The 72089-nt window shown below is 40.9% G+C and overlaps 2 protein-coding genes across 2 annotated transcripts; one reads left to right on the top strand and one right to left on the bottom strand.

The window, feature by feature from the left end:
• Positions 1 to 8152: 8152 nt before the first annotated feature.
• C7 (complement C7) lies at positions 8153 to 29564 on the top strand (the record flags this gene model as incomplete). The annotated part of the gene is made up of 18 exons (XM_084278514.1): positions 8153 to 8158; positions 8433 to 8488; positions 9229 to 9301; positions 10221 to 10362; positions 11175 to 11316; positions 12071 to 12209; positions 12831 to 12965; positions 14164 to 14407; positions 15072 to 15185; positions 15596 to 15762; positions 16761 to 16989; positions 17541 to 17712; positions 18592 to 18679; positions 20057 to 20189; positions 21210 to 21401; positions 23443 to 23539; positions 27304 to 27488; positions 29377 to 29564. The coding sequence occupies 18 exons, from the start codon at positions 8153 to 8155 to the stop codon at positions 29562 to 29564; spliced, it is 2502 nt and encodes an 833-aa protein (XP_084134640.1).
• Positions 29565 to 41977: 12413 nt separating this feature from the next.
• On the bottom strand, positions 41978 to 68156 carry C6 (complement C6). The gene is made up of 18 exons (XM_084277984.1): positions 68045 to 68156; positions 66705 to 66865; positions 65807 to 65963; positions 63368 to 63512; positions 62578 to 62719; positions 61630 to 61768; positions 60128 to 60328; positions 54649 to 54889; positions 53851 to 53973; positions 52801 to 52967; positions 51767 to 51992; positions 50458 to 50629; positions 49464 to 49575; positions 48929 to 49061; positions 47791 to 47982; positions 47152 to 47242; positions 45580 to 45821; positions 41978 to 43674 (listed from the first exon to the last, which is right to left on the bottom strand). Exons 2-18 carry the CDS (start codon positions 66860 to 66862, stop codon positions 43493 to 43495), a joined length of 2823 nt encoding a protein of 940 aa, XP_084134110.1. The 5' UTR covers positions 66863 to 66865; positions 68045 to 68156; the 3' UTR covers positions 41978 to 43492.
• Between the last annotated feature and the right edge of the window lie 3933 nt (positions 68157 to 72089).

Below are 72089 nucleotides of genomic sequence, written 5' to 3'. Positions count from 1 at the left end.
GATCTTCATTGGGATTAGCTGGGGAAAAAAGCTGTACAGGATATCTGTTACCAAGCAGCTGCAGGAAATGTAGCTTTACTTATATGGTATCCATGTTCTTTGGCTTGAAAAAAAAAGACAGAGACAGAGAGTCTGTCTGTCTGTCTGCCTGTGTCTTTGGCTGTATGTGTCTGTGTGTTGGTTCTCATTTGAACCAGGAACGTTGGTTACCACAAGATGGCAGTATAGTTCAACGAAAAGTTTTCTCTTTAGTAACTCGGTAAAAACTCTCTACATGGTAACAGTGGTGACTAAACTGAACACAGTACTATCTGTGCAGTTCTTAAATCTCTGTACCAGTAACACCAAGTATGAGCAAACAGCAGTGCTTATGAAAAAAGCTGTTGCATCCTGCTAAGAAACTAATGACTATAATACAATAGGCTTTCTATTTGTTTTAAATGAAAATGGGTAGAAGACAATTAAAGAGCTGCCACTAACTTATGAAATTGCTTGTTAAAGTGTAGTGGAAATGATTGAAAAGTTACAAAACCTCTTTGCATAACAAAGCTTATACAATGTGTATAAAATACATTTGATACTGCTGCTCCCTATAGCGAGTCCTGAATAGGAAGGGATGAGCCCTTTTATCACAACTGTGTGCTCTTTGCAGGCATTCTGAGCCTTTTTTTACTGTAAAAACCAGCACAATATATGACCTCGGATATAGCCCATTGAAATCAATGCCAGAATTTAATAATAAAATCAGTTATTTGAACTCACAGTAAAGAAAAGTGTCCAAGTGTTTTTCTCAATACAGAGCTAGAAATCTGTTGGTCCATTCAGCTAGGAGAATGGGGCCAGCACACCTGTGTACAGCAGAGGTACCTACAAACCTGGGACATGCCTATTTCACAGTGCAACAGCCTCTTACACAACTTTAAAACTTCCCTTTATTTTTAATGCTCATGCTTAGATGCATCACAGGGTTGTAGTGCATCACTGCTGCAGAATGGTGGGTTTCAGAGGGAGTTTCACTGGCTGACCTCAAGCTTGCAGAGGTGGTTGCCTGCCAGTTTGGAAGGTGCATGGGGGAAGGCCACAGGTTCCTCTACAAGGTGACAGCCAATTTCTTCTCAGTTGTGTAACAACAAAATATTCTTGTCTCTTTAGCACTATTTTGATAAAAAAACAATTTATACTGATTGTGTTTTGTTTGACAGTGTTGTCTGAAATCTTTGCTGCAATATTCATGCACAAGTATATGCACACACAAGCCTAGAAGAGAATTTTCCCTGGAGATGCACAAAAAGCATTTGAGGCACCACAGTCTGAAACTGTAGTCTGCATCACATCCCAGGCCCAGCTTCTAACCACGTTCCCCTTGCATTGCAACAGAAAATACTGAGTTAGTCATTATGAAAAAATTTATACTGGTCCACTGCAAGGCACTGGACTTAATTTTCCTTGGGGTGGTACCAGGGTTTTTGAGAAGAGAGTGTCTGAAATGGCCTGTGTGTGGTGGGTTTTGTAGTGCTGAGGCAGATAGCCTGGATGATCTGAGGTTCTTCCCAGCCAATTCCTGTGATGCTGTGACTTTATAGAGGCCTCCAGTATGAGCACAGAACTGTACTGCTCATCTCCCTCACTGTTGTGTTCTCACACAAAGGCGTTTGACCAATTTTATGCTTGGAATAAAAGGTTGGGTCTTCACAAATTCTGCATTCAAATGTTACCTGTTTTTCTGGTCATGGTGTTTGGCTAAATAAATGCTGTGGCCTCTCTCCTAGAAACTTGCCTTGTGCTGACAGGCCTGTACTTTAAATATCTGTCCTTCCCTGGAGTAATGGAGGACTATTCCAGAGTAATGGAGAATTATTCTAAAGCACATTAAACCCAAAAGGTTTATGATTGAACAAAAGAAATGCAAGTATCAACCAATCACATGCATATATATGTGTATATCTCTTTGCAGGCACATACACATGGATGGTACTCAATTAGCAGTAGTGGCACTAACAATGCTTTCTTTTCTGTTTTTTTTTTTGTTGGGGTTTTTTTAACTAAAAACATATCAAAATCTGGTCTGATTCATAGCAAGACACAGCCTAGATCTAAGCACAGACTACGGATGAAATTTACTAACCTGGTTCATTTATACTTACAAATGTTCCGGTATGAGCGATACATGGGCATCCTCTTTGGAAAAGGAGTATGATTTCAACTGCTTGGGAAAAAAAAACACCTTTCCTGCAGAAATGTTGAAGTAAAAGTTTTTGCCTGAAGCTCAGGAGAAGAAGCCATCTTAGATTCAAACAATTGCCTACCTTGCTCTGTCAATTTTCTCATTCTTACGTGGAATTGCTTGCCTGGGTACATCTCTGCTATCACGTTCCCTCTGTGTTACTCAGCTATGTTTCCAGTGCATGTATGAATGATTTCAGCAGCCATTGCTTAGAACATGACTTAATGCTGTCCTCCCACAATACTTCTAGGTGGCTGTAGAAATGCACATACATGCCTTACAGTGCCTCCTTTCTTCAAAGGTTAGCCAGTATTTAATTCTACAAGATCCAACCAGGTTTAGCACCTGTTAGTACTGAAAGCACTGGTGCAGCCTGTACATGGTATGGTGCATTTTCAAAGTTTTCATGTATGGTGCCATTAGAAGTACTTGAAGGTGTGCATAAGTAGAAAGCCATGATTTTCTTTTAGAAATACGTATTTACTTCTCACAAATATTTACTCTTCATGCATTTCAAGCTTTTCTTTAGATCTAATATGCAGGGGGGAAAATGTGTTTGCAGTGAAGTAGAAGGTCAGGGAAGAAAACATTGGAGAAAACTCTGGCACTTGTTTAATCTGAAAGTAGTAAAATAAGCCTACTGTATTACTTGTTAGCTGTTTACTTTGTCTCACATCTCACTTCAGGCATTCTAAAGCATTTACATTTCTCATGCTGAGGGACTACTGCAAATGAATGCTTTCCCTGGTCACCTTGTCCCTTCTCCAGAAATAAAAATGTAAGCTCACTATAAGGCAGGAAAACCCATCACCTGTACAGCACTCATTACCCAGGCTGGAATTGCGAGGTTTGTGTTTAATATTTGGATGTGAGACATGAACTGTAAGAAGAAAAGGCTTTGCAGTGAGGTGAAGTGGGGAGATGCAAGTTCTGTATTTACTGAAAATCAAGCCTGTTTCCCCATGTAAAGTTTGCCTTCCTTCATCAAAACCACTGTTGTACTTCCCTATTTCACCAGCTGAGAAGTTTTCTGAAGTACAAATGCTCTGCTAACAAAGGTCAGCTCAACTCTGCAGCTACAAATACTATCTTCTGTTTATTCTGGAGTATGTTTTCCCTGCATCAGGCATTCTCAGCTTTGTGTTTACTGGAACTGAGGCATACTGTCTCCCTCGGGGAACTCCCCTAACATCCATGCACCATTTCCCTCTTCTACTCCTTCAATAAAAATAGAGGACAAAATGTTGCCCAGCCTTATTAGTGTGTGCAAAGAGGACACAGGAAAGAAATGGAGCTTTGCTGCTTTGCTGCTCTGCCCTCCAAGGCAGGAGGTATGCAGAGAGGTTTTCCAAAATGTCTGTGACTAGAGCTGCACCTTTCTGCCCCTGAAGGCTGCCTTTGAGTGAAACAGGGCAGGCTTGGCTTTGCCAGCTCTCAATGGTGGAGAACATGCCAGTACGTAGGATTTTAGATGTGCTTTATCATATTAGTTAGTAGCTGTTAGTTAGTTGCTGTAAACTAGAAATAGTACTTCAGTTGGGCTTGTACATATGTCACAGAGAGATGTAGCCTTGAGTGGTTGCTTGAGAAGGGAAAAATGCCTGAGGGAGCGTAGCACTGTAAAAAGGTCACAATGCTCTGCATCTTCATTGTCTCTGGAAGTTTGCAAAAGCTTACTTTATTTGTTGAACTTTGGTTCGAGCTGGAAGATAGTACAACAGCTCATTCTAGAAAGCTTCACAGTAGCAGTTAGGGTTAATTACTGACTTCTTGAGTAAGCTGAAAAAATTTTAATGAATTTCACATGGCCCTAAAAAGTTGTAGTTCAAAAAGACATCCTAATAAGATCTGTTTCTTTGAAGTTCTGCCTTCATTTTCTTCTCTAACTCTCCTTTATAGAATAGGAGTCTTTGTTCTGCTTATTGAAAATTTTTTTAGGTTTAAATTTCAAGATACTTGTAAATTTTCAGAGGGACACTGATGGATTTTGATGAAGGATTTTTGTTCAAAGTTTGCTATTCGAAGCATTTTATCTTTCCAACTAGCTACAGTAATAGCTACAATAATATGTAACACACGTACACCACTGATTCAGAAAGAGCCATGAATATGAAAGCATGGGCAAGGCTGCTAATGGCTGATGTTTGACATTCTATTCACTGGATAAGGAACAGTCAGAGATGCTATTTTGAAAAGCACCAAGACACTAGGGTAGAAGACACCATCTGGATCATCAACTTGAGATACTGCTGTCTCAGACATCATATAAAGCAGCTTATGATTTTATTAAACTGTATGAATTAAAGTAATAGTTAAATGATGTAGAAGAATACAAAAAAAAACAACCCCAACAGTCGTAAATCATTGGATACTTGTGAAAATTTGACCTTGTCTGGCTCTGAGGATAAATCTGCAGGAGCAGGATCTGCAATCCTCCATGTGACTTAGCCTCTGATACAGCCCTTTGTGCGCTCTGTGTGGTTTTGTGTCACTGTTAACAGGAATGCAGTAGTACTTCCCTTTTAGTCTGTTTCATGTTACTCTCTCTGTGATAGCTTATTTAAAGTATTAAAATCATTAGGCCAGCTCTCTAGTTCATGAAATTGATCTATTTTATGTCCATGTGAGCGATAAGGTACCGCTGCTTCTGCACACAGCTGGCAGGTGAGCTCTCAGAAGAGCTTGTGCAAAAGCCCCTAGCCCTGTGAGCAGTGTGGGGATGATTTCAGGTTGAGAAAGACTTGGGATGGACCTAAGCCTGCTCCAAACCCTCTGTGAATTTGTTCACCATGTCTTGTGTTCTAAGATCAGAACATAGCTCTAAAGAACAGTAATTATTTCTTTGCCCAGTGATGACCGATGTGTGCACACCAGATGAAATGCCTGTGCTCTAGAAAACTCTGACTTACTACATATACACTGCTAAATCTGTCTGAAATTTGACTTATAATAACATCAGCTCTTACCTTCCACCCTGGTTCATTCATTGTTTGTTTGGCGTAGTTTCTGAAGCATGTGGATTCCAGTATCTAAGGCAATATCTGTCTACGAAGTCCCATGAGGAAATTATTCGCATTACAGTTAGGACAGCATTAATACTACTTGACATATTTCATAGAGACACATCCCAAGGCATTGTCATTAATGCTTGAAACATGACAAATAGATTAAAAGCAAAACAGGCAATTAAAATGCTTTATAAAAAAACCCAACAGTGAGATGGATAAGCAAAGAGAAACCAATCCAAAAACTCTGCAAGTCAGTTTCACAACTTAAAAACATAATGACAAGATGTTCTTTCCCACTCAGTTATCACTGGATCCTTGGCATTTGCAGCAGTCAGAGACCACAGATGGTCTTTAGGGTCGCAATACATAATGAACTTGGACAATGAAGACACAAGACTATTTAAAGCTTGGTAAACTATTGTGTAACCTTAGTATCAATCCTATAAAAGGTCTACAGGGAAATATTGCTGATATAATTATATTCTGGCTGACCTTAGTGTGAAGTACAATACAGGCAATACCATTTCGTGCTGTCTCCAGACCAGGCAGGACATCATTATCTCAGCAAGTGAAGATTTGAGTTAATAATTCTTGGGCTAGAATTACCATTTGTTGTGGGGCAAGAAATGCCTTACCTTATGGCTAACCCTTTGTGTCTCTCAAACTATCCCTCTTTCACTCCCCTAAGGCAGCATTTTTAAGCTTAAAGACAGTTTATTTCTGAACAGACTGTAGAAAAGTTTAGCAAGAACTTGAAGTTGCTGTGATAAACTACATTTCTAGCTGTGAAATGGTTAGTAGATTGTTGCCATTTTCACTAACCTTAAGGGAAATTCTTCTCCATTCTCTCTGTAAGTTGCACTCTGTCCCTCAATAGCGTGCAGTCAGGCAAAGCAATTAGTGAGCTCCCTCGATCAGGCCTTTTATTATAATATGTGTTACTGTAGAAGTGCACATCAGCCAGCCTCAGACTGGGCTCAGTCCAGCATTGTCCCTCATCACAAAATTGGACTGTAAACAGATTATCATGCAACTCCTCATAGTCTGAAGTATAATTAACACACAAAAGTAGGAAACTATATAAATGGTCCAGAGCATAAATGCTAAGTAGAAAAAAGTTACTCTAAGTACCCTGTGAAATGAGAAAGGAATCAACCATTTACAGTGCCACTGTTGCAGAGGAGTTGGAACATTCATCTTCTGCAAGCCAGTGAACTGCCACAGGACCTGTGGACTCATGGACTTAGTAGTCACACAAGTCCAGCTCTAACCCGCCTCCATTGTGCACCATGTTGGTTCAGTCTCTTTGCTTTTGTCATTGCTGAATCCAGAGTCAGTAAAAACATAGGATCTCGTTTCCAAATGACAGAAGGTACAGTCTTTAGACTGAGGCACCGGAAAATGTGTGCTAAAAGAGTGATCATGCAGCATCTGCCAAAGCAACATTTTTGTCTTGCTGAAATGCTTCTTACACGAAGACATTCCATCAATATAAACAGATTTGAATATGATACCTATTGCTATCAAAGATTTTGTTGTCCATTAATTAAGAGAAGACACTCCCATCGCTATATATGCTTCATTTGCTAGCTGTATTTTTCCTCTTTTCTATTGATTTGCATGTTTTGTTTGTGAGCAAATTACAGTATATCTTTATCTTGAGGATTATTATAGCTAATGAGATACTTACATTATCTCATAGAAATAGCTATCTGAGCCATTAAAACAGCAACCTGAAAGATCAGGATATATGCCTGGAGAGATAAAATATTCTTTGGTGTTCCTGGATTCTGGTCCAGCTTTTAAAGGGCTTAACTCAATTCTAATAATGACTTTCATAGCCAAATAACCACTGACAATGTTGCACAAATTGGTCATAAAACTTAATAAGACCCTGAGAGTTTTGATCAAAAGTGTTAAAATACATACAGAAGTGATGAAAGAGTATGAATTACATTATCAAAGAGGTTCATAGTTACTAAACTTGGCAAGTCCCAAAGACAGGCTCTGTCTTGGTTAAGTTGGCTCTGGGGTTGCAAACTTCTGAGGAGTGGATACAGGCCTCCTTCTTAAGGATGGAATAAATTACCCACTGTCTCAGCATCTTCTTAAGGAAAACAGACCATGCCAACAAAGTTCAGGGTTTAAAAGTCACCAGGCAGTGATGCTGTGACCTGAAGCATTTGGTTTTCTAAGGACTGTGTTAAACTGTTCAAAATAGATATAGTAGATGAGATGTAGTGTATGAAGAGTTGTCAGATAGGGAAGCTGCTTTTCCAGGAGGGCCTCACCTGGAATCCTCTAGGATAAAGTAATGATAACCAGCAGTGGTATTTTCTTGCATTTACAGGAATGGTTCAGCTCTGGAAAGCTGATTTTCAGTGTGAGAACTGATATAAAAAAATCACTATGACTGCAGAATTGGTGACTGAAGATTCATCATCAAAATTAAACCTTGGCATCATCAGATTAATTCTAGATCAGCTCATCCTACTGAAGCAGGGGACTCAGCTCTGGCGCAGTGAGCTTGACACCAGGACTGGCCTGTGATCTCTGAAAAGTTGTGTTCAGGGGAAAGAAACTGTGAGAGAGAAGATAAGGAAAAGATGATTGTTCTTCCAGTAAGCTCTCTTCACAACTTTGTGCCAGCCCCAGACAGTACATCCAAGCCTTGATTTATATGTCTTAAAAACACTGAACAGCTCCCAAAGCAGGCTGTGTCCCTGGAGAGGACTGGATGGGTTAAGATTAAAATTCCTCAGCAATATTCAGCCTTTTTAGGGAAAGAAAAACAGAATTGCGAGGCAGAGTGAAAAGAGACGTACAGTAGCAGACAGACTGACTGACTCCTTTGGTTGCTGAATTGAGTGGAAGTGCATTTTCCCTGGTAATTGCTGGATATCTGAGTATTTCATCTAACATGAAGGTAAGATGCTTACTTAATTTGTACTGATGAAGTGAATATGGCAAGTGCAATGAAACATTAATTTATAAGAAGAAATACTTAGCTGAAAATGGAATTGGGCAGCATTGCAAGGAAGAAGAAAATAAAAAACAACAGCTTGCACAACAAAGCTGAGATGTTCTCCTCTATTTCTTCAGCTGTCTAGTGTAAAGGCTCCAAGAAGTTAGAACATCTGCACAAGCTAGCACGGAGAGTGTGGCAGCAGAGCAAGTTTGGTTTTGCTCCTCTTTTTCAGGTGCTGGGGATTTTTTTGTTGCTGGAAGTTTCAGGCTTCTTTCCCACTCCTTCCAGGTGAATATTTCTTTAATAAATTACAATGCTGAAGACTAAGCATGTATAATTTAACAGGTGACTTCTAGTGTGTGACACAGGATGAGACTTAAAGGGGTCTTCAGATATACTTCCAGGGAGACGAGACACTGCTGCCCTTGCGATCAGTGGTGACAAGAGTGAGGCGTAAGTGTGTCCCTGACCTATGCCCAGAGGAGCCAACCACGCTCCGGGAAGAGAGCGGGCAGTGGTGGCATGAGCCACAGCGACGCACGCCTGCAGAGCACAGCACAGCTGATGCTGAGCCAGCCCCCATGCTGGGAGCAGGTTGCACCCTTGGTGCTTCCCGTTGGCAAACTGGCTGGGAGGTGCTGCAGGAAGGTCTGCTGCACCCTGTGAGCCCCTGCCAGCACCCTGACAGACCCCCGAGGTGATCTGGCCTCTCTCTGCTTTGTGATGCCAAGCCCACCTTTGAAGCTAGTGTACGGTTGCACAAAGTCTTTGCTGATCTTTGGGCTGGTGGACGTGCCTGGCTCCTTCTGTCGTTCAGCGATCAGAAAGCACAGGCAGGAGCAGGTTTCTTTCTTACCCATGACAAGCAAATCCCAGTGCTTTCAGAAGGAGCCTGATCTTGCCCCTGTTTTTTACTAAAGGTCTACTTTGCTGTTTAGGAAAGTTTTGCACTAATGCTTATGGATGGAGATCTGTGATGATTTTTCTTTCTCTTTTTTTAAATGAAAAAAAAAATACTACAGAAGCAGCCCTTCTCCAGTCCATTGCCGCTGGAACTCTTTTGGCCCATGGTCTGAGTGTGATGGCTGTACCCAAAAACAGGTATAGACAGACACAGTTTTTCTATACTCATGACTTCACAAACATACACTTTTTTCCCAGTAATTAAGGAGCCACTGTATCTTTAAAACCCTAAATCAGGTGTCAGATAAAAACCCAGCAGAATGGGAAGGATCAATGGCAAAGAACTCAGAATGGAAATTCTCTAACCTGTCTCTCTCTGTTCCCTTTCAAAACTATGGGGTTCATGTTGTAAAATATTTTGTTCAGTTTTTATTTCAGTGATTATTCAAAAAACTTGACTCACCCACTCATTCCTCCCCCGATGTTGGTTTGTACCATTCCGTTGATCTTGCATTAGTGGAGTCACATCTTAAGGAGAGAAATCCTGGTTATGAAGTATTATCCTCAATGAAAACAAGTTGGTGACTTTTGCAGTGCAACTCTGATGTACAAGATGCTCCCTTCTCATTTACTTTGATGTGGGATCAATTTGAGAGGGTTTAATCAAAATTAAAGATGCACCATGAGACTGTATTTATTCTTTTTAAAAGCAAAAGGTAGCCCACTTGATGTTAGATTTTACCATCTTACTTAATGACATTGTTTACTTTCAAGAACTTTAGCAAATTTGTGTTAGGCATGATTGGTCCTATTAGAAACGTAAACCAAAACTGAAATGTGTCAGCATTTTTCTTTTGGCTTCAGTAACTTGTTAGATTTTTGAACAAACAAGCCAAGCCTATGCAACATTCCACATTCCTTACATATAAAATAGCTGATATTTACTAGCTTGGGAGTTTGTTACCACATTTTGGTGATACCAAGTGTGGTTGTTCCCAGAAAAATATCGTGTATCTTATTTCCTTACCATAGCAGAGTGGTAGCATTTTTGTGACACTAGTAACCTATTCCTCGCAAGCATCTGGATTTGCTAAGATCTCCCTTGACTTGCATTCAGATTCGTAGACGGACAGTGGCAGTTTACGGCCAGTATGGGGGAAACCCCTGCTCTGGGGATGCCTTTGAAACGAGACCATGCACGCCCACAAGAGGATGCCCAACAGAGGATGGCTGTGGTGATCGGTTCAGGTGTTTCTCAGGTACCATCCAAGATGTTTTGCACCTTTTTCTGGTCATAAAGTTCAGAAGATAGCCTTGTTATCCTGTTATCCTCTGAAATTTACTAAATGGACAAAGGCTTTGCAGAACCCCGGACCTACAGATAATTTGGTTAAGCAGGATATTTCTTTTTTTTTTTCAGAGTACTACACACATTTTTAATTTCATCTGTAGTGTTGCAAAGCTTTTCAGATAATATGCTGTAGCCCTGGTACTCTCTCTAAGTCAATCTGTGTTACTGATTTGCTACAGGTTTTTCATTAAGAGAAGGTAATTAAGAAATGCAGATGTAGATGTGATTATTCAAAGATGTTCTAGGCTATATCCAAACATCATGGAAATCATTTAGGTCATGGAAACTAATCCTCCCCTAAAACAGTGCTAGTATCCAAGCAGCCTCCATTACTTTCACAAGAATGCACATTACCTGAGTAGGTAGACATTTGTCATAGAGGAATATGATAAACATGTTTTGGTGCTGCCAGTGAGATAATCACAATTAATCACATCTGGTAGGGTCAAAGGATGAAAGCTCAGGAAATAAATCTAAAAGTCCACTGTTTTACTAATATATCATAAACGTCGAATGACTATGGTTCTCTGAAGCGTGCTATACATTATTTCTTCATGTCTACATTTACTATTGTTTCACAACCCCTCCTGTGTACCAACTCTTCATTACAGGATTGAACAAGCTAATTGATGTAGTAGATAACTGGGACTTTTGCCTTGATTTGGGGTGATATATTTTCAAATGCTTCTCCTTTCCCCATGCATTTTTCTTCCGATTTAGGTCAGTGCATTAGCAGATCTCTTGTGTGCAATGGAGATCAGGATTGTGAGGAAGATGGTGCAGATGAAGATCGATGTGAAGAGAAGACAACTGCATGTGATACTGATAAAACACCTCCGAATTCAGAACTTACAGGAACAGGGTAATGTTCTGTGTCAGGCTCAGTAGTACTGCTGCCAGATGCATTTACATTTTTGTTGTGTTTACAACCTCTGGCTGTACAGATAGACTTCCTCGGCCTATGGTATAATATCCATGCAGAATTCTTCAGTACAACCACCTCCATCATGCCAGTGGCTCAGTGTAGCCAGGATGTATAGGCCGTTTGATCTGAAGCACAGAATAAAGCTTTTTAACTCTCATTCCTACTATTTAAAAACATCTGAAATGAAATGTCAACCAAAAATGTATAATCACTGTCATATTAAAAATGAGCCAGCAACACTCATTCTTTCTGAATTTTTTTTGGATTTCTGTTTGTACATCGCATCTGCAGCCTAGAAAAATAATTATTATAAGTTTCTTTGCATAGTCATATCAGTTGGTATGTGATATAATTCACATATAATACAAAACCAGTTTGGAATGGATGCCTTGTTCTATCGCTGTTGCATTGTTCACTGGAACAATGAAACTTCATAGAAATCGGTTTGGAAAATACAAATGTTTTCATGTTAAAAGATAATGATATGTGTTCATTTTTGTTTACAAATGAAGAGCAACATTTTTCTTTGCATATTGTAAAACGCTCTGCAGGTGTAGAAGTCTGACAGTTGATGTTCCCTTTTCTTGCTTAAATCTATTCGTGATCTTAATCTGCAGATACAGCATTCAGTTATACAGGCACCTCCTGTAAAATAATCTCATAGTGATCTTCCATGTTTTCTTTCTCATAGCTTCAATGCCATTACTGGTGAGACTAGGGGAAGAGTCATTCACACAAAAAGCTTTGGAGCACAATGCAGAAAAGTCTTTAGTGGTGATGGTAGAGAATACTACAGACTGAGCGAAAGCATTCTTGCTTATACTTTCCAGGTATGTTTCCATTAAGCACAGCTTTGTATTTAGTGTCATGATTAGAAATGGGAGAAGGATGCAAAGCTTGTTGGGTCTCCTGGCAGGTAAGTTTCCCTAAGCACAGCTGAACAACACGTGTTCCCTCTCTGTGGTCACTTATTATTTTGAAATACAAACTGGTGTATATCTTGCTAAAATGGAAGGGAATACGTTACAGTTGCTTGGATGTGATGTCTAATTTCTCTCATGGTTAGAGTAAAGCCAGTCCTTAGCACAAGTAGTGGCCTGGATCACCCAAAGAAATCTTATCTGCACAAGGCTTTGGAGTACTTTATGGAGATCTTCCAGAGATATGCTTTGTTTGAAGTCACTCAGAGATTTGGGTTGTCTCACATTTATCAAAAGCATTCCAAGCAATTCTTAATGTACTTGACCTCATAAAGCAAATACTTAATATACAAATAAATATTAAAAATACATAATGCATTTCTAATAGTGTTCAGTATTTTTTTATGAAATCTGAAATGGATTCAGCCTGATTTTTTGCATCAGGAAGACTTGGTCTACTCTATGTGTTATTATTTTTAACATCCTTCCTGAAGGTCATTATATAGATGAACTCTATTTTTCATCTTCTAGGTTAAAATTCAGAATGATTTCAGTTATGAGTTTTTCAACAGCAGCTGGTCCTACATGAAACACGTAGAGAGGTATGAGAACTCAAACAGTGGACACAGTTATTCACAGAGTAAAATTCTGCAACATAATCAAAAGGTATGTATAGGCTGCCACTGTGGCTTAGTATTTTGCATGAGCATTTTCATCATTATTTCCATGTGCTTTTATAGTGAGATACAAATATTTATTTTATCTAGATAATTTTGGCACAAAGTCCATGACAGAAAAAACCTCATAAAACCTTTACAAAGAGATCGTTGGTTTCATTAGCAATTAAGAAGGGTTGGCTGCTGGTTTTACTTTCTCCATTTTACCTCTTTATTACTAATTTATTTATGTACAAGCTGTTTTCCTCTCTATTTGAGGACAAAAACATTAGCTTCTTATAATTGACTAGTATTTTCCATTTTCTTCTAATCATTTGCTGTATTTTATTTTATTACCTCCTTTGTCAGTATCTTGGAGCAAAAAAAAAAAATTAAAAATGACATAATTCTGTGATTAAAGCTAGTTTATTTCAGGATACATTTTCCAATAGTAGAAGCCCATTAAGAGACAGATCTGTTGTCTTAAACAGCCAGGAGGTTGCAGTGCTTGCACCTTTGACTTATTTAAAAAGCAGTGGTAGATAAAGAATTTGAAAGTAACTCTCAATTACGAAGTATAACCTCTATTTTATAGCAAATAAAATCAAGTAACAAATTTACACTTCTTATGATACCCAAGCTTATTTTTAGCACACTAACAGTTATGTATGTTGAGACTTAGCATAACAAAGTTTAGAAGCGACTTTGAGAGGCTGAGTTGACCATTTTTTGTATAGGCATATAGCTTTTTAAAATTCAGCAGCATCCTAAAAATGTCTGGAGCCCATTACAAAGAAAGGCTCCTCTAGACAGGGCAGGGTGCAAAGACAACTTGTCTAGTGCCTCTCATTTCCTTTCAGACAGGGTTTGTTAATCTGCTACTGCCAGATAATGGAAACAACCATTAGCTTTGAAGAGTGATATTTTTTTGTCTCTTATTTTTCCTTATGTTAGCTTTCAGTTACACAGGAGAAAATCATTCAGCAATTATAAATACGCAGCAATTAAAAATGAAGGTCTAAAAGATGCTTCCTAACTTGAGGCTTAGACATATATAACATCTATAACAGCTCTGTAAAGCTGTTTGGTAGCCAGTATCACCAATATTGGGTAGCAGGTAGCACCAGTGTTGGGTGCACATCATCTGGCTAGTGGGAACCACCTTGAGTGTGACATGGATCATGACTGATGTCTTTTTCTTCCCCCAGAGCAAGCAGTTGATGGTTGTTGAGAACAGTGTGGAAGTTGCTCAGTTCATTAACAACCGCCCAGAATTCCTCAATCTTGCGGAGCCCTTCTGGAAGGAACTGGCCAACCTTCCCGTTGTCTATGAGTATAGTGCCTACCGAAGACTTATCGAACATTTTGGGACTCATTTCTTAAGTTCTGGATCTCTAGGAGGACATTACAAAGTTATTTTTTATATGGATACCGAAAAAATCCAACAGGAAGGTAGGGTACAAGAGTTTTTCTTACAAGAAACAAAATTAATAAACAAGAATGAACATTACTTTGCATGTTCTACCAGATACTATCTACAATCAAGTAAGAGACTTCTACTATTTGCTACATTCTCTTCATGGGACAAATAAAGAAGATTATAAAAAGGGCTCAGACCACAATGTTTAGTCTAGATCTGCATCTATGATCTGCAGTGCTCAGGATAGCAAAGATTTGAAGGTTATTTCAGGATCTCATCAGGCTAAACTTGAATTCTGCTGCCAATCTAAATCTTGAATTATGATAAAGCTTAAAAATTACTTGGAGATTAATGTTCAGAAAAACTGTGCAAAGCAGCATAAATTACAGAGGAATTACAGTGACACGTGATGGTACTCAGTGGGGAGATGCTGTAGGATTAGGAACTGCTGAGAAAAGAGGGGAAGGAAAGAATAAACTTTTCCCAGATGCACCTCCAATATCTCAGCCTCCATCCATAGGCTTTAGGAACAGTTGGACCTTCCCACAGTATGTGCTAGTTAGTTACCTTCTACTTTTAGCATAATACTTCATGGTTCTTTCCTTTCTAAAACACATCTCAAGTCAATGGGAAACTTGGAAGTTAACCCAACATGCTTTCTGTGTACAGTGCTGTTTGTGGATTGATTTTTTGCAGGTCTGAGCATAACAGACATGTATGAGTGCACTACATCAGGCTGGAATGCATTAATTGTGAAAAAGAAGAAAGTAAAGTGCTCCAAACTGGATGAAATATTACAGACTTCTTCAGGTAAATGTTCAACAGTGGCTCATACCATTGTCACGTCTTCAGCTTTCTTCTCCTCCTAAGTAACAGTCAAAATGAGGAGCAGATGTTGATAGCTTTGCTGAACTCTGTCTTACCTTGCTGAACCCAGACACCAAGTACCTTTTTTAAAAGCTTCTCCATTACCCATCAATCATTGCCAACTCTTTCCCAGTAACTACTACTCTTCTGGATGTCCTAAATTGGGGCTGCCAAGACACCTGCAGAGCCAGATACTTCATATATGTTATCCACGCTGGAACTCTTGATCCAGGCACAGGTTGTTGCTCTGTGCTGATGAGTCCTTTCACTACTTCCTAGTATAGGTTTTGCATGTATTGTTTCTGTTTCCAGCAACATTGATATTTTCTGTATTCCCCATCCTGAATTTACAGGAAGCAGTGGTAATAAGATTAAAGGAGAACCCTACGTAGAAGGAGGAAGCCCAGGTGCTGTTGCTGGCCTTAGTTACCTTGAGCTGAATAATCCTGCTGGGAACAGTCAGAGATACTCCTTTTGGGCCAGATCAGTAACAGACTATCCCAGAGTAATTAAAAAAAAGGTAAGGCTGTTTTCCTGAAGCAGAGATGAGCAGATGGGATCACCTCAAGGGGAGAAATGATTAAGCTATAGCTGGTGATTAATCAGGCTGCACTCTGCAATCATTTTGGTTTCAGATCACTTAAAAAAAAAAGAAAAATACATAGGAAGAAAATTCCATGACACTAATGCGATTGGCTTCATCACAAATCTAGGTCCTTTGACAGGTCAATGCCTACAATCTTAGAACCTGCAAGTGACTTTAGTGAAGTCCTACCTAAGAAAAGAGAGTCACACTAACAACAGAGAAAGCCTGGATTTCAGAGATCCCCTTTCTGAAATGCATACTGGCGTGTCTGTGTGGCTTCCACTTGGCTTGCAGGCTCTATGTATCCCTTCTATCCCTCTTCCTTCTTTTTGCATCTCTAAGTTTGGCATAACTGGGAATTCTGGAAAGCCAGAGATTTCTAAACTGGGCAGGACTGTACTCACTACTACCTTGACCAAGTCCTTTTTGAGAGATGCTCACACGCTGAAGAAAGGCACACACCGAAAAGATTTCTGTTGGGAAGTGTTTGATTAAATGAGAAAGTATAGATTATCATAAAATAGGCGAGGGAAATGTGAAGTGTTTTCACTTACTATTACCTTCAATCACTACTCATTGCAATAACACAATGGGTTTTTTAAATGTCCAGCTTTTTAGTCTAGGAATAGCCAGGTGAGAATTTAGGTTACTGCCTACCAGTGGTCTGTGTCTCATAGCTCAAATATGTTTGAACACGACTAAACTACCAGTAGCTTTAAGAAATGCTGTTAAGCAGAGCTGACTTTTCAGAAAAAAGGCTAATATTAATAATAACATACAAGTTTATCTATCTAGCTGGCAAATTAGAGCATCTATGAACTCCCGTGTGTAGGAGAATACACTGCAGATTATTTTACATGGCAAAATGTGCTCATAAACTCTTATATCCCAACTATAACTATTTAACACAAATGTTTCTCTACTGTGTGTAGCTAACACCATTATATGAGCTTGTAAAGGAAGTGCCCTGCTCCTCAGTCAAAAAGCATTACCTAAAACAAGCCATTGAAGAATATTTGGCTGAAAACGATCCCTGCAAATGTCAGCCATGCCAGAATGGTGGTGAGGCAGCTGTGGAAGGAACTCAGTGTGTGTGTTACTGCCGGCCTTATACCTTTGGAGCAGCTTGTGAGCTGGGAACTCTCGTGCAAGATCAGCCAGGTCAGCACTCTTTAAACTCGTGTTTAGAAGTGACAAAGTGTGCTCCCCTTTTCCAGGCTCTGTTTGTCCTGCTGCACGTCCTGAAAGTGGCTGATGTGCAGTGGCAGGGTCAGGTACTGCTGCAAGCACAAAGCATGGGGAGGGACACGCTGAGCCTGAGACTTTGCTTAGCAAATGTTTGTTTGTATTGTTCTTTCTAAATGCAGTGGATGATGCTAAGCACTCGAAATGTACCGTTCCGTCAATAAGCATACATACTAAATTAAGGATTCTTTTTTACTGTTGCTCTTTTTAATTATTCATACCTGATATCAGAATCTAAGAGAATGTAAAATTAGCTAATTTACAAACTCCATGAAATTATACTTATGTAAAAGATAAGTTTGGGTAGGATTAGATCATGGCAATTTGGAATTATTTGTAAGGCTTGGTAAGGTCACAGTTTAGGTCGTCACTAGATTTGAATATTTGCTATTTCTTTGTTTGCTTTTCTTAAAGAACAACAAACCTCCAAAGTGGTTTAATGTGAAATATTTCCAAATGTTACGTAGGTGGAGTTGATGGACACTGGAGCTGCTGGTCTTCCTGGAGTGCTTGTTCGGGGGGAAGGAAGTCAAGGAGTAGAGCCTGCAACAACCCCTCGCCCCGTGGTGGAGGGAAGGCCTGCATAGGAGAGCAGCATGAAAGCAGACCATGTGAAGATGAAGAGTTGGAGCATTTCCGGTAAGCAGAAAAGACACATCTGAAGCATAACTACAGGAACATCTAAAAAGTCATTTCAGAAGGGTGCATAAGCTATTGAATTCAGGGAGAAGATCACTTACTAAGATTTCATATTTAAGCTGAAACAGAATGAAGTTCAGAAAGCTGTGAATCAGATCATAAAATCATAGAATAACCTGAGTTGGAAGGGACCAATAAGGACAACAAGTCCAACTCCTGGCTCCACATGGGACAGCCAAGTCAGAGCATGGGACTGAGTCCAGATGCTTCTTGAACTCAGCCAAGCTGGGTGCTGTGACCCCTTCCCTGGGAAGCCTGTGCTAATGCCCAACCACTCTCTCAGTAAAGAACCTCTTCCTGACATCCAACCTAAACCTCCCCTGTTTCAGCTTCATGCTGTTCCCTTGGGTTCTATCCCTGGTCACCAGAGAGATCGGTGCCTGCCCCTTCACTCCCCCTCATCAAGAAGCCATAGACCATGATGATGTCTCCCCTCAGCCTCCTCTTCTCCGGGCTGAACAAACCAAGTAACTTCAGTGTCTCCTTGTATGACTTCCCGTCCAGAACCTTCCCCATCCTCATCGCCCTGCTCTGGGCACTCTCCAATAGTTTCATGTCCCTCTTACTGTGGCACCCACAACTGCACACACCTCAAGGTGTGTTGCACCTGGAGGATAATACTAGAAAATGGGGCAAAAGCCAATAAACTTGACACTACTCTAGCACTCTCTGAGCCTGGAAAGTCACTGATTTAAGTATAATTGCAATGTAAATGGGATGCATAATAGTCTTGAAAATGGGTTTGACTCTGACATTTAGAATTTTGAAAGGAAGGGAGGCTAAATTCAAACTAAATCATAACATTTGTTTACTTCTTAGCTTGATTGAACCACACTGTTTTGATTTATCCATAACCCCTACAGAATTCTGTTCACCTCCTCCTCTCTTGGAAAATGGATTTGTTCAAGTAAGTTATTTCTAGTCCTCTGTAATCTTTCCTATCTGTACCTGCAGTGTCTCTACTATAGTTAAAACAAATATTCACATGCAAATTTGGATTTATGTTGGTAAGCTTAGCATCAGAACTACTTTATAGCAGCTTTCTCAACATTTCTCCCTGGCTGTTGTTTACATTATATTAGCCAAGAATTCTTACTAAAAATAAAAGAAAAACAAAAAAGCCCTCCACCTGAAAGCAGAACAAAATCTTTGTTTTTCTGGACCATGGTACTTATAGAGAAAAGTAATCTTCTTGTCCTTTACCCTATAAGCATATTAAAAAAAAAATCTGCCACATGAATTACATATTAAAACACAGGAAACCAGAGAAAAAACCAGCACAGAAAGGTTATCTGGCAAGACCATAGCAAAGTTAGAAACAGACTTCTGGAGTCCTCACTCTATACCCAGTAACTCACCATTGCACTTGTACCCTGGCGAAACTAGGATCTGATAAGTTGTTTGGCTGACTGTAACTTTGACCTATTTAACAAAGGAGACTCATTCCTTCCTTGGAAAAATGAATTATGCCTTTTCCATGTTACAAGATTTTCAAGGTTCTTTTTGCTCAACAAAAAAATTATTTCAAAATCCATTAGTCTCCACACAAATGCAACCCAAGCCAAGATCCAACACCTTGTGTCTATCTTTTGCTGGTCTTTTTTTTTTCTTTTTGTTTTTTTTTGGGGGGTAATCAATAGTTCTTTCCTATACTGATATCTTTGATTCACAAACTAAAGGTAAAACCATGCCATTTGTGGAGTAGTCTCAATTTAAAATAAATTCTCTCCTTATAAGAGAATGGGTTATAAAATGAGAAAAGAGCTGTGGCTTCCAAGTCCAGCTCTTTTAAGTGACCGTATCACATTGACCTTTAGCAAGCTGTTAACAAGGCATCCTAAGAATTAGCAAAGCCATGTACTCTCCACTGATTCCCCTGGAAAACTGATCAAAATCTTATGTTCCACCTATAATACTTGGTAACAGCCATGTTTAGAGTCAGTTTATACACTGGCATAGAGCACTGTTCCATCACTGACATACCACTGCCAGACCCCTGTTGCATGGTACCTTAACCTTTAACCCTCCCCTTTGCTAAGTTAATACAGCCCACTTACTCTGTGTTCTACTTATTTGCAGCATCGTCTCCCATTTTGATCCCATTTACTGACTATTGATAACAGGAATTGCCCCCAATATTCCAGACACTCACATTGATTCATTGTAGAGTGACATTAATATTTCTCACTGTCGTCAGCTATTGCATCCCAGAATTAAAAAGTCCAACTCTGCTGATTGTTCTTAGATTGTGTATACAAAATTTCACTTGTTCTTTTTCTTTCAGAATGCTGAAAACTCATACCCTGTTGGGAAAAGCATTATTTATGCTTGCAGACATGGATATTCTCTTGTTGGCGATCCTGTTGCTAAGTGTGGCAGTAATTTACAGTGGCAAGTTGGAGACAGATATTGCAAGGGTATGTGTAACTGATTCTTGTTTTGAAATGAAACTCCATTCCTGAATTCCAATTCCAGTGAAACATCTCTGAATGTCTGCTTTGCAACATCAATAGTGGAAAAAACAACCCCTGCACTTCCCTGTTCCCTAGACATAATCAAGTCTAAATTGAGTTTTATTTTGAATCTAGCTATTGAAATACTGAAATAGAAATATGCCCATAAAGTCTGGTTTAAGGAAAGCTGGATGTCTGGGAGAATAAATTCCAGCCCAACAGTTACTTCCTGTGGAAACAAACTTTGGTGCTTAATTCAGTCCTGTGGCTAAATCAAGAGCAATGGGGATGAGACTATGTCTAAAGCAAACTGACAAAAAGGTCCAGTGGGCAGCACTGGGTAACCACAAAGTTCTCAAAGAACCTCCTTGTCATAAGAACATAACTCTAAGTATCACTTTACATCTTGGATGATCTCCCTACTTCGCTTTTTCCTCTAACCCAGCCAGTAACCAAAGGGTTTCTTTAATTTTTCCTTGCACATTTTATTTGTGAGTCAACTTTGATTGTGACCAGATAGACTCAAGAATTTTCAGACCTGCACTGTAACACCATCCTTCCTTCTCCCAACCAGGTCTGACCACCCAACAAATGCTAGTCCACGCTGTTTAAGTGTCATCTCTTTCTGTATTAGCGAATGGTCTCCCAGGGTCCTCCCATCCTCTCTCTGCTATTACTGATGTTACTCTCTAGTATGAATCATCAACAAAATCATGGGTCCTAAGAACAGAGAAGGTCTCTTCAAGCTAGGATTGGACCTAGAGGCAGTAGGAGAAGATATTGTCACTCTGTCCTTGGTATTGCACAAGTTTGGTTGGTGTGATGACTTAATAGCCTGTGCTTACATGAATTACACATTTCTTCAGGGAAGTCAGCTAATTTTAATATTCAATTTGTTAAGGAATTTCAGAGAAGATAAAATATGTGACTGCTTTCTGCAATCCACTGATTCATGGTGGTTATCTCAAATGCTTCAATCCTTAGAAACTGCTTGTCTCCTTCCGTCCCTGGAAGGGGGTGTGCAAGGAGAGCCATGGAAACCTGTGTATGAGATTGGTGAGAGAATAACTCTGTCTTGTCCACGTGACATGCACTTAGAAGGTGCACGGTCTATTTTGTGTGAGCCCAGTCTCAAGTGGTCTCCTGACATGAAGACTATCCGATGCAAGGAAGCAGGTAAGCCACTGCAGTCTTCCAAGTGCAATGCAGAAGTTTGTTTCCTGAACAGACTATGGCTGATGTAGATAAGATACAGATAACTATAGCTGATTTAGTGATATAGTGATAAAGAAGCCATACTCATATCACCAGCAGGAAGCACGAGAAATGTGTGTTTTCTCTGGGTTGTTGAAACAATATGCCTTAAGGCATTTCTTGTGAGATTTCCTTAGAGCCTTTTGCTCGCCTCTCCTTAATTGCTATCAAGTTATTTCAATAACATGTATTTTAAGAGATTGCCTGGGATGTATGGTGCCACTTCTGCCACCATACATGTATCTTCCATTTCCACCCATGTTGTGTAACACCACCTCCACATGAGCTGCACCTTAGTGGTATGGTTTTTCTGTCTGGAACCTGTTCAGTGCACAGCCTCTCCTGGCACAGAAGGAAAGGGCTGGAGACTCCTTTGTTCATCTGATGGTCACGCAACTGATATGGAATAAACTTCCAGGAACTGGAACCAATGGGAAATCAGTTCTTCAAGTTCAAGAAGTTGACAGTCAGGCTTGGATCTCAAAAGGCAATGGTCCTGTGAGATTCCCAGCATAAGTCCTCTGCCACTACCATATCCACATGCACAGAAAGTGTGAAGATTTCAGTAGTAACATGGCCATACAAAGATGGCTCAATGTTGCTGCAGTACCAGTGTAGAAATACTGTTGCCAGTTACTCCCTAGGCTGAGCCTCAGCGTGTGATTTTCATCTGGCTTTCTGTTATATCACATATATTCAAATTCCAGTAATAACTGAAAACAGTTTTGAATGCTTCTATCATTAAGAACAGTTTGTGCTTGTCTGTACAAGAGCATTACATAAGTACAAAAGTAAAAAATAAAACAAAAACAAACCAAAACCCCCACAAAACAAAAAAGGGACAATTAGATTAGAGTAGCAATTAGAACAACAGGTAAAAAAATAAGGAATATGAGATAAGAAGGGTAAAACATTATAAAATATGTATGCACAGATACAGCAGTGCACACATGCTTGGGTGAGAGCATTTACTCAGCAGTAACATGCAGCATACCCAGCAGCCCCGGGGATGGAGGCAACGCAGTGATTTTTGGTGGAAATTTCCCCTCTGCAGCAAGATAGGGCTGTGCCTAGTGTCTGTATTTCAATGCACTGCAACTAGCTTTATTTCTCTTTTCTAGCAATTTCTTCCTGTCTAGTGTGCTTGGCAAGTATTAATCCATAAGGGAGGGCTGATTTTTTTTTCCTAAAAGTGACAATATTCAGGGATACTAAAGTTTTGTGTTAAAGTAGAAAACTATAGGCACCTAATCTAAAACAAAAATCAGGAAAAAGCCTTCTCAGAAAGTGTCTCTGTATGGATTTAGCAATGTCTTGTCGTTGTTTGCTACAGAAATCTCCAGAGGAATGTTTAGCAAAGATCTATTTCATTTTCAAGCTTGGAATTTATTTTCAAGCACTCAAAGAACAGTACAATCATGAAAATTCTCCAAGAATGACTATTGCTTTTATTTTTAAAGTTAGTGCAGATTGAGAATTAAGGATGAAACTTTTAGTTTTCATTGCCATCAGTGCATAAAGATACTCAGGTTCACATTTCTACATAGGCTATTTGAGCCTTAGCTTTTCTAGTGAAAACAGTGAAGCCAGTAACTCAGAAACCCATCGATAAAACTGTTGTCAGCTATGATTCAGCACCACTAAGTTTAGCAGAAACAAAGAACTGATGCAGAAATGAGATGAATGTTTAAGCTTGAACGCAGTACTTGTCTCCTTCCATCTGACTCATGACCCATGGATAAATTACTGATCAGTAACTTTGCAAAGTGTATCATTGTTTTAATAGTGTTGATTCCTTCCATGCAATAGGAACTTCTAATGAACATGCAGGATGTGACTTTATGTCATGATTGTAAAATTCAGTGCCTTTTAAGCCTAAGTGATAGGATAATTTCAGACTAGACCTTTAACAGCCCTTGTTTTTCTGACCCTTAATAGCACTGTCTGTGTTCTTCTACTTCAGTGCCCAGTGTGAAACCCGAAGTGACAGAGCCCAAATGTCAGCCATGGGAGAAAGTGCAGCAGTCACAATGTGTGTGCAAAATGCCCTATGAGTGTGGGTAAGTTCAGACTGAATTTGGCAATGACTTTCTCCAAGACCAATTAAATTTCTTAAGTCTTCAGCCCATGACAGATGAGAAACCTTTAGTCATATGAGAACAAGGCATAGTGCTTTGTTTGCTTTACAGCTCAATCAATGTCCTGTTCATCACTTACCTGCCTTGTCAGAGCTGTCAGTGGGGCTTAGCAGTGATGGAATTTGGTTAGATGACAGGAGGTGAAGGGATAATTTCAGCTCCACTTGATCTGTGAAATAGATGGAAAAAGATAAAATGATATTTTGAAGATTTAGAAGACTGAGAAAAAGTTTGAACAGAGACCCTTGGGATATAAACCATCAAAGTAGTGAGCTTGTGAAATAAAGCAGATTTCTTTTCCCTGCTGAGAGACTGGAGAGTTATGAAAGGAACAATAATATAATCTCCCACTTGCACAGCAGTTTACACAGACCAGTCACATCACCTTTCCTGGCCTCTTGACTTTCAGAGCACAGTTTATTGTTTCCTGATTGATCTAAGCTTATGTTCTGCATTAAACAATGCAGGAGAAATGTAGCTGAGTTCCTTGCTGAATGTGGAGATAAAAGAACCAAAACAAAGGAGTAACAAGAAGGTACCTGATACCACCTAGTATCAACGGCCAGATGTGCCAAAGGGCTCAGCACTCCAACATCTGGTCCGGTTTTCAGACTGGATGAAACTTCATGTACTTGTCATTATAGTGGGTGTGAGCTCTGAATATGAAATCTGGCCAGGTTTGTATCATAGCAGGAGCCGAGCAGTTTGGAAATTCTAGGATAACAGACCATATTTTTCCTGTTCTTATGTAGTAGAGGAAGAAATGTTGAAGTCATCCCAAGTGTTCACAAGGTACCCAGACTGCTTAATGGAGAAGGTGTACTTTCCATCAGCCACATGCTTGAAGAGTGCCCTTTATGGTGATACTGCTTTAAGCCAAAATTAGCAGACTTGAACATCTCAAAATTAAGATGGGTGAGCTTAGTTCAGGTTTTGTAGATCCACTGGCTACTTCCATAGGCTCTGAGGCCATTGTCTTGCATGCAATTGTGTTGGGTTTGTAACAACTCTGCTAAGTCTCTAATGCTATCCTTAAACAACTTAATATTTTAAATGATCCGGTCCTACTCTTTATGTATTATGTCTCAATACTCATTAAACTGAGGCAACTCCTCCTCTGGTTCATGGATGTGTTGAGGATAGTTACATGGAAGACAAGGGAAGTCCACAAAGTTGGGGAAGGCCTTGGGCATATTCAAAATAACCTTGGGAGTTAAATGAATTACATTCAGTTATGCACTCAGGCTTCAGTTATAATTAATCTACTACTTGCCTGTTTCTATTTTTTATAATTGTGTTCAAATTGGCAGGAAGATAGATAACAGTCATTTGTGTTACCTGATGCCATCTTTTCACTCCGTCTTGAAATAACACATCTAATAATAGAAGGATAAATCATCAGCTGTCAAAGCAGACTAATCTGCCAGTCTGCTAAGGCTGTAGGAGTAAGGCATGTAAGCAGATCCTTCCTCAAGAGATCAGAAGTAACTTGGCCTGCTTTGCTGTGGCAGTGACTTTCAGCAGCAGCCTTTGCTGGGAAAAGACCTGGGGACAAGTGTTCATGTGGGAATTCAGGAACACTATGGTTTCAGACCCATCCTACATCCTTTCAATTACTAAGAGACTAGCAACAGAGATTTCCAGGGACAGCATGAATACCCCATACTAGAATGGTGAGCAGCAATCTGTCCTTCATGACGTGATGCCTTAGGCTACATCTATCCTCATCAGTTAGAAGCGGGGAACAATCCTGGACACCAGAGCTGCTGAACTGCTAAGGCAGCTCCTGGCAGAGCTTTGACAAGGCCCATCTCCCAAACAATTCCCAGGCAAAGCACAGAAGTTACTAGGGTCAGGGACAATTCCTAGCAGGCAGTCGGATGTGGTCCTCATCTTTTGGGGGACAGAGTTTAACAGAATGGACACTAGCTATTCTGTGTGAGTTGTCCCTGGGGTTCAGAGCACAGTCAGTGTATTAACACAGATGTAACCTCAGCCTCCAGCTAAAGACTATTTCCACCTTTTATTGCGGGTGAAAGGGAGAAAAGACATCTGCTGACTTATATTTGTCACAATATGTGCCTTAGTAAAATTCGTCCTTACACAAGCCTGCTTTTTCAGGTGAAAGGTACTGAATTCTTCACACTCACTTTACACAAGGATTTTTCCTTGCCTCTAATATTTTTTGTTGCACTGCTGTCATGCTGTTAGCTCTGTGATACTATTTCTCAGCAGTGAGTGCAAATTACTAATTTCTCTTATGAGCAGAGATTCTCGATCCTTTTTCTTACCCATCTGAACATGTTGGTTTCCACTGGCTTTCTCTCAGCTGATCCACCCATAACAAGCATGTGAAGTCCTCTCAAGACAGTATACAGTAGCTAGAGATTGTAGGGGGGGAGGTGGGGGAAGAAAAATGAAAAATTACCTTAACACCTGGCTAGCAAGTGAGCAAGGTGTGAATCAGGACTTTATTACCATCCCTTCCCTGTTCCAAATTCTTCTCTACACTGACAAGCCACTTTCACAGAGACTGTCCCCCCCAACTCAGACAGCCCCATGAAGCTCATTAGGGCCATTTGGCCATACCTCATTGACCTCTCTACACCACCAAACACCTCTTTAGCTGAGGTGTGCATTCAGAACTGCTATGTTAGACACTAAATGTTTCTGTGTGCCTATTTGTGAACTGAAATGGAGGAGCTGTGCTGAAAATAAGCCTTTGGAGACGTATTTCAAGGCTCTCCATCCTTCAGGAGTGGGTCTCTGCTTTCTTGTGCCTGGCACAGCATCTTACCCATAGCTGTAAAGTGTGGCCAGGAGAGCACAGGCATGCCCTGCTCTGGAGAGGCAGCTGTTTTGTTCACTACACATAGATGTTACTGAAGAAATGGAGAAGTTTGGGGTTTGGGATTAAAATCCAGAAATAACAGAAGAGCATTTTCCTCTCTTCCTACACTTACAGCATGAAACACAAGTGATAACAATTTCCTGGAACTGTCCCCAAAGCAAAGACTATTTAAGGTTGTCCAAGAATTGCTATTACCACTTTTACAAGCTCATTTTTTTTTTGTGGGTGTTAGAACACTATCCAATTTTCAAGAAGTAAACAAGCAAAATCCCTGGATAAATAAAGCAGGTTTTTCATAAAGTTTCTGTAGAGATATATGCATATTTTCAGAAATATCTTTGGTCTCTGATGTTGGATGATAACATCTTATTTGGTAAAACATGAAGCTTTTAAGCACAGCAGAGAAAAAGTCTTTTGGCATATTCTCATCTCTTGTAACTAAGGAACACTTATATTTTAGTATATGTAGATAAGATGTTTTCTCTGTATGCAATTCAGTCCGTGTATGTGTAATATATTACAGAATAATTGAAGTCTGAACACTCTTTAACTGAAGTTTCAGTCTCACTGCTACTGAGGTCATTGGCATATACCCAGTAACACTGCTGTCCTTCAGAAGGAACACATCCTTGGCTCTGCTGAGGTGCCACATCAAGGAAGAAGCCTGAATTATTTACCACTATGTCTTGAGTTCCCTTTCTGCACTCTGAGGAGATACCTCAATGAATGGAGTAAATGAAACTGGACCCTGAATGCTTTATACTCCCTTGGGTATTTTTAAGAGGTACCAAGATAAAGCATATTTAAATAGCAAGATCCCTCTTTTTGTTTTCAGTCCTTCTCTGGACACCTGTGCTACAGATCAAAGAAACAAGAGAAACACGCTTTTAACTGTTTGCAAGATGCATGCCTTGGAGTGCATGGGCAGAAAATATTCTCTTACTCATGCAGAAAACTGCAAAATGCCCCAGGCACGTGAAATACCATGTGGATCATGCCGTTCGTGGGAAAAATGTGATGGTAAGAGGTTCTTCACAATTTCAGCAAAATTGTCTATGTGATCAAAATGGAATATCTATCCCCAGTTTATGCATTAGCTGTAGGTCTGTCCTACTATGGTATTTTCAGTCTCTCCCACAAGCACAGTGCATTGCTAAGTTCATTCAAACCCTCAGTCCAGTGTTTGGTGTCCAACCATGGCAGCAAGCTCCAGCCATGGAAAAGAAAATCCCATGGGCTATCGTAACAAAATGGACAATCTACAGAGAAAGCTTATTCCTAGTCCCTGTTAAGTGGGTTACCCCATTGGTCCTCTGTAAGTTTTAGGCAACACCCTTGCCCTGCTCTTATTTCTGTATGTCCACCTGTTTTAAATTCATTAAGACAATAAATGTTGTAGTCCCTCTTGCCCACAGGAACAGCTTATCCTTTCTTGAAATTTGCAGAACAGTCTCCCCAGCAGCATCTTGTGGCAGGGAACTGAATGTCTTATTCTATAGTATCTATGAAAGCCATTTACTTTTGCTTGTACTTCACCACCTATCCCGAATTTCTCATATCATGATCGCAGGTGAATGTGTCTTCCCTCAGAGGAAATAGTCCCAGTCTGTTGGAACCTTTTTTCAGTGAAAGTTTTCTGATTTCCTGATCTAATTTCACTGAGTGTCCTATACTACCTTGCATTTAATGGAGGGTTGCCAGAAATGGGAAGATAAAGAAGTAAATTGGGTTTTTAGAAGTGCAACAGAGGCACAACCATTGTCATATTTTGAAAATATAAAAGATGACTTGATAAGATGACTTTGGCAGACAAAAATAATAACGAAGGATAATCAAAACTGGCTGGAGCTTCAGCATAGACAAACACAGCCAAAAAATAAAATAAACATACAGCACCAAAACAAAGACACAGTTATGAAAAATAAATCTCAGATAGGAGCAGCTTCTTATCTGATTATTTAGCTCGTTACAACTACATACATTTATTCCTAGGAGTAGATCCTTTTAGCTTAGTGAAACTGCCTGTATGTAAATAAAAATACTATCTGAAAGTGTCTGCATAATCAGCTTGTTACGGTCCAAGTAAATCTCCTATCTTATCTGGACTGTGGAGCAGTAGATACACAAACTGCTTCAAGCAGTAACATGAGAATAGTCTTTGAGAGAGATATCTCAGGCACCTTAAGCAAGCTTTTCCCACAAGCACAACCAGAGGGAGCCTCAGCAGTGCACCACTCCACTTCTAGTTTTTCCACTGAATATCAGGTAATACTCTGGTTAGAAAAGATTCATAGGATGGTTTGGGTTGGAAGGGATCATTAAAGGTCATCTAGTACAACATCCTGCAATGAGCAGGAACATCTTCAACTAGATCAAGCTGCTCAAAGCCCCAAACAACCTGACCTTGAATGTTTCCAGAAATGAGTCCTCTACTGCCTCTCTGGGTGATTTGTGCCAGTATTTCACCCCCCTCATCATAGAAAATGTCTTCCTTATCTCTAATCTGAATTTACTCTCTTTTAGCTTAAAAATATTTCCCCTTGATCTGTAGGTACAGGTTGTACTCAAAACTCTGTCCCCAGCCTTCTTATAAGCCTGGAAGGCTCCAATAAGGTCTCCCTGGAGCCTTCTCTTCTCCAGGCTGATAAAATCTAACTCTCTCAGCCTGTCCTCACAGGAGAGGTGCTCCAACCCTCTGATCATTTTTGTGACCCTCCTCTGAAGCTGTTCCAACAGGTCCATGTCCTTTCTCTTATCTGGAGCTATTCTGACAGGCCTGTATCTTTCCTGTACCGAGCACTCTCCAGGAAGCTGCTGTCAATCCAACAGTTTTGCTGGAAACATTTTAGTTTGGCTTTCATTGAGTCAGATGCCATCCTGAGTGTTTTTTCTCTGTGCTTTTGCGTAGCGCAATCCAACAGCTGTGTTTGTGATGAAGATGGGCCATGCGAGGAAGGAGGCATACAGATCTGTGCCGAAGTGAGCGCCTCTGGTGTCCGTCGGACCATGACCGAGTGCGAGGCCGGACAGCTGAAATGCCAGGGGGAGACTGTCACCCTTGTCAGCATAAGGCCCTGTGATGCACAGAGCAAATAAGATATGTTATGGTTCATTTTGCTTATTGCCGTGGGATATGTCAAAATGTGTCAGCTCTCGCCTAGGACATTCTTTGAACGTTGCTCTACCAATGGCAAGCTCTGCTGTGAAGTCCACCATGGCTGATGGGATGGTGGGCATTGTCTCTGGTTGGCTGTGAATCAGGGCCCTCGGCTCTTCACTAGAGCTGCACTCATTGCTACCACTTGTGACAGGGCTCTTGCCTAGGCCCCAGCACTGGCAAATTTACTTCACATTTCCATCAGAATTTTAAAATATTGCTGGAGTGGAATTGCAAAAGTAGCACTTATAGTGATGGACTGCAGTGCCTGACATTGTAAATACATTTTTCTTAAAGCCACACAAAGATATGCATGCCCAGAGTAGATTTAAATTTAAAAGAATAGTCTTTACAGAGTAATAGGTATGATTCTTCTCTTTTAACAAAGGAGCTTCTTCCTACTGTGCCTTACTCATTTGAGCAAGCAGAATACATACTGCACAGCACTGAACCTGTTGTTGAGCCTGAAACGCTTAAATATCAAAACAACGTGCATTAACAGCAAAGCTGGCTTAAAGTAATGAGAAGATGTCCATGCTTGCAGCCTCTTGTACACAGAACCACTTCATGACAGATTGCCATTTTACATTGTCACAACTATCATCATGAGCTGTATTTGGAAGTGAAGGTAACACATTTGCCTTTATGTTTGTGCCAAGACCACTTTGCTTCCAGAACTCTGCACAGAGGCCTTCTACCACAATAAAACTTTCTCAAAGGCAGCTTTAGGGCCAGTGTATCTTCACAGAAATTCGGGATATTCAGTATGTGGTACCTTTGGACAGACTGTTCCTGAATGAAGGAGGTCTCTTGCATTCTTTCCTTACACAGCTACATATGCTACATATGTCTAGTGTAGTTGGACAGCAACCTCTTCACTCAAATGTTGTGTACCTTGGGAGTCTGCACAGGGGCCCATGCTGGCAGTCTGATCCTTTCTGACTGTTGTCTGATGCAGACATGGACAAAGGGCTGATCGAACAAGTGCAGTACTATCTGCAGGAAGCTTGTATGGTTTTCAGACAGCAGATTGTACTTCTTAGGATCAATAAATATCTACCAGATAAAACATCTCTCTCAGTTGTCATGTTTGTACCTGTAGTTTCCGCACACAAACCCTACCCTCAGATGGAAAAGCTTTACTTTCTGTGGTGCTGACAATGAGGATTAAGGCAGAAGGGGAGTGGCACACTTTCCCTTGGAGACTCCCACTCCTGGGGGCAGCTGTTCTGGTGGGGGCATGAGGCAGAAGGTTGCCACTACACTGACTGAAAGGACCTGCTGATCTTTATGCTGTCTGGAGCTTAATGTTATTTTTTGGGGAGTTTTGTGCAAATCATAAACTTTTGTGAATAGTTTATAGATGAAAACAAGTGGAATAAAACCCTAGTTAATTTAATCAGTGATTTGCTTATATTGTTTGCTCTTTCTTCAGAGACCAGCCAGATGTTTGCCCCTTGGTTACTTCCAACTTTCTTATCCTTTCTTATCCTCTTTCTTGGGACAACTGGCACAGCATGTGATTGGACTGTGAGCCCACTGGGTAACAATAGCTTCCATAGCTGCTGGACGCAAGAGAAAATCACCTGGAAATTTCCTGATAGATGGCACAGAAATAATAGTGAGTTGGTGATTCATATCTTCAAGTGTAGGGAAATGTAAAAGGCACAGGGCCTCAAGAAATGTTGAAAATCCCTACTTAAGAAACAGTTCAAACAAGCATTAAGGTTTCCTGATAATCATCTCAATACATCAGCAGGAACAGATCTCCATGTCCATAAAATAAATTAGTCTGAGATAAGGCAGACAAAATATTAATGAAGGCTGCATTTCAAATGCTTCATCCAGTCCCTGACATCTCACTGTTTTATATGATCTAAATCTTTGCAGAGATGCTTTTCCTCTCCTTTTTCTTTCTAATTACCCACTCCATCTTTTCTACTCCTGAGCCCAGCTGTCTCCTTTTCTACAGACACCTCAAAGACCCTTTCCCCCCAGCCACCTCCCTGTAGGTGCCCGTCAAAGGTCTGCTCCCCTACATACTGTGACCAGCACAGTCTTTTCCCCTTTCCCTGGCTGATTTCCGCTATATACTATTTTCAGTCTTGTGTCTACACAGGTTAGAAAGCACTTCTGCTCCACCATTCCTACTGAAAATCTGAGGTCATCTTAGAGCACTTTAAAAGAGACATGATGCTTTTTTTTATAAAAACACCCAACTGACTGCCTAATGCTGCTTCAGAGGGCAGAAGAAAGAAAGTGGGTAGTTAGGAGTGTTCTCCAAAGCCGTAGACTGGAAAACAAGGTTCATGTAGGACCAGTGGCTGGGATGACAGTCTTTCCAACTGTTCATCCATTCCTGTGGTGAGCACAGCTCTGGCCCCTTCAGTAAAGAAACATCTACAGTCACTGTCTTCACCATACTGCTGTTGAACAAGGAACTGCAGGACTCCGTGAGAAAGAAGTCAAATGAATTAGCCTCAAATGTGAAGAACAAAGAGGGGATCATGGTTCCATGGAGTCAATCAGCTTATCAGAGGGTTGTAAGCCCCTTTGTTTTACCTGAACTAATGACCACACACTTCTTTTTGTGAGCATTTGCCCAATCACCACATGTCAGGATACTTGGGAGTAATTGAATATAAAATGACCTGAAATTTGGGCAGCTGAACTGTGTGAACTGCAAATGACATTCAAGTAAAAAAAAAAAAAAAACCAAACTAATTACCATGTAAGAGGCTGCCAAGAGACAGAAACCAACTGGGAAACGGAGAGATGCTGTGGCAGATTAAATTTAACTCAGATCAAGGTAAGGTAAACTTGTTATCTATACTGATGAGCCAGAGACATGGGATCATCCGAGGCCAGTTACTTGGAAGATATAATCACAAACTGCTCAGTATAAATTCTTGCCTGATGCAGCAGCAACTACAAGGACAGAGTGGAGGGACTTCTTTCATTAAAAAGCAATACTGAAAAAAAATATCCTAGTTAAAACTATTTGGTAAACAGAACAAGTACGCAGAGAGAAATTCAACCTTGGTTGCTTCCTTGGAAAAAAAAAGTGATCCCCCCTGAGTAGCAGAAGTATCAAGATCTAGTTTTCTAGGATTTTTTTTAATAGATGCTCTGATAAATAAGAACAAGTCAGCACATGTGGGGAAGACACGCAGCGGGGATCTTTCTCTACCCAGCTGCATATTTTCATGAAATATACTAAAGAATCAATACTTTTGGGATGTCTAATCTTCAGTCACATGTTCATAAAAGGTAGACAACAGATTCAAATAGTGTTGAAGTGACAACACAAGTAGATGGGCTCCTGCTCAAATGGTCTTGTGACAGACCCCCCTTTGGAAAAAACAGCAAGCTGGAAAAGGAAGAAGGAGATGCCCCAGAAGCAGAGGTGGGAATGATAAAGCAGGACTGGCACAGAGCAGTAGTGGCTCCATGTTAAGCATAAGACATGGAATCCAACCAGAACAGACAAGCTAGCAGAAACTTAGGAAAAAATAACACCCTTCTGATAAACCTTTGCTTAGTCTGGAAGCAGCAAATTAATGCCTAAAGAGTGAAGGATACTTTGTCTTCCTATACAGTGATGTGGGAGAAAGTTCCCAATTTTCTTCCCAGATGGGAGTTTGCCTGCATGGAAAAGATTTGATACCAATGTGCATCTGGAGACTAATTGAAGAACAGCAAGTAATGTCCACCAACCTGCTGTTGTTAAACTGATAATAGTAGCACTGATCATGTAATCTATCTTTTGAAAATCTCTTTTTCACTGGAGATTGTGTATCCTTGGTGTCCTTCTCATAGGCACTTGAGCTCATCCTCTGGCACCCATAGCTATCCTCCACCTTGCAGTGTGAGAGTTGCATGAAGTGGGAGGCTGTGATTCCCAAAGCACTCCCTGTCCTGCAGCCCAGGCTGACAGCTGATCTTCAATTGAGTGCCCTGCCTAAAGCAAAACATCACCAAGATAAAAAATGTTTGGAAGAAAAACATAACTTGAAAACATTGAAAACCCTTGTGTAAATAACATTTACAAGGTATATTATTCCCTGCTACTGAGAAGTCCTTCTGCTTTCCTATTCTGTTTATGTCTTCTTCAGACAGCTGGGTTCAAGCACACTTATTCTACCCCTTTTCTCATAGGATGTAACTTGCTACTGTCTCTCTCCCACCAGTTCATAACCTGATGAAACAAGCTTGAAATTTCTTTGGGGTCAGATCATACCTGGTGATTCCCCATTGGGTCCCAAGCTGGGAGCTGTTGTATTGCTTCTTTATTTGTTCTCTCCCCAGCCCAAACAGAAGCTTGATCAATAACTTCCTTCCTTGATCTTATCACCATCTAGAGCCATTGCATCACCATATTCATCATGCATTATTACAGGCCAGCTCCCTTTCCACCTCACTGTGGCTCTGCTGCATTGCTCCCTGTGACAAGCCACCACTGGCACACTGGAGACGTTACTATATGTGTCAGAAGGTGCAAAAATATCAACTGCTGTTGATTTCTTTCTCCCTCTACTGCAAAACACAAGAAAAGTTGTCTCTGACGAGTGAAAAGATGGTGCTGGCACCCTGCATCTTCTTGCCAAACTCAGGAGACATGTTAATTGCTTGGAGCTCAGCTTCCAGGTCCTGGTGCAGCTGCTTTCACTTCTTGTGGTCACGGGCCAGTGGGCAGAGTCCTGCCTCACAGCAGGCAAGAAACTATCAACTGACTTTAGCACTCCCATAAACTGATTTTTATTATATTTAAGTCTCTAAGAACTGTATTAAATGTGAATATACAAAATGAAATTTAGCAAGTGGGAAGCAGAGAAAAATAGCTGCAAATAGTGATTTAGGGCAGAGCAGTAGTTTAACCAGACTAGATCACTAGCTTCTGGTAAAGCTGAAGTCATGGGTTTAGGTTTTATTATCAACAACAATTATACCAAGATTTTTACAGTAATTTTAGTATTCACTTCCTGCACAATTACACAATGTATGACAACAACCAAACTTGCCTTTACCACAGGCCTTATTGATCCAAAGGCAACCAACAAACACAAGTTATAATCTTGTGTTTTAAGAACTGTTACTCAGGTGGTCAAATCCTTTGATGAGGAGATCTACATAAGTACTGTCACATAAATAAAGCAGGTTATAGCATTCTACTTGTGCATTCAGTCCAGTAACATGTAGCAGCAAAGACCTCTGCAAATACTTTCCAAATAGAAAACAAAGAAAGAAAAAAAAAAAAAAGAAACCACATACAGACAAATCAGCACCCCATAAAAACCCAACACCAAACCTGGTATTTCTTGAGGGAGAATGAATTTATTTGGAGCATGTCCCAGTCATGTACATGCTTATATCTACTTGAAAGCAGGATTGCCGTCTTTGTTCCTGTGTATACCACTGCTCATAGCACACAAATACTGGATATTGTCTTTCTCCATGAAGCTCCCAGCAAGATGCAAACAGACTGCTTCTAATCCTTGAAAAAACGGCTGAAGCAAGAGGAAGAAGTATTGTGCCTCTCAGTGGGAAGATTTGGGGTATTATCTACAGAATAGTTGGAGTTTTATTCTTTTTTCTCTCTCTCTACATTATTTCCTCTACCAGATTTTATGGAAGCTCATCAATAAATTGACTTTTCAAGAAGACTAAATCCCTGTAAATCCCAAAGATGGCCTTAGGCTGTGCATATCTACTCTCCCAGCTCTTTAAACTGTCTAGACACAAGATAGCCTTATCTGAGGACCAGGTAGCTAGGGTAATACAGTAGCTGAGCTAATAAGCCCTGGGGATATCAGGATGGATTAATTTGAGCACAGGGCAGCGCTTTGAGACTTCAGCCAGCTTTTAGGCTAAGAAGAGATGGCACAAATACAAAGCCAGGGACAGCAGTGCCAGCCACAACTGCATCTGGCAAGGACTGACTGCTCTTGATGTTTTGCTGCTTCACTTAAGATATTTCTCAGTATTTACAAGTCTTGTTGAATTCAGAAAAGGAGGACATATATCGCAGGGATTAAAAGGAAGCCAAAGTGCTGACACTGAGTTTGAACCTATGGGGGCAAGAATGACTGAAGTCTTTCATGAAGTCTCTCTGTTATCTAAGTAGCCTGAACAGAGACTGCAACATCCAGGGTTATATTGGTGAGGGGAGCACGTGGTCCTGTTGTCCAGTGCTAAAGTGTTTTCAGTCCCTCCAGTTTTTGTGCATGTGTGCAGAAGTTTACCTGCATGCATACCCAAGTGCACCCATCTGGCCAGGAAGGAATACAGTCGCTACCCAGCTTTTTCTTGGCAGGGCTCTGCAAATTGTGCCAGCCAAGAAAAATGTCACATTTACTGGAAAACCCGCTGCTGTTCTCACCCTGTTACACAGCAAATAAAAGCGTTGCACAACAAATGTTGACACAGTGACTCTCAGAGGTATTTCACAGACAAAACAACCATGTATTCACAGATGCTAACAAAGTAACCCAGGATTTCACATGTACTTAATAAGGAATTATTCCCCAGTGAACTAAACCAAGGATAGGAGATGATTATCATAAATCATCTGATACCACCAGGTATTTTACTATGCAGGTTTAACTTAAGTTTTTAAAGGAACATATACAGTATTACTCAAGGTTTTGGCCAATAATGAAAAAAAAAAATCTTAGTTTCTTACAATTTCTCAGCCCTGTTTAGAGATCCCGGACAACTGGAAACACTATGGACAAGTTTCATTTATACTTCAAAAACTGGAACTTTCTCTAGCCCTGAACTGTGACCCTTTGGACTGCTGTCTGTCCCTAGTGCATGCTAGAGAGTTTCAAAACAGATACAAACATGCGAATAAAGTAAGTCAAGCCTAGGAATTCCTGGGAAAGAGCAAATAACCAGTGCTTACAACAGTAAACAAAACTGGACAGGTCTCATTTTACAGTCCCAGAGGTAAAGGGGTATAGGTCAGTTTGCAGCCATCCAGCTAAGCCTCTGCCACAAAAGCAGTTGCCTTGCTGGAAACAGTCCTTGGCCCATGTGAGTGGTTGCAATGGGCTCAAATGCTCTTTAGGGGAGGACTAGCTAGCACAGACCAAAACCACATTAAATTATTCAACTGAGAGGATAATAATATGCCCTTTCCTGGAGCCCATGACCTGGTTGCTTTTTGTTTAAGCAGCACAGACACTAGCAGACTGCTCAACCCAGGACAGAAATGGCTGCAGTGTTATGGTGACCCCACTCTGCTGCTTCTGGGCACACAGGACTAAAACCACTCCACTCTCAAACTATCCTGAGCTTACATGACCAATGAAATTTTAAGCATAATTGCTTTGTAAAGTAACCATTCTGAAATGCTTCCAGAAAATCAGCCCATTGCTAAGGTCAAACTCTAAAGTGCTATTTATTTGCTAGATCACTTTCATTTCTTGGATGATTGCTGTTAATAACAGTAGCTCCCAAAATGGTTTCATAAGAGAAGTACTCATTGCTGCCTTTCAAACCTCTGCGAATGAAATCAGCAAGCCATTGCATGCAGCACAAAGCTTTGTAACCAGCAGTCATAGAACTTTTGTGAATCCAAAAACTGACCATTTAGCTTTGAAAATGTGATGACAAAATCAAGACATTTGAAAGTTACACCTAATTCCTAGGGTTAGGAAGTGTCATTCTTGCAGGGCTTTTTCCTTCCAATCCTCACTGAGGATTTTATCTTTCCAATAGCCCAATTCATGTTGACGCCATGTTAACAGGGATCAGGACACAGAAAGAGGATTTACTGGTCATCTAGACATTTTCAACCAAATGTTGGCAATATGACTTCATTATTTTCTATTCTGCAACTTTGACAAGGACACAGATGTCTCCAGAGCTGTCACTATCAAAAGAGGAAAACTTAACATGAAGTGGAAAAAATCCTTAGTCCCTCAGCTTAATGAAAGGCTCTCCTGACTCCTTAAATCTAAAGCATGATTGCTGAATACAACAGCCTGACCAGACCGATGTGTGTTGTGTTTCTTTGTCCCTGTGCCTATTGCAGTTTCTTTTTCTTTTGCAGATTCTTTTATTTTGCATGGATATTTTTCCTGGTGCATGGCCCTGGTGAACCAAGGCCGGCATTTCCCCCTACTGTAATTTAGCACTACTCAAGATATGCTCAGGTGTGAAATCATGTCACCCTGGCTATAAGTATTGGGTTATTTTAGGAAAGCAGTTTTGGGGCTTCTGGTTATTTTTAAATAATCTCATGGAATGGAAACACCAAACCTCCACACATATTCTTACCCACAGTCTTTAGCTGTAGTCATACTGGTACGCTGGGATTCAAATTGCCTCTTCCAAAACTACAACTATCCCTTGAGCTCCCCTGAAAGGCATCAGGAGGTGGTAGGCAGCAAACATCATAGCTCCTGGGGGGAGCACTGACGGGCTGCAATGCAGTCAAGGCCTTCTTCTGTCATGAGCCCTCCCAGAGTGGCTGGTAGCATGGTCAGTGACTCATTTCTGGAGAGAGACTGCAGCAAGAACACCTATATGCCACCTGCTTACAATAACCTGCATCACCCTGACATGTGTATTATAAAGAATAATTGTGGAAATTAGGAAAAACAAAGTCAAGTCTTTTCAACCAGTTTATGGTTTGTTCTGCTGTAAATTTCAATTGTCTTTAGCCAAGCTGATTTCCAGGAAGAGATCTTGTAATTTCTGATCTGCTGTTAATTGCATCTATCTCTCTGTGGACTGGTAATCTGAAGCTGTGGATCTGCTGCTTTGCAAGGCCATGCCAGAAAGCCTTCCTGAGGTACAAGCAAACAGCCAGTGAGCTGAGGAAGTAGCAGATAATCAGCTTTATTTTCTCCCTGAGTGGGTTTTAACACGCAGGTCACATTGACCAGGGCCTTAAATCTCCAAGATGGCATTTGACAAGACCTACTTGTTCATCAGGGGCTTGAAATTCCCAGTTGGTGCCCAGTTATCCACAATCACTCATGTGTGATACCTTTTGGAGCTGATTTGTCTGAAAAGTAAGATATCACCACAGGAAATCTAATGCACTCCTATCAGCTGTGCTATTTGCACTATGCTCACAAGATCTAATCATGGACTTGTTTGGGTTGGAAGGGACCTCAAAGCTCATCTAGTCCCACCCCCCCTGCCGTGGGCAGGGACACCCTCCACCTGACCAGGGTGCCCAAACCCCCATCTAGCCTGGCCTTGAACATGAAGCATCCAATAGAAGAGGAAGAATGTTTTTATTATTTTAGCAAGATCTTAGTAGCAGAGAGCAGTGGAAGGAGAAAGTCCCTGGTAACTGAGTTTTATGTCTGATAAAGAAAATAAAGAAAAAAAAGCTTGCACTTGCTGCCACATTTTTGACTTCCAGCTAAATGTTTCTTTACCTCCCTGTCAGGGTGCCACATGGGCTGGGGGCTCCTTGGTGGACCCCAGAGTGGCAGGCAGCGCTTGCAGCCCAGGTCTGTCCCACCCCACATCCAGGGAGATGGGAAAACCCAGCTTCAGGCACCTCCCTGGGGATTGGGACAGGCCAAGGCCAAGCTGGGACATTGGCCCATAGGCAGGGGTCCCAAACTGTGAGGTACATTGCCAGGCAGGGTGGGGTTCGATTGCTTTGAGGAGGGTGAAAAAGGGTCCTGGCTATGGGCAAAGTGAGGGAGGCCTGTGGGAAGCACGTGATGGGAAGGAAGTACAGGGCACCTCCTTTGGTGCTAGGCACCGTTCTGGGAAGCAGTCTCTAGCCTTGACCTGTCAGAGTGCCAAGCCCCACAACAGCTTTTGTCCTTTGTGGATGGAGATAGTTATTCCTGAAAAGCAGCACTATAAATGGCACATCTAGAAGACACACAATGCAGTGCTGGAAATTAAATGTTAGGTATATATGTGTGTTCATATATCTTAACTATCTATATGCACACATGTGCGCACACACACACACACAAAGGCAGGATAAATTTAATCCATTTTTAGACATCTATCGCATAAATATTTGTATCTAACATAGTCAACCCCCAGATCTCTTCACAGTCAACAGAAGAAGACAGGCACCTTTAGGGAATGACTCATCTGGCCTGTTTATAGATGCCTACCTAAGAATACAGAAATCCCATCCCTTAAGGGACCGTTTCTCTCCTCCACAGACTAAAAGGATCACCAAAGTTCATTAGCTTGGAAGCAGACAAACACCTTCAGCTGTGTCTCACTCCCAATAACCAAGGAAGACCAGTCTACCAAACCCTTCCATGCTGGAAATCTTCACACCTACCCACACACAAACACACAGAGCCTTGGGAGCCAGTTGAAAGACCCCTTATAGTAAAGTTGACATCTCTGAGCAGAGGGTTCATTAAATCTAGTTATCAACGATGTTATTTTTAGCATCTTTATGCCATAACATCCTAGCAGCAGATTTGAGTCAGTTCTGTTACAGGTATAGTTGAAGCCCCTGTCTTCTGCTGCAGCTAGCCAATGCGTACTGCTCAGGGATCTCTGGGTGAAAAGAAACATGATGCACCTCCTCCCCTAAATATGAAAACTGAATATATTAAGATGGAGTTACCATGAATGTCCTAAATTATGCTAAAGTGAGTTGGAAAGCAGTGAGCTCTGCAAGAACCTAGTGGAAAAAACTGGACCAGATCACATCTGGTTTATTACTCACCAGTAAAATGACACTAGCAGAAGCTCTGTTAAGACTCTTCTACTGCGCTTACTGCATCTAGCAGTTTTGTATTTAAAAGTCACAGTCATGAGAGATTTACCTCTCACATAGCAGCTGAAATAAAGACATCAGGATTTAAACATTCAATACAAGATGTTGTCTCTCATAGCTGTAACAGGAAACAGTAGTTGCTTTAACTAAATAGTCTCCTATTGGCAAAGGTTTGGTGGTTACTATTTAAATCTATACATCTGCCTTATGTTCAACTCTTGAGGCTTAATCTGGATTACTGCTTTCTGATGTTGCATAAGGATAAACACTATAACAGACACTATATATATATATAATAAGATATATATATATCTTCTATGGTTGATAAAATTTTGCATTCTATGTTACAACCGCAATAACTATTTATACAAAAGCCCACAACATCAGCTGCTAATGGTCCAGCAATTGAACTGTGCTTCAGCTGTCTCACTGTGGTAAGTGTACTCTACATACACCTCACATACTCTTGTGCTTGTGAAAAATTAGATATGCTGGGAAGTTGTATGGAACTTTGAGTCAGCTCATTATATTCATTTTAGATAATGCCTCCTCCCTGACGTTCAGAACAAATTGATGGGATTTTTCTGTGCAGTACAGAAACTGCATTACCGCAAAAGCTGTCCTTCGACAAGTCATAGCTCTCTGTGACCCAGGTTACCCTGACAAATTCGGTTCAGGTTTGCTTCATCTTCTCCAATTATAATTTGCCACCCAAGGCAACCATCCATCAAGCCAGATAACATTATTTGGAGTTTACAATGGCAATGGAGCATTTTCTGCCACCAGTGAACAAGAAAACTTTATCATTACTTAATCTAAGATATTACAGTATTAATATTGTGAAGAACTTGTCCAAGAAAAAAGATGTTGCACGAACCATTAAAGAGCTTCAGTCTTTGCTGTGTTGGAGACCCCTATGACAGAGCACAGCAGCAAACATCAAGTCCTTGCAGGCACAGTTCTCACCCTACTGAAGTCCCACAAATTTCAGCAAGCAAAGCTCCCACAAATTTCAGCAAGCTGAAGATTTCCTCTGGAAACAGTCTGTGGCTGAATCACCCCCTTATAAGTGAGTGGCAGATGATGTGTCCACGCTAGGCCATAATGCTCAACAGTACAACAGAAACTATGGGAATTATTCCCATCAGCAAAGGAGAACAACACAAGTCCTAATGTGAGTGCTCACATAGCTTGAAACCACTCTGACACCAGACGTGATGGAGAAATGGGGGTAGACAGGGAGTTTTCATCTGCCTTCTCTTTGCCAGGAAATAACTTCATCTGGCAATTTATCACAGTGAGAAGTGTCAGGGGAAAAAAATTCCTCCTATCAGAAACATTGCTGGACAGTCACACTGGAATCAGAGTCCTGTAATGAAAAGCTAGTATGAAGGTTAGAGGGTCAGAAGCAAGAAATCTTCATTGCTTGTTGAGGGTGAAGAAGGCACATGTAGCCATTCTAAGTGATTATTCCTCCACAGAATGCAACTGACAAGAAGAAAAAAGGGCACTAAAAACAATCAGGGGACAATCAAATTTGCAATCCTCTCCTAGACCATCACCAGCATATTAACATATATCTTCAGTTGGAGGAAAAAGCTATAGAACTACAAAGGCAAACCTGTCTGATGTTTTTATAATCATTTTACTACAGCTTTTAAGCAAGAAAACATAAATGCTTTATTGTATACAACAGCAAGATTGATAGCTTATTTTCCTTGACCTCCATCCAGTTGAGAGTAGCTGCTGATTTAGGGAGCTTGGTAGCATCCCAAATATAGGTGTCTGATACCTCCTTGGAGGTAAAATAACCATCTCACACACAGCCCACACCCAGCTCCCAAGTAACTTTGCCCAGCCCCTGGCACATTGTAAACACAGGGCAGGTTACTCATCAATGAACATTTCTTGTGCTTTTTTTCCTGATTTTCACTGTTCTTCTGACTGCTGGTGACAGACTTCCAGGTTTCCATTTCTTTGAAGGCAGGTTTCTAATAATTTCTTTAAAATTATGAGTGTTGAAGTGAACTGCTCAACAGTGGTAATTTTTGAGTGAGGAATGATCTGGCAAGAAGACCGAACTACAAGAAGGAGTTAATCTGGCTGAAAGTAACAATGCCAGAGAAAGAACTTCTTGCAAAGGGAGTGGAGTTTCCCTTGGTGATGAGGTAGGAAACAACCTCAGCATTGTCTTGCACCTACCCTGGAACTGGAGCACTCAGGGACCCAAGCTCAGTGCCAGCCTTCAGGCAGCAGAGCTGGCCTGGAGGATGGAGCTGGGCTGGGCTAAGATGCCTCATGCAGATTCTCTCAGGGCTGATGCTGGTGTGAATCTATTTAAGAAATCTGCTTGTGACACATCATTGCAGGGTCCATATAGAACTGCATAGTAATGTGGTAAAACACTGCACAATGTGTTTTTCATTAATTTTTTCTTTTTATATTTAAGCACAGATGTATGTTTATTTCAAGGGATACCACAAAAATACTCCAACAGTGACTAAGACTCAAAAACCAGCAAAGCCACCCCAGAAAACAAACATTTCCTCCATTTGGTTACTGATTTAAAACCTCATGGTTCTGAAGACTTCACTCGATCATTGAATATTTCTAGGTTTGGGAATTTTGTATTTCTCTGTGAATTTATACTATGAGTGCCCAGAGAGGTAGCCTCCCTCATGGCTCCATCTGAAGTCTGCCTGGATGATACAGCAGGTAGTCTCAACCAGTGAGATGACCAGGGTGCACATCACTCACAAGTACAGGAATAGAGAAACAAATGGCTGAGGAAAGTCTCATCCAGCACCAGGGGAGACCAGAGGCAACGCTGCCTCTTCTTCCTTTGAGCTGCTCCCCTCCCTTCCTCTGTACATCCATAGAGCTACCAGCACTGAGAACAGTCCCTACACCCCACACTCCAGATTATTTTCAAAGAAATCCTCCTACCACCCTTCTCTCCAAAATCTGTTAAGTGAGCTCAATTTCTGCCTCGCCTCCATGTGCCCCCCACCCCCCACCAACACACACCCCTCCCTTTGTTTTTTATCTACTTGTCCTTTCATAACCAGCTGAGTTTTCCTCAGCATGGCTCAACCTGGTCATGGTGAGATGATCATGGTGGCTGTCAGGGGAGCTGGTGGGTTATGCCAGGCAGCTCCCCTGCTCCAGCACCTCCAGTTTGATGCCAGCACACTTCATGGCTGCCAGGGTGCAATGACTGACTGTCCTCCTCCTCCCTGTTGACTCCATACGGATGCAGTGAAGCTGGCTCTCTTCTTTGGGGCACTGGTAAGGCATCAGGCAGGAGCACTGGGTCTGCGTCTCTGGGAAAGAATGCGTTGGAGTTTTAGCTGCATATGTCATGACTAAAACTGTATTTTACAGTTGGACAACATGTCAAAGTCCAACAGGGAATAACTCTACTGGCGGTTTGTGATATGTTATTATAAAAGGTTACAGTGCACACACTAGAAGGTAGGGTATTAGGAAGAGAGACAAAAGCAGCTTTAAATATCAGTCTTTGCAGCAGTGGCCCATACAGAAACAGAAATTAAGTATATAACTATATTTATCTACTGGCTTTCCCTGACCTTTCTTCTAAACAAAAAGATATTAAGTTGACTTTCTGTTCCCAATTATCCTTGCACACAATGCTGCTGTGAAATAGAGTCTTAAGGTCCATATTGTGTCAGGTCCTATTTCATTAAAGTTCCCTTTATGAATGCTAAGCTACCTGCTGCTGGCCTGTGGTAAAGCTCAGTCCTGCCTGTTATTTCATTACCTATTTCTGATCTAATCAGATTGTGACTCTTGATATTCTTTCCCAGAAATTCCCTAGGCAGGAAACTAAGTTTCTGCCTTCCCTTTCTTAAAATGTATGAAAAATGTGTGTTTTCCTCCATTTAGCTGCTCACATGGTACTGCAATACCTGTTACTCTTTCTCAGGAAAACCAAAATTCACATCTCCTAAATGTTTGTGCATACTCATAAGAGGACGTTTGAGGAGATGGAGAGTCCATTTCAAACCTCTTGAGCATCACAATGAAAACATATTTAATGTGTTTTTCTCTTCTCCCTCTCATTTTTTCTCACTGAACAGGGATCCTCTGTAGGCTTTTGAGAGAGAAGCACTGAGGTGCTGGCACAGGATTCAGCTTTAAGCCACTTCCACAGTGGGAGCAGATTTACACTGCTCAGAGGCTCTGGAATAAATAAGTCAAACATTTTTTTAAAAATTATAATCAACTTCCCAGGATCCCAAGGTGCCTAGAGGCTCCAACACACCATGTTCCGTGAGGGGCACACCTGTTCCTACCCTCTGCTTCAGCCCTACAAGGAGCAGCATCTCGTGTGGTAATTTTACAGACATCTATTTCAAATCCTGTGCTGCAGAAATCTTGCATCTTCAGAACAGGATTTCAGGATTGCAACACACTGCTCTTGCTTTATTTATCATACGTAGACTAGCTGTGATAAGGATCATGTTTTTCTCTGGAAGCAAGTGAAGGAATGACTGTGGCTGCCACTCAGCCCTTTCCTGGCAAGTGCTTGATGTGCATGGAGCCAGCCAGCACCTCAGACATTTACAGGAAAACCTACTGCTCTTATCACCAAGTTACACAGTAAATAGCCAAGTTGCACAACAGTGCTTATAAAATAATCCTCTTGGGGATTTCACCAGTTTAGCGAGTTCGTTAAAACTCTTAATAAACACAGTTTTTACATGCGGGTATTTGCAAATTTTGCTATTAAAATCCCATTAAGTCTGATGGCCCAAGTATTGCATTTTAAGTACTATTATGATTTAGTTCAATAGTTAAATTACATGCAACAAAGGGTGTGGCCAAAATTAACACCTGAAGCACAAACTAATGTTTATAGCAGCCTCACAGGGAATGGGCGATCACATTGCTGACTACATTGGTGTGATTAAAAATTCAAATGTTAATTCTTATGAAGAAGTTCCTTCAGTCTCCAAGTTATTTTTTTGCCTAACTAATGGGAAATGGTGTTGCTACATCACTTGTGCCTGAGGGAAAAGCCATATATCTAAGTGTAACACTTGGTAGCAGGGACACAGGAATGACCACACTTCCATAGTCCTCTCCCTGTAAATTGCTCAGATGGACCAGAATGTCTATAAATCCCTTTCTTGGAGTAGTGAAGGAGTCAGCACATTTTATTTTTAGATCCAAAATATTTAGATCCCATTGTTTGCAAGTCATACCTGGACACACCTCCCAGTCATAGCAGGTATCATAGCCACAGGGCACTTTCTTCAAGCTGTTTGTAGAGAGCTTTGCCCTTTCAATAGCCCAGTCTAGGTTGGAATCACCATGGCATGGGCCGGCATGCAAGAAATGAAAGGACTGCTCTCCAAGACACTTCTCAGCTGAATACTGACAGCTGGGCTTGGTCACTTTCTGTTCTGAAACAGCATGTAGCACACAGAGGTCTTCTGAGTAGTGGCTGCCCCAAGGGAAAAAGAAAAAATATTTTAGCAGGCTTTGGAACAAGTCCATCCTTCTAAACTCTCCACCAGCATCAGATGAACCACACCAAGAGCATGGCCAGGTTAGATATCTGCCTAAAGACCTAAGGCTGTCCTAGCTACTGCAGGACCTGCACCTGATACAGCACAATGCAGTGAGACGAGAAAGCTGTGGTTCTGTTCAACAAATGGGACATGTTACCTCCATGTGATGTGAGAAATTTCTACAGGCTCTGGGGTGGCTTGCCTGAGTTAATGCAGCCCTGAAAAAGCATGCCAGACTGTCTCTGAGGCACAGTTAGTCTGGGAGCAATGGCAGGCAAACCCAGCCCTGCAGCTTGTAGTTTCTTGCTGCATTGCTCTTGTTTCCTGAGTGGACTTGTTTCTCAGCAGGTGAAGGCATTTCCAAGCAGGCATTTTGTGGTGTTTAGTCATGTCCCAAAGAAAGGGAGCAATACAACTCACTTTATTTAGCCTCCTGAATTAAGCTTATAACTTTAGTCAACAAAACTTCTCTAGTTTTCAGAGGATTTGGCCTATGTACTTTTGACAATGTCTACCACCCCCTGAACATGCTTTCTTTCTACCCAATGCCTCTTGAGAGAGAAGATACCTGACTATTTAGGCATGAATGAGATGAGTCCCATGCCAAGGGTCTTGGCTGTGGTCACATAGGAGCCTGGTGGTGGAATGTGTGTTGATCTCAGCCCTGCAACAGCCCAGCTCATATTCAATCTTTACTCATCTCTCCGACTCTTCTATCCTCAGCCTCATGCCACATCTCCACCTTGGATGGAGATGGATGAAAAATCTTCTAGGATAAGTCTCTATTCACTGGAAGGCTCAATGGTCTGCAGGTCATTTTGTGTGAAGAGATGGTAAATTCAAGTCTTAGCTATTTTTTATGCTCTGTAGAGTGAAACATACAGTGCATTTTGCAGCATATTCTTCTGAAAAAGGTGAATCTCAAACACAAGTCCCACAACCTGTTACAGCAAGGCGATGACAACAAAAATGTACAAATTGGAGGAATAAAGAAAAGGGAGAGACAGGATCTCTGGTAGCAGATGGTGATGTAGATTAGAATGATGCATCCTGGTGTGCCATTTGGTTAATGTCATTGTTCATTAATTTCATAGTCTGTAAACAGGACTGTAATTTGGATACAGAGACATAGCTGGCTAATATCTGAACAGAGAGTAACCCTGAATTGCTGTTGCCTTTTGTTACTTTTTGTTTTGTGTTACAGTGGACTCTTGTTCTATCAGTGCAGAACTTTTCTTTTCCTAACGCAAGTACTCAACTTACCCACAGTCTTCTTCTGGAGACATACAAACACACTGAGATCCAACCTGCTTTTGTCCAGGATTACAATTACCTCTAATTTTAGTTTGCAAATCTGAAACAAAAGTAAGAATTATTGTAACTAGTAGCAAAAGGGAGAGAAATACTTTAGATTCCTGTCATAAACCCTAAAACTCATTTATTTCCCTTTATCCCATATTTCTCTCTTCAAAAGCTGCTGTTGTTGGAATTCCACAAGTATGCCTTACTCTTTGCAAAAATCGCTAGAAAATTCTGTGCAAGAAGAGAAGATGAAGTTTCAATAGAGAGCGTTCTACTTTGCTTTCAAAAACCCTTGTTAATGCTCCTAGGGTTTGTTTTGTTCTGGGTCTTTTTTTGTTTGTTTTTTCGTTCTTAAAGAAAACTTTCAGTATCTTGGTTCATGATTAGAGTGTACAGTACATTGAACCTCAACATTCTGAACTTAATGCAGATGTTTGGCGCTGAAATTACATGGCAGAGACAAAGTAAAACCAAAATAAATTAACAGTTGCCAAATGTCTTAAACCAAGTCATCTGCTTCCCAGGCATAGCTAGCTAAAATAAACTGTGTTCTTAATACCATCAGTATAGAAGCACTAAAGTATCTGTAGGAACACTAACCTTTTTCACATGTAATAGATCTCGAAATAGGAGGTATCCAGGACAAGTCTTTCCCACACGTATACTGTGTTTGACCAGTGAGTATAAACCCAGCTCCACAGCTCAGCTTCATGGTTTCACCAATGTTGTACTGTTGCTTAAATGGGGACAGAGTGACACTGTCAGATGTTGTTGGCCTGAGGCATACTAAGGCTGTAATAAACAAGAAAAAAGTATAACTTAGCGATTTTACGGTGTGCAAATATTTACAGCAAGTCATAATGCTTCAACTGAAGAGCCGTAAAGAAACTCAATAACACTGAACATTTGACTGTCATTCCAAACTGATAAATATTTAACATATTTCAGCCTAGAATTTTTCAGTACAGCCATATTCTTTAAAAATATTTTTCGACCAATAACTAAATATTTAGAATGTGTTTCTACTATACGCTAGTATGAGTGATTTAATTTTACAGATTAATAATAAAAATGGCACTAACAGCATATTTTAAGCTATTAACAAAACAAAATGAATGACAATAGAAAGCTCATAAGTATATTCAGGCAATTTTTTTTTTATAAAATGAGCACTAAATCAATGAGATCATACTGAGTTCTAGAAAACTACTGGAACCTCTCCTGTTTGCGAGCCCAGGTCAGTTCTGATCCTTACTTCTAAATTGGACTATAAATAATTCAAGACGTTGACTTATTGTGGGAATTTTTAAGGCAGCCTGGGGGTGGGGGATGGTAAGTGACAGATCATCCGTTTAGTACAAATAGCGGTAGACAAATTCCTCTAAGAACACTTTCTTCAGCATAGCTGTCATCAACTTAAAGATATCTATGTAAGTGTGGAAACAAAAGATGAGTCCTTCTGTTAAAGGTATTTAAAACTAGACAAAAGAAGGACTTCACAGCATACATCTGAGGATTTTCTAAAGCACTGAATATTACAATAGTAACAGTTCAGAACAGAAAGGAATGATGTAGTGACTCAGTAGGTTTTTGCCATCTCTACATGAAATAACCTTCTCAAAATGCTACCTTTTCAGATAGCATTACAGATGCTTTCTTTAAAACCTGTATTAAAATCTATTTTGTGTCTTTTTCTTCCACTTCTGTTTTCTTGCTGGGATAAATTAGTTTTTCTTACGTTGACATTCAACAGGTTGCTGTCTCCATGTTTGATCTGGCAGGCACCGAAAGAACTGATAGCCTTTGAGGACATGACCACTCACACAGGCAATTTCGACTTCTTCCCCCACAGCATACTGGTTCTTTTCATTCTACAAAAAAAAACCAAAAAACAAAACAAAAAAGAAACAAAAAGCCCCCTAAAACTCTATTGTAAAAAGGCTGGGCACTGTCAAAAGAAACAATGCTAAAAGCCTGATGTTATGATTTGATGAATGCATGCTTTTCCTATTCTGAAACACAAGTTACCCAGTCACCTATGTAATGCCATGTTTGTCCAGCTGCACTAACTGTTGTTGCAAAACAAGGATTCAAGGACCACTGTTTGAACTGGATTTTCCCTTGCCTTCACTTCAGTTGCTGGTGGATTTTGATGGACAAGAGCCTCACAGCATGCCACATATATAACAATATGCTCACTAGTACAGTAACTAGCTTGGCTATCAGACACATTTCCCATCTCTGTAACTACTAAATTCATTTTTCATGCTTACCCTGATAAAGCCATTTTCTGGTGGGTCTGGCCGGGAACATCCAGACTCAGGTTCATCAACCAGGACATCCTCTTCTCTCCTGGCTTCATCATCATTTATACAAGGAGCACCTCTGAAAAGTAAGTTTGTTGGTAAAGGGTGCATTGGTGTCACCAAATAGCAGTGGCAGAATGTCAGGAGCTGTGGACAGGAATGCTGTGAGCGTGCCCTGTCCAGTCTCCCTGGTGAAAAACCTTTATTCTGTTAAATAAAAGATAGTGACATAAAAAGTAACAGATACTGATAGGAGAGAGACTGTAAGAGCACTAAAAAAGTGATAGATACAGGGCTACAATTTCTATTGACATAACTCATAAAAAAATTTTTACAGAGTAAGAAATGCAAAGAACAACAGATGAAGGAAGTCTCTAAGGAGTCCACATCATTTGCTTGGGTTTAAAATGGCATAGTCAAAACTCGGCTGTTGCCAAAATAGTCAAGGCAGGTTAATATCTGTGGGCATGGAGCTGATTTAGGGTTGGAATTATGATTTTAAGTTGAAACCATGCAAAACTGGTACACCAGACATGCTAAAAGCGGGAATGTGAGAAACTTCCTAATTTCAGTGGAATCTTCTCTGAGATTAAGTTCAGACCTAACTTTCACAGAGAGGAGGATGTGATGTTAAAAAACCTGAAGTTGTGAATTCCCATGAACAGAAGCAGATGAGCTCTCCATGGCTTTGCTGTACAAAGCCATGCAAAGCAACATAAGAGATCAATAGGCATACTTTAGTGTATAACTCATCAGCCATTTCCTAGGAATAAAACCCAAATACATCCAAACTTGAAGCTATCTGGAAGAATTTTTTGACTTTTCCTTCTGTCAGCTCAGCCACAGAAGTTCAGGCAGGAAAACTGTCTACTATTTCTCCTTGGTAGTCGCAAAGGCTTTCTGGAGGGCTCCATAACTCTGGCCCATGATTAAAGAGATCTTTTGACCTACAACTTCTTACCTGTCTGTGAATACAGAGACAGAACAGTCCTCCTCTTCTTCCCGTTCACCTTCACAGGTCTTTCCACCATTCATTGGAGAGGGGTTATTGCACTCTCGGGTCCTTCTTGTTTTGAAGGAAGCATCGCATGAACTCCATTCAGACCAGCAACCCCAGCGGCCATCTACAGCAACTGCAAGATACAAAAGAAATCCCATCCTTTGGTAGATCTGTATCATATATAGTACCTCTCTTCAGGCCACATACAAGAGGGATGGTGGCAAATCCATAACAGCCATATTCAGAGGATTTAAAACTGTTACTGTTAAGGGAGTAGACTGTCTCAGAATGTGAAGTTTTCCAGAGAGATAGACAAATTCCAGCTGCTAAAATAGGTTTTGATTGTTAAACCCAGAAGCAGCTTTTCTTCTACTTCTTTTGCACACACAGGTGTTGTTTTCATGGTGCTGACAACCTTTTTAGACATTTCAGTTAAATGATTTATTAAATGAATCTGAGCTCTAACACCATGTAAAAACCTCAAATCTACATCTCATGCAAGCTAAAGTACAATACTACTGTCTTTGCTTAAAACCTAGTGCAATTTGTGCATGCCACCATGAAGCATATGTAAATTTTTTATTTACATACCCTTTTTTTTCTGCTTGCATTGTACTTGCTACATTCATCTTTATCTGCATATCTTCAATTGTTTATTTCTATCAAAATATTTCTTTATCAGGGTCAGATAATGAGATCTCTAACTGCCTAAGTGACTTTGCCTTCAGTGCCCTTTTGGTCCTGGAATATAAATATATGTAATAGTAAATACCACATTGGAAGAATCTTCTGTTTACCGTGGTATAACCCAGTGATGATTTAATTAAAAACATGCTTGCATTAAATTTTTCTTTAAAGTCTTCAGAATGATTATGTTCTCTTAAGGCAACTGAGTTTTCCTTCCACACTGTAATTAACAATTTTTAGCTCCTTTAGCCATTTAGCGTTAAACATAATGGGCTATAAGGAAAACTAAGGAACGTATTTCTCGATTTTTGCATCAATTATATATGATCTCCTTTTCATCCTTATTGTTGAACAGCTTAATTATCTAGCTAAGGAATCTTTTACCCTGTCTTATTTCTTATGACCTGTGCCTGTTCAGTTTGGCTTTTTATTTTTAACCCTACCTCGATTCTTATACTTCCTGACCATCACCATGTGGTGAGATGTGCTATGTTTTTGGTAAGGGAAGGTTATGTCAATTAATCTTTAACAAATAGACACCATAAGGACAATGTTTATGTTATGTCAGTATCACCCCACATACCTGATTTATAATCTGGTGCTCGTATCTCACAGTTTCTGCCATAGGTGCCAGCCTGGCACAGGCAGAGGCACTCCGTCCCGGAAAGCACAGGCCTGCCATTGTTGGGGCAAGGGGCGCATTGGCAAGGGTCGAACCTGCCCACGTATTCTCTCAGGGCTTTCCACAAGTTGCGACGTTTGGTCACAGCACATGGCACGTTCTTCACCAAATCCACGATGGGTGACACCTGGTAGACAGCTGTTCAGTCAATGGTTACCTAGACACAGCAGGGTCCTGCTGGGGCAGCTGCAGGATGTTAAAGCACTAGAGCCTTATCAAAGTGTATCACACAGGGGTTGAATTTTATGAATGTTTAAATGGAGCATGACAATGCTGTACATCTATTTCCAGTTTATATTGCTTTTACTTCCCCAATTTAGGTCTCTCTGAACCAGTGGAAAACCAACCAGGTGAGATACCATGCCTAAAATTTCAGGACACCATAAATTACATGGGGTTTGCTCACACCCAGTCCCTGCCACATGACACATCCTTATGCTGCCTTCAGGAGCTCAGCTCTTACAGTGGGAGAAAGATCACTGCATGCTGCGTTTCTGCAGGTTTTGTGTTTGTCTCGAGTACTGAGCAGCTGCTGCACTAGCCAGGGAGCTTGGTGCATTCACAACAGTGCTGCCTGATAAGGGAAGGAGCACATGGAAAAAAAGTGTTCCCAGCACCATGCACTTTCTTTCTGCACAATAACTAACCCCTGCACGTGCCCGAGCTCCTGCCAGTGCTGCAGTAATTTGCTTGTACTCCTTCTTGTTCTTACCGTCCATGGATGCTGCAAACCTAGTCTGGCTTATAAATGGAAATGCACATGAAGAGGTGCTAATACATGTTTTGTATGTTTATGTTATGCCCATAGGTATGTGCATTCATATCCAACACAGCATCATCCCAATTTAAAAGTCAAAACTCCTGCAGGTCCCTCTCAAGATCTACTAACTGGTGAGTGCTTTACTATCTCTATCTTTTTCTTGTCCTTCTCTTACCTCAAAGTCAATCACCACAGGATTGTCCTTTGTTGATTCCAGCCAGTTTGTGAAGACCGTGTGTCCTGGAAAAGCCCCCTTTTTCTCCCAGGCTAGAGCTGCTGCATACTCTGACCTGCCACCTTTTACCAGGGAGACAGACCGTTCGGCTGACTCCAAAATGGAACCTGAAAGGTGATTTCATCACAGTATTGTCAGACAAAGGCCTCTAAAGACAGCGTTTATAACAGGAGTTCTAAGAAAAACTCTAAGTGTATATAAAATAATATAGTAAGATTAATTTTTTGAAGCTACCCTTGGAAGAGTGAGGTTGAAGCTCAACAATCTCTGCTATGACAGCAATGTGTCATGGTCTTCAAATGAAAGTGTCTGAGACCTTAGCCATGGAGATAGTCAGAACTACACAAGACACTTGTGGCAATTTCAGGGGATATGGCAGGGACATCTAGAAGGGCATGCTGCCAGGCAGGATGTTTAGGTCCAGCTGTATATACCTGAGTAATGAAAACTGATAATAAAATGAGGAAAAAAAAACCCATGGTAGAGGTGATGAAACTCCTGGTTTTGGTGATACACCAACTTTCTGCATTTCCTGAGAAACATTTTTTGGCATTGCCAGGGAACTCCTGTACTTAGATGTCAGTTTGGCATGAGGAAGATGAGAAGGGAAGGTCAGGGAGTGTGTTACTGCTGCCCAACTTACTCAATGACTTCTGGGCAACCCTTAAAGAAGATTAGGGATGCAGTGATCACACATTTCAGCATGACTGGTCTTGGACCCAGGACAGTGGAGAATGTTTGTCAAATCCATAACTGACAGGAAGAGGCAGTGTCGCCAGATCCACAGTGAGGGTGCTCCAGAGCAGAACAGAGTAAGAGCACTCCTACTTCATAATTTCTTTTGCAAGTAAGAGAATGTTTCCATTCCTCCATGCTTCTTGAGCATCTATAGTTCAACAAGATGGGAGGCTACCTGGGGCACCTAGCTCAGGGGAATGGTTTCTGTCAGGGTAATTAATAGGACATGGGCCCTGTTCTTGTCATGATCACCTTCGTGTTTCACAGTCATCCTGTTTGTGGTGCATCTGGTACTGACTTCCTTTTTCTTCCTGAAAAACACACGCCTCGTTGTTTCTGTTCGTACACACTCCATTGATTCATCCACTGTCAGGCCTAGAAATGTCACAGAGCAGCAGGTTCATCACTAGAACAATGTTTCATGACACAGCATGCCCCCAGGCTCCAGTACAGAGGTCAGCCATCTCAGGTCTCCCTGCTCCTTACTGGAAACAGCAGGCACTTGCTTGCCCAGGTACAAACAGCATTTGACTGAGTCATGATTACCATTCCAGTTAGGTACCCTCTCATAGCCATGCAAGTTACAGCAGTGGCAGTAAGGATCACAGCCTTTAGCTTTAGATTTTTCCACTTTTGTAGTATTGTCTTTTCATTTTGATATAGTCTGGTAGTCATGTGAATATTTTTAGAGTGATTTCTAATCAGTACCAACAACTTCAATTACTGTATCCCAAAAAGTACCACTTACAACTCTCAGGTCTCAGTCCCACACTGAAGTATGCTGGAACACCTTTTCCTGGTGTTAAGAGGTTTCCCTGAACACAATGATGTTTACCAAGTAAAGAACTCTTGAGCTTTTCAAATTAAGACAGTGTAAAGCAGAAATTTCTCCTTGGTCTATATTTAGGCAGTGTGTGTAATTCGTGGGTCGATGCAAGTCTAAAGGATTTTTTGCTGTTGGAGAGCTTACTGTATTGGAGACCTTACTCACTAAACATTGATAAGACAAGCTGGTAAACAAATAACATTTTCTTGTTAAAGATCACATACCTGAGTTCTTCAGTTCCTCAGAGCTGTACTGGTAAAGAATATCATAGGAACCTCCCATCTTTCCAGAGGTGTAGTAATGAGTGCCAAAGTCATCAAATATTCGGCTGTATAAAGCATAGTTGTACTCCAGGGGCAGATGGTTAAGTGCTTTTAGAAAGACATCTGAGAGTTGAAGATCTGATTGTTTCATTGTGAAGTTTGCAACAGAAATGACTTTATGGACTCTAATAAAGTTGGAATTCTAGAAATAAAGTAAAAACAAAAGTGGAGTCTAAGCACCTTCATAGGCAGTTACTTGCAGAAAGTAAAGGAGCCAAGAGTATGCCCTGAAATACATTGCAAGAACTAATTAATCCTATGTCTGATGCTCCTTCAACTGTAAACAATCTCATCCTGGAGTTTCCAAGACCTCTGTGGGGTTCTTGAGGACAATGTTCATCACTACTTTACATTGTGGGAGTACATAGCATTCCAACAAAAATTAGGACTCCCTGAGCACCCACCAAACAGAAAGAAAAACGATTCCTGCTTTCACAAATACACCAAAAGACAACCAAAAGTCTCAGAGGAAGGGCTTCAGTTTATAAGCATCTATGCTTATTGGTTTGACAGTGATCTGCTGAGTGGGTATTTTGGACACTAACTCACTCTTAGGATGTTTTATTGTTCAGCAGTCTGATAAAACTAAAACTAAACCAGAGGGATAATGATCTCATTGAGTCTGAGGGTCAGACTGTTAATGAGAGAGGGGGAAAAAATAAGTTTGAAAACTGGAAACATCCCTTATATTTAGGAAAAAAAGGTAGTTTTGAAAGAGTTGATTCATACTTTTTTTTTTTTGCATTGCTAGAGGCTGTTTATGTGTGACTGTAACTAAATGGAAAGGAGAAGAACAGAAAACACTGCAAGAAGGGAATTATAAAGTGACAAGGGGAACTGATGGCACAAGGCTGAAGAAATCAAGAGCAAAGAGAGGGGCAAGAAACTGGAGCAAATGACCAACTGGTATTTAGGAAAGATTCATTATAAAACAATTTTTTACTGATCTGTACATGGGTTCTTCTGATAAATTTTGCTGCCAGATTGTCTCTGTTCCAATTCTGCCTACAAGGTCACTTGTCTTAGAAGACACAAGAATGCATCTAGATAAAGAGGCTTTCCAGCCAGGACTGTGCAAGGTAACACATGAGCTCAACCTCAGCTCTCAGTTCTGCACAGCACTGCTCATTTCAGTGCTCTCATTTGCACATCAGAAAATAAGCTACTCAGCTTTCTGCTGCGGTGAGAATAAGAATGGAAGAAATAGGTTATGTAACAATTTCCAAATTATATTCAGCTCCTAAAGAACCCCGTAGTAATATCAGTTTTCAGGTGATTTAGGTTCTGATCTTCAATTTGCAGCGTTGCCAGCTAACATTTCAGTTATGACACACAAAATTGCAGGCCACTTGTCAGACATTGATTCTAAAAGCTTACTTGGTTTTAGCATGCACTTGCATGCTAAATATGAATTTCTGCTTGACATGCATCTCACATTTGCATTTTCCACTAGTAGAAGTATCTTAAGTGCTTTTATTACTACCAATTAAGTACTTTTATTACTAGCAATTTACCTTACAGTTGTCAAACACAGTGATTTCTATGTCAAATCCCTGATGTATACACAGTATTGGAAACTCTCAATTGTAGAACAATCCCAGGAAATTGGATTCCAAAGTCTCCATAATTCCTGGGCACATGTTTAATCATAGTGGTAAACCCTGGTGCCTACAGCAAGCTTGACCCAGAACTACCAGGTATTAACACAAAATATGAGTAGATCAGGAATTATTAATCCCAAAGACAGTGTGGTCTAAATCCAGCATGGGTACTCAAATTCTGTTTTGTTATACCAACTGCTTCATTAACAAAAAGCAGCCAAACACAAGCTGAGCTGGGATGATGTTGAAACCAGTACAGTTAATTGGAAATTCTCTAACAAAGGAGGATTTCACACACTTAAGTAGTCTTTCATTCCAAAGATCATAAACCATGGAATTATCTCTGTCCTTCCTTGCCTGCCAAACCCAGGGATGGAGATGGCTCTCAGTTTTTGAATTGTAGTTCAAGCAGTCTGAATCAATTAACCACTGCCAGAAATACAGGGTACATGGGCTAAAGGAATGGACAGAAATTCTCATACAAAGAAGACCTTTGACATCACAGCATGGGAACTCAGTAACAAATGAATGAAGAAAGTAACAGTAAATGCAAAATGACAACACGGAGCAGGATGGGCAAGATCAGTAGTTTATAATGAAACATAATATTACATAATATTCCAGTCTCACTTTAAGAATCTTTCCTTATATTTAGTACAGAAAAGAGATGGTCACCAGGGCTGACTCAACAGCCATACTGGGGCACTGTTCAGTTAACAGACATTTATGTAGAAATCCTCCCAATTTTTCCTCATCACTACAAAAGGAGGGTGATTAAAAGAGATGCAGATGCCTATGGAACGGCTTTTGCCTATAGATATGTGAGCTGAATCCCATCCAACGTAATTGCCATGATGCAAGCAGAAGACATCAGGGAGGTCATAAGGATGATCTTAAAGGGTGCTTTCCATAGAATCCAAGAGGTGTCAGGAAAGGAAGGCAAGAGACCAGGATGGCTGAGTCAAAACATACTGGTCAAACTAAAGGTCAAGAAGGAAATGCACAGGTAATGGAAGCAGGGACAGGGATCCTGGGAAGAGTATAAGAATGTTGTCCAGTTGTGTAGAGATGGGATCAGGAAGGCCAAGTCACAGCTGGAGCTGAACTTCACAAGGCGTGCAAAGAATAATAAGAAAGGCTTCTGTAGGCATGTGAGCCAGAAAAGGAAGTCAAAGAAAACATAGCCCCCTGATGAATATGACAGGAAAACTGGTAACAGCAGATGACAAAAAGGTTGAGGAACTCAGCTACTCTTTTTGTCTCAGTCTTCACTGGCAATCTCTCTTCCCAAGCCTCTCAAGGGAATGGGCCTCAAGGCAGGGACTGGGGGAACCAAGTCCTTCCCACTCTAAGAAAAGATCAGGTTCAAAACAACTGAGGAACCTGAACATACAGAAGTCTATGGCAGCTTTTGTGGGAGATATGGCCAGGGTATTGCCAGAGCCACAATGGCCACCTCCACACGTACAAAAGCATGAGCCACCAGAGCCTGCAAACAAGGTGATGCATCAGCCAGGGCTTGGCGTGGCAGTTTGTGTGGTAGTTGGTGAGGAGGTGTCTCTTTGAAAGAAAGGCATGTGACTTGTCAAGTAGGAGACCTGAAGTACATGTCACCATAGAAACATTGAATGGTTTTGGTTGGAAAAGACCTTTAAGATCATCAAGTCATACCATCCTTACCTGACCCTCAAGATAGGTACTTATCTGAGAGCAAAGGCTGCATGTCTAGTTGGGGGGTCTGCATCATCTACCCCAGCGGTGGTCAGTGCCCAAAGGAGAAGCTGCAGTGCAAACCTGAGGCTGCAGAACATGCCTAGACTTCTCTTCTGGGGCAGAGACAGGCAGCAGACCTGCCCACAAAAGTTGTGCCCAGCTGTAGGATCTCCAGCAGTGGGAGACTGAGCTGCAGGAGGCTATGAGAGGACTGTGTAACATTAAGCAGGCTGAGGAGGTGTTAGATGGCTGGTTCCAACCGCAGTCTGCAGTGGACCCACAGCCCATGGTCAAACAGCCAAAAGCTTCCATACTGGCAAGGGCAAGCAGGAGAAAAAGACTCACTTGAAGCCTGAGGTGCTCTTACAGAACCAGTTCACCTCTGTGCAGATAGAACAGGGAAGACCCATTACATCAGAAAAGATGCTGGAGCTGAGTAAGGCAGCCTGACTTGCTCCTTGGGTAACAACCAGCACAACCAAGAAAAGGCAACAATGAGTGACACTAGCAGGCGACTCTTCTGAGAAGGTACAGAAGCACCATTTGCTGACCTGGCACTCTCACTGGATAGGTGTGCTGCTTACAAGGGGCTCAGACCAGAGGCATCACTACCAAGCTTGTGTAGGCCACTGACTATTATCCACTGCTGTTTCATGTGGGCAGCAGTGACACAGACAGCAGCAGAGTGAGGAGAAACAAGAAAGATTACAGAGCCCCAGGAGCAGCAGTAACAGATTCTGGAGCGCAGGTAGTTTTTTCATCAGTCCTCCTGGTCAAGGACAAGGGGGTTGAAAGGGCCAGTTGAGACTTGGAAACTGACAAGTTTTCCTATTTCTTTCATGCTAACATGGAAAAATGCATGACCTTTTACTGGGATAGGGCACTCTGGAGACCCACATGAAACCCTTCTGCAGACAGTTTAATAGGTCTAAATCTGACCTCCCAAAATCCAGGTAATTTCCCCTCCTTTATAAAAATAAGTAATTTGCATTACAAAAGTAAAGCAAATTCATTTATAGTTGTCTCAAACATCTTTCTGCAAATACACATAAACAAAATTTATACAGATAGAGATAAAAATAGAGGCTTTCCATGTAGAGAAAATGAAGAAGATGCAAGTTGAAACTCCTGCTATGCATCAATAAAGAAGGGATTTCAACCAACACCAAACTAAGTTATTGCTATTTCAGGTGGGTTATCGGGACTTCACTGATACAATTTGAAAACCAACATATATCCAGGAAACCTTCCTGATGGACATTTCATTTAAATTAGCATTTTCAAAGTAGCTTTGGTCTGGGTTTATGCTAATAAGAAGCTACCACTCCACCAAATTAAATTTACCAGTTCTACAACAGCATGATCAGTAAGTATACAGGTACCTACATCGGAATGGAAGTCAAGAGATTTCCAGTAGCTGTAACTTCAATATAGCTTTATTCAAATGAGAAGTCATGGACTGTTTAAGTAGTTGAGTTACTTCACCATAAGGAGAAGTCAAAAAGGTCTGCACTAAACTTCTGTCATAAGAAGTTGTCTGTTGGGCAGCAAAGCTGGTGAAGGCTTTAGACCCCATGTCTGATGAGAAGTGGCTGAGGGAACTGGGGTTGTTTAGCCTGGAGAATATGAGCCTGAGGGGAGACCTTATTGCTCTCTCAACTACCTGAAAGGAGGTGCTAGCCCTTTGGGTGTTGGTCTCCCAGGTAACAAATGGTAGGATGGCTTCAAGTTGTGGTAGGGGAGGTTTAGATTGGATATTGATTTACCCAATCTGATAATCTCAATCATATGTCACAGCTATGCTTTTTTATGTAGAATAAGCCTATGACTTCTCTACTAAACTCAGAAAGGCACATTGCATTACAGAAGATATGTTACAGCAAGGAACATCCTGTAGTACCAGAAGAGAAACATTTAAATTCATAATTCTAGTGGTTTGTTTCCGGGATTTTTTTTAAGCATAAAACCAATGCCTTGGTATGGAAAGTAGCCTTTGATAGCCCAGTTATCAAATCAGCAGATAGAAATCAAATGAAAGGAAGAAATTGGAGGCAACATTCAATTACCTTTTCATGTGAGGCTTCAATAGCTTTCTTGAAGGAGGAAGATGTTGTGACTTGTACACGTGTCTTTTTGGAGAACAAAAATGGGATACCAGAAGATCTTCGACCACCACGACTGGATGAACTACGTGCATAAGCACTGTGTCTCAGAGGAGTCAAATCATTGTAGAAATCTGACGTTGCATCATCCTCTTCATCTATTACCTGGAGATTCAGTACAGCAAAATGCATTTGCCTAAATAATAATCTGAAACATAAACCTATTAAGCAATGAATTTTGATTTTTTTAAATGGAAGAAGCATGCCTGATTATTTGAGAAATGGCGGTAAGCTAAAAACCTGTTCTTAATACAAAAGATGAGGCAGAGAAAGGTTAATAGGCGAGGTGAATAAACGATAACAAGTAGACTTACTAATAGGAATTTTTGCACGAAAAAAGACAAAAGCTTGTAACAGTTTACTCTAAAATTCCCCAAATCCATGCCCCAAAGCTTAGGAATAATTTTCAAAAACTGTTTCGACACATTTTTCAAAGACTCGCAGACTTTCATGCTATGACTAAGTCCTGGTCCCATGGCTTCTATATTGTAAGAGGCAAAAAGCTTGATTTTTGCCTAAATTCCCAATTAGAGGAATGAACAGGTTTCAAGAAGAGAGTCTTGAGAATGTTACTTGCAGTGTTAGCACCCATACTGCACGATGCATTAAAGGTGGTGAGGAACCAGGAGCAAACCTGCTGGATTAAGCTGGTAAACCTCAGTGGTGCGAAGCACCAAAACAACTGTATCATCAATTCAGAAATTATTTGTTTCCCAAAATTCAGGCTAATGACTGCAGCTTGACCCCATGGAGGACCAGGCTGGAGCAGTCTGGGCTTGAGAGACTGAGAGACATTCTATGACTTATGACTGTACCCCATAGAGGTGACACACACTGGGGCAGCTGGTGAAGAGCTGAAGCCCTGTGGTAAAGGAATTGTGTTGGGGAAGTTCCTGGAGGACTGCCTTGTGTGGGTGGGACCCCACACTGGAGCAGAGGAAGGGTGTGAGGGTCTGAAATGGCTCAGGGAGGAGTGTCCAAAGGAACTGTGTCCAAAGCTACAGGAGACTAGAATTAAACTGGTGTTAGGACAGCCATTGGTACTGTGACGATACAGCAGTGATGAAGAAATGAGCTCTGGACTTGAAAAACCACTGACCAGATTATGTCAGGTAGGTCCTGGTATCAAGGCTGAACAAAGGCATGGCTATAGCCATGAAGAAGCAGGAAAGAAACCAAAATGGACATGGTGACTCTAATATATGGTGCAGTGGGTAAGCAGAGATCTGAAAGATGTTAGTGTCACTGGAGTGTTCAATTTATTCCATTTCCACACATCACCTCAAGCACGGTAAGGTTGAGAAATGTTGTCCTAAAACACATACTACTGCCTAAAACTTGAGCATGTATCTTGCATTGTGACTGTAGCAATGTTTTTTTGGCTAGCAGTTGCTACTTGAAGATACCTGAAAGCTGACAGCCTCCAGGTTCGCAGGAACACGGTATGATTTCCTTGTCTCATTGCGCTTCACTGTTGTGCATTGTCCTCCATTGAATGAGTTGCCAAGGACTTCCCCTCTGCTCTCTCCTGCCAGAATGTGAAATCTAACAAAAATAATTTCCAAAGATTAAAATCCCAGAAAGACATACAGGCTTGAAACATTTAGTGCTATGTAGCTGCCTTGATGATCTTGTTGGTTTGAAGGAAACAGAATGACCATCTGGGTTATGTTACTGCTTTGAAAAAGGTTCCTTTAAAAGTCCCTCTCATTCACACTGAATTCACCTGAAAAATGCTGTAGCAACAGACTTGTTTCCCGTTTTCCATCAGTGTTCAACCCTCTAGATAATCCCAAAGTCAGCATGAAACGGTCACTCATAAGATGAGAAACAGCTAAAAATGGCCTAGGAAATGAAAAAAGGCAGTTCTTCATTTCTGCCACAAGTGATGTTGCCAGAGTGCACTGAGTTCAAAATTCAATTAAAAAATTCAAGACTGCCTGAGACAGCAGAACACTGCTTAAATTAGTATCCTGGAAGTGATGATGGTTGGCATCATGTGAAATGTATCACAGGCAAACAAATATTTCTAGAGGAGCTTCCTTAAAATTTCTGAATGACGTGGCATAACTGAGCTGGAAACTGCCAGTACTGATGCTCTGGTTGCTGTGCAGCAGAAGGCATCACTCAGCCATGCTCTCTGACAGCTCTTGTGCACCAGCAGTGCAGAGCCAGACTGGCAAATGCAGTGCCAAGCCTGATACCTCGGCTGCATTTTTATAATTCCCTGTTAATTTTGAAAGATTATGTGATTTAATAGGATACTCTCACATGCTAATTGGGGATTATCTTGTTTATGTAAATTAGTGAGATAACAGTCTCAAGTTTATGAAAAATAAGTGAAGCTGTCTTACCCATTGCCTATTAACTGCACTCCTGGGATGCTCTCGTACTTTCTATTACACACACTCTTTTTCCTCCCACAATTTCTTTCATCAGAGTTGTCCCCACAGTCATTTTCTCCATTACATTCCAATTTTTTCGTAACACAGCGACCTGTAGCAGAGAAACAGCAAAAGCAAGAAACTTTATGCAAAGATTCACCATGTCTGAATACAGAAAAGGGAAGTCTATTTCTCTATTAAAGGTGTGAACTTGCCGTATGAGTTAACAGCAAAGCAGTATAATGCCTAAATTATTCCAATGAGAAATGCTTGTTTTAGTTCTGCCAGTTTTGCCTTGCTTTGAAGCTGCAAAGGATTAATTTAAGGTTTAGTAAAAGGGTATGTGGGTGAAGTTATGTTTATGATAATCAGGTATATTTAAATGGAAGTAAACAAGAAATACCCACAAATTTAATAAAAATACTGTGAGTTTGTGTTCAGACAAACTTCATGGGTATGTTTGGACATGAAAAATTTGTGCACAGAAATACTGGAACAGTGCTACTGTTTAGCCGTCGTGGTCATACTGAGATCCCAGCCTAGAGATTGCACTTGAATTACTTTAGTTACAGGAGAAACTACAAACGTCATCTCCTAGTAATGTATATGAAATTCTTAAGCAGACTTTTCTCCCTGTTCCTCTTCCCTGGAATTTGTGCATGGAACATTCAAGATGGATCATCTGGACCTTTTTTGCCTCAAAATCTAATCTTTTCACTATCTTATAATGCAGCAGTTACAAAACAAAAATTATCATTACCACTTTCACACTGAAATTTATTCTTGCAATCAACTTCCACTATGTTGCAGATCTTCTTTGGGAAGCATGGGCGGGAATCCACCAGCGGCTCAGGACAGGCCTGGCCCCCAAACTGGGATGGTCGCAGGAGTGTCCGGACACGAAACTGAAAGGCAGAAGAAACAAGACCAAGGTTGCTTGTGTGAGCTGGTTTTGTTGCTGAGCGCTGTCTCCCAGGCAGACCCATATGCCTCTCTGCTGCTGAAGCTTCATCACAATCAGAACCCTGAAGGAAATAATCAGGAGTTTTTTTCCTTACATCCTGCCACACCAAATCCCAGGTAAGGCAGGCAGGGAACAGAAAACCAGGAATCTTAGTAGCCCTGAAGGAGCTTACCTAATGAAACATTTGACAACCTGGGCTTTATCACTGGAGGAATCAGAAGATCAGACCATGTATCTTCAGTTTTAAAGGTACAGGTACAGTAGGAAATGGCTTGTGAACAGACTTAAGGAGGTTTATCCTGTTCTTTATCATCTCTTGAAATGGAAACCCTTTGACAATGGCATGTATTTTTATCTCCAAACCAAGTGACTTGGCTTCCACACATTGGGCCTCATGTCTAAGGAGCACTGGATGACTGGAGAGAACAACAATAGTTTTCCTGAAAGTTTCTGTTAATAAAGCACATCTGGGAACAAAATCTGGACCTCACTGGGATTTCCTTTCTCCAAGTCAGTACTCTCCATGAGGAATAACAAAGCTGAAGGCTAGGAGTCTTTTTTCAGATATGTTTTCCACTCCTTTTCAAGGGACTGCTGGTGAGACCCGTCCGCATGTTACTGAACAGTTTCTCCTCTATGATTTTTTCCCTACTGGAAATGCACAGTTCCTTGCAGTCTTCTGTTATTTCCCTCCCTGTAGACAGACCATGGAGTCAAACAATGCATGAAGACACCCAGTAAAAATCAGCAACTGACTATGTATGGAGAGTGCAAGGAGCAACACCAAACCACGTGAAAGTTTTTCAGCTCAAGATAACCCTTCCTTGTAGTCCATTTGGGACCCATAACCTCTATTTTTTGTGTGAGCTTCCACCTCATCATCCTTACCCCTCACTGGGAACTTGCTTACAACAGTCTTCACACTTAACTTGGAAGTCATGTCCTCCTTTCTGGTGGTTGTTTATAAAGGTCACAAGCAGTTATGTTTATAGCTTGGAGGGAAAAATGGAACACGGTGGACAAAAGCACCCTTTTGCCTGAAGCAGCAAATATGTTACGTCAATATTTAAAGTTAATAAAAATGAATGATTCTATATACGGATGCATAGGTAAGGAACCCAGCCATTCAAGATGATAATGTTTAGAAAAAAATCAGTTCGACTGAGAGCAATGACCCCTTTCAGGTCTTGCAGTCTGTTTGCTGCCTCCCTCTCTCTCTCTGCCCGTTCCTGTTCTTCTCTCATACTCTCCATCCCAGGCACAGGATGGTAGCCCCACAGGGAGGCTCATATCGCACACTTTGAACAGCGTCTTCATATCTTCCTCATCCTGCATGGGCATCAGAAATTTATACGCGTGTGTAAATGTGTACTTATGAAATCTGACAGGTTTTTCAAGATAGATTTTCAGGCATGGATTTGTGATGCTGAGCAGGACATTCAGAGAGCTGTAGCCTGTGTCCGCACAGAAACTCAGAGTCAGCCTCAAAATTCAGATCTATCAGCTGCAGAACTACCTCGAAAAATCTACACTCAGCTCCTCTACACTCCCTGCAAACTTATATTTGCCAGGGCTTGGTTTCTTTAGGTAAAATCCACTTGGAGATAATTTTTCACATTTTTTCTCTCTGACATTTCAACTTTTAAGTCAACAGACATAAGACCAAGAGGAAAAAACATCATCCTAGAACTTTGTGCACCAGATATTAAGTACATCCACTTTTTTTTTTTTCCATAGGCTATAAAGCTTGGGGGAATGGGGCCCTGAATTTCTGAACAGAAATATCAAACTGATCCTAACTGTCAGTGTAGATATAGCCTGAGTGTTTCTAGCCAGTGCTGTTAGGATTTGCTGTTTAACACTTTTTAACAGATCCTAATTTTCTTGTCTTTAGAATGTATAGAATGATGTGGATATGCTAAAGATTCTGTGACTTTCTCCTGCTTAAACAGACATGTGAACTCTACAGCTTAATTTAAGCTTTATGTGGAAAACTTAAATTAGGACAATGAAGCTTTTGAAGCAAGTTCTATAAATGTACTTATGCTACTAAATCTGCCCTTTCTGTTTTGATCTGCTTATTTTAACTTGTTTTCTCCATCTTCTACTGTCATAGGTCACAACCAAATTCTCTTAACATTTTGCAGACCAATTGCCATAAAGCTGAATATTCAAAATGAAATCTCTTAAGCATAATTTCTTCCATTTCACCCATATAATACATTTTCTACCTACTTGTTTTTTAATGCATGGGTCACATTCTGACCAAGGGCCAAAGTCTCCAAGCTGACAGTTGATAGGACATGTCTGCTGGTTACACACACGAGATTCTTGCTTTGTGCACAGCTGGTCACAGAAGTTTTGGCTATAATATTCATCCATTCTTATTTGCCTAAAAAAATTAACATGTTATGATAGGAAGGAATCACAGACAGATCAGAGATATTCTCTAACTGTGGGTGAAAGCTGATAAAGGGGATTGATAGAATCATAGAATGGTTAGGGCTGGAAGGGACCTTAAAACTAGGCAGTTGCAGAATGTTGATTAAAAGAAAAATGAAAATATGGTTTAAATTTATAGAACAATTCTTTTTTGGTTTATGTCACGTCAAATGTTCCAGAGAACAGCTACAGGTGGAAAGGAGGTGATTTCTTACAAGTTTAGAATATGCCACTGAACTGCATCCAACATGGTGCTGATGAATCTTTAGTCGACTGTAACTGTTTTCATAAAATTAATTGCACAGGGAGGAACTTTCTGTAGGCTTGTCATGCTGGAGCTGACCCTTCTTCTGGCATTGCTCTGTGCTGGGAGAGCTCCTGAAGCAGGACACAGAGGGGTGGCCCTGTTGCTCAATGAACACTGCTGGCAAGGCCATCATAGGATCAGGCTGTTCTCTGCTCACCACATGTGTCGGCAGGTGCAGGTTTGTTTGGAGGAACTGTAATGCTCTATATACATAACTCTGTGACTTTTAAATCTTGCAGTTTAAATATAATCTACTCACCTGGTAATCAGTTGCTCAGTATATTATGGAAGCTTGAGCTTGTAACACAGATCCACCTCCCCAGAAGAAGCATTTTCTCAGTGAATACATAGAAATATAGAGGTAGTGATATAGTTTGTCCTTACCTGTGCCTGGTCTGTGTGCCATAGTTGCAGGTTTGTGAACAGGCAGACCACGGTCCCCATGGATAATGTTCACAGTAGCACCCCTGACTGCTCCCCATTACCAAGCTCAGCAGGAACAGGTGCATTAACATACTCTTGTCCATAGTGAAGGTGTCCATCTACTGCACAGGGACAGGTCACAAAAGCTCAAAAAACTACCACTTACAGTTGTGCCTGTATCCTTAGAGACACATCTCTTCTAATTTACAGTCTATAAATCTGCTTCACAGTACAATGTTACTAAGCAATGTGTTTACAAAGGGTCAGTAATGTATGATAGACAGAAGTCACAATGGCTTTTTTTGGCCACTTATCAGGAGTACTAATCATGACTACAGTATTTCTATTTAAGGCGTATCTTATATATTCACTTCGAATATTACAAATAAAGACCTGCTATTGCTCTTCACTGCTCAGAGTATTCTCAAAAACATTTCTAGGAATAAGAATTAAAGCATTAGATAGTTCTTTCCATAAAACGTGTGAAACACCAAACAGGATCTTAAGTGTAAGCAGCCCCATCTATTACCTTGTAAACAATTAATTTTCACATTCTTATAAACCTCCTTTCCCTAAGCATTTTGCTGCAGCTTTTTGTTGTTCTTAGTTTTGACTAGACTATCTAAACCTCAATCTATCACTATTCAAAGCTCGTCTGAATTTTCTACCAACAGCAGAAGACAGAACAACTAGCCTATTTCTCACTCCAGTGGTCAAACTTCATTTCATGAGGCAGAAGGTTATAGGCAGTCGTTAGTAAGTAATAATGCCTAGCAAACTTGAAAAATGTTTTCCAGACAAACTATTTGCTTGTTTAAAAATGCAAAATATTTTTGCCACTCATTGTGAGAGCTAATCAACACTAAATTTGATTGGCTGTTAGGGTAGAACATTATCATTCTGTTTTGCCACAAAAAACAGGCCAATAGGAAGTTTTAAAATCAAATTATTTATTTAAAAACAATACACTAAACAATTTCACTTTAAAAAACTTGATAGGAAATGTGCAACTGTTTTAGGATTTCAGCCACATGTGCTGCTTTTTTATATCTTGCTGAGAAAAATGAAATTGTGTCAAGTCAAAACATTGCTTCCTTCTTTAGTAAAGAAAGGCAGTGAGTCTTCACACAGTAGTCATAGACACTCAGAGCACTTATTGCACAGTATTTCATCAATGAACAAGACTTTCAGAGAGATTTAAATATTATCAAACCCAAATTATGGTAAAACTGAAGGCAGAGAAATTGTCAGTCTCACCGGTGACCCAAGAGGAGGACAGGTATTATATCTTTTTTCCTTACCTGAGCTCCTTGCACCAACAGTGCTGGCTTAGAAAAGAGATGAAGCCCTACAGGACTCCCTCAATTACTTTGTTCATTCCTTCACTGAACTGTACATAGAAGAACACTGTTTACTTTCTTCTGTGAGCAAAACTCCGACCAATCAATACATCAGGAGCATATCGGCAGCCATATAGATGTGAGTACATGAGAGATTAATTCAAATTTGCAAAGAAAAACCCTAACAAAACACCTCCCCAATGTCTTGTCATCTGCATGCATTGAAGCCAATGAAAAAAGCTGCCTTGTTAACTTACGGTAAGACTGTTAGCTGCAAAGTCAATCAACTTTGCACACTGGTGTGACCTTGGTGTGGTTTGCTGCAGTCTCTCAAATGAAAGGTTGGAGGTTTTGTTTGATTTGCTTATCTGTTAATAAAGGCAGATTTGATCTGGTGACAGAAATGGTCAGAATGAAACCTCCTCTCCACCAGTGCCCCCAGAGGAACATGTTCTGGAGAAGCGTGGAGGAGCAATTCTTTGTATAGACATAGCAGCTCAATAGGAGCTGAGAGAAATAAAAATACCTTTGCCTTAGGCCACAATGGCTCAAGGCACTGCAGGTTTCCTTGTGCTGGCTGATAGAGTTGCACAATCTCTGCTCACAGCTTGAAGGAAAGAGAGGGACAGTAGGGTAAGATGGCACAGGCTCACAAATCATTATCGCTTTCATTAGGAAACAGCAGACAGAGTCCAGGCCAGGGCAAAGTACACGAGTGTTGATGCACCCTCTGTGCAAAAGTGGGGCTCTCAGAGAAAGCAAAACTCCAAATATATTTGGGTTGATATACAGCTCTTTGCCTTTTGCCTCTATGGTGAGCTCTGGGCACACAGGGACTCTGGGGAAGTGCAGCCATCAGACAAGAGCTGCTGAGTGCCTCTGCCCTGCAACATGGGCACCACCCCAAGACTGGTGCCAGGGCAGAAATTAAAATGGAAGGCAAGAGAATAGACTCATGCAGAACAGATTCAGCAATGACAAGCACAAACAAAGGAAGTAGTCGGTCCTAAAAAACATAATTAAAGTTTGGAACAGAAGCCTAAACCTCCCAAACACTCAATGTGTGTCCCACCCAGATGGCAATGCTGCATTGAATCCCCCTTCGCTCCAGCAGACTGACAGAAACATGTCGAGATGTCAGATCCTCAAAACATATTTCCCAATTTGTTGGGACCCAAGGTCACATATATCCTTGAAAAAGAAAAACAATTCAGAGCTTCCTGCATAGCCTCATTTTTCAGTTGCTTTTGTAGATTTGTTTTGGTTTTTCTGTTTTAATTCTGAGCTTGGCCAAGGAAGTGTTGTTACACAACTTGAAGACACAGTCAGCAAACTGATGTTCTGCCAGATCCTTATTACATTGTGTAAACTTGTCAAAAGAAATCAAAATAGTCATCACTCTGGGTCCAGAGTTGCTTCTGGGTGGGATTTATAAGGCGTTTTTTTTAAAATACTGTCTTCTACCTTTCAGAGAACATCTCCTTATCCTCAGTACTTGTAGGCTCACTGAGGGCAGCCCTCCAGCCCCTGTGAGACCCCACACAGGAGATGCCTACCTTCTTTCAGGCTTCTAGAAACAAACCACAGCTGTGAGCTGCAAGTCGGTGTTCACAGTAGTGCAATGCAGATGGCTAAAGCTTCTAGATGAGAAACTTCTTTTAGCTTAGAAATTACTTTTGTGCTTTTACCTAACATGAAAATAAGGAGTCACTAAAACAGCTTACTGATTTTAAAATTATTACAAGGAGAGGGCGCTTCACACAGTCCACAAGCAGTCAGCGCCACTCGTAACCAGATAACAAGCTAGTAGACTGCTACCACAGTTACCTTTGGCAGAAATTTAGGTGGAGACTGGCCCGGGTGAGCTTTGCACCAAAGTCAGGGCTTGAGGACAGCATGAGTACATCCATATGGAATCTATAGACAGGGGTTCAGGTGAACTTAACTCAGTTGCCTGAAGCTGGTGGCCACAGTAGCAAAGAGCACTGCTTAGGCTAACTCACATTTTGGCAAAGCTGCATGCAGCTGCTGATGTGCCCTGGGATGTTGTCAGCTCATCTGCCAGCAGGAGAATTAATCAGAGAAATGAAGAGTCTGGAGCAGGACAGCAAAGCTGGGACTTGTGTAACAAAACTGACCAGAGAAGGGAACTTCTTCTAAGTGTGGCAGCTCAGTCCTCGTGACACTGCAAACTGCTCTCTATGTATTCCTCAGTTCCTTCCAGGCTTTGTCTATAGGATATCCTCAAAGCAATCTCACTCTCTTCCCTCCTGGCTGGAGATCAACACTTGCATATGTGCATCGATTCCTTATATCATGGGATGTATTAGGGCATCTGAACATCACGCAATACCCTTGTGCTGACACTCCACTTTCTGTCCTCATGGTCAGCTTCTTGCAAGGTTTTCTCATAACCTTTTAAAAGTAGAAGAAATCAGATAAATTTGCTTAGAGGAACAAGCAGTTAGAAATTTAGTCAGCAATATGGTGAGTGATGGCTCCTGTAAACAACAGTACCTTCTAGGGCTGATTTTCACGTGAAAAAGCACCAGCACTTAAAAGATGCTCTTACTGCAAGCTTTCATATCAATGTGATGCTGTGCCTTACCAAGTGTCTGGTCTCAAGCTCTACTGCAGCATTCTCCAAACACCAAAGCACTGGAATCAAACTGGGAACAATTCAGAGAGGTCAGAGTACAAATGTATGCCATTTTACAACACTCAGGTTTTAGGACTGTCTATGCACATATCCATGGCCTCAATTTCATTATTTCTACAAGAAATATGTCTCCAGCAAAACAAACATAACATCTCTTCATCTCTGCTGCAATGTGTTTATAAAAGATCATTTTTCAAAGAATGGGAAAATGTTATCTCAAAGGGAGTAGAGTAATCCAATGAGCATTCTGCCTGAGATTGTAGTGCTTCTAGCTGGGTTTCACGAGGTCATACCTCATTTATTTCATCCTATATCTAATTCTTCCTACTCGGAAAAAAACATATTATCCTCCCAAGTCAACCTCTAACTTGCCCAGAAGGCTGCCTGTGTTCTCACCCCAAAGCTCTGCTCAAGGGAGAAACTGTACAAGTGTAAAGGGGAAAAAGCAGAAGGAAGGGGGCAAACATCACAACAGTGTCTGAGAGGTAAGCAGAACAGAAGTCAAACAACACTTCAGCTTAAGTGCCATCCCCTGGCAGATCCCCTAGATGTAGAGACAGGAAAAGCCATGCATCCTGTCCCATAAAAATTCTGAACTGTGGACCGTTACCACCTATTGCAGAATGGTGGGAGCTTACTGAACTGCACCCCTCACCTCACACAGATCTCACAGATGTGGCTTCAGTTGTCTGCCCTCTGACAAAGTCTGCATTTTTAAGAGCATAAACTGATACTATTCACTACATGATTTTTTTTTTTCTTCCCTCTCAAAATCTTCCTGAAAACAAAGTATAAGAGAAATCTTTCATCTCTGTGTGGCAGATTAAAATTTAATATCAGGCTGGACTAGGAGGAAAATACACTTTGAACTTAATTCAATAATTTAGTGAGGTATATTTTCTCCCCTTAAAATTTTATCACCCTATATGCCCCCCATGAGAAAGGGTACTGAAACAAAAAATATTAAGGCACCTTTAAGCACGAAAGGCCATCTGAATGGCTTCAATACTGAGCTGTTTTGACATATCCTGTGGCAATAAGAAAAGTGAACCATAAAATATCTTATTTACCCTGTCCATCACTGGGTTGTCTGATGACAGGGGTGGCACTGCCCACAGCATGGCTCAGCGGCGGTGGGCCGTCTTGCCTGTAACCAGGTGCCCGTCACTTATGCTCTTCTTCACCAGGAAACCTGAACCACTGCCTCCTCCATGGCTGCCATGGCTATTCTGAAGGAGGTGTAGAATCAGAGAGCAGAAGCAAAGGTTTTGAGAAGAGGGGTTGTGTCAGCACCAGGGATGCTGTGAAACAACAGTACCTATGGAGAAAGACAATCACTTTTTGAGG

This window comes from Gallinula chloropus, assembly GCF_964237585.1.
Source record: "Gallinula chloropus genome assembly, chromosome: Z".
Lineage (NCBI taxonomy): Eukaryota > Metazoa > Chordata > Aves > Gruiformes > Rallidae > Gallinula > Gallinula chloropus.
Note: the sequence above shows the minus strand (reverse complement) of the source record. Positions and strands in the feature narration are given on the sequence as shown.

Coding starts and splice junctions, on each gene's coding strand:
- C6 (XM_084277984.1), bottom strand. CDS start 66,862: ATGGACACCTTCACTATGGACAAGAGTATGTTAATGCACCTGTTCCTG. Junction 62,720..63,367: donor TAAATTTCAGTGTGAAAGTG/GTAATGATAATT, acceptor TCTCTGCTACAG/GTCGCTGTGTTACGAAAAAA. Junction 45,822..47,151: donor TCTCCAGAAGAAGACTGTGG/GTAAGTTGAGTA, acceptor CCCTTGGGGCAG/CCACTACTCAGAAGACCTCT.